The sequence below is a fragment of the Anabrus simplex genome, chromosome 4 (genome assembly GCF_040414725.1).
Source record: "Anabrus simplex isolate iqAnaSimp1 chromosome 4, ASM4041472v1, whole genome shotgun sequence".
Lineage (NCBI taxonomy): Eukaryota > Metazoa > Arthropoda > Insecta > Orthoptera > Tettigoniidae > Anabrus > Anabrus simplex.
Window position 1 is genome coordinate 248,841,191 of NC_090268.1, and position 72,089 is coordinate 248,913,279.

At 39.6% G+C, this 72,089-nt stretch overlaps 1 protein-coding gene across 1 annotated transcript; it reads right to left on the minus strand.

Annotated features, from left to right (window-relative positions):
- Window positions 1-1,813: 1,813 nt before the first annotated feature.
- On the minus strand, window positions 1,814-59,713 carry LOC136872626 (uncharacterized). Its single transcript, XM_067146427.2, has 3 exons — window positions 59,649-59,713; window positions 23,353-23,484; window positions 1,814-2,476 (listed from the first exon to the last, which is right to left on the minus strand). Exons 1-3 carry the CDS (start codon window positions 59,667-59,669, stop codon window positions 2,258-2,260), a joined length of 372 nt encoding a protein of 123 aa, XP_067002528.2. The 5' UTR covers window positions 59,670-59,713; the 3' UTR covers window positions 1,814-2,257.
- Between the last annotated feature and the right edge of the window lie 12,376 nt (window positions 59,714-72,089).

A 72,089-nucleotide genomic window follows, 5' to 3' on the forward strand; every position in this document is an offset into this window, starting at 1 on the left:
CCCGGGTCCCTCTGAACCGAAGGCCAGTACGCTGACCGTTCAGCCAACGAGTCGGACATCGTGTTTCTGACATTAGTCTTTCCTTGCAGACATTGGCATGGTATCAGGTACACTGATAATTGTATAATTCAACCTTAACATGGGCAGTGAAATCTTTTAGTGGTACACCTCTTGTGTTGGAAAATATGTACTGCAAAACGTGTAAGATTTGTCAGAGTTGATAGTTGGATTCTCTCCATTCATTTGTATTCATGACATCCGTTTTTTAGAAGTCACTCCAAATGGCATTCCTTTTGTCATGTAGCTCTTGATAACTTTCCTCACATGGATTTGTATTTGTAAGACGCGTCTGCAATCGTATAATATGCTATGGAGGAGTTTTCTTTCATCACAATGTATGTCAATCTTGATGATGCTGCTTTCCTTATTCCCAGCATTCACTTCATGAGACGAGCCTTCTATTTGTCTAGTGTTACTTAGTTTTCTACTGTAAGAGTATCCTAATTTATGTCAATTCCATATGTTGCTATGACCATTATTACGGTGCAGAAGAATCTCATACCTGTTTTTGTTGAGAGCAGCTGGAGATCCTCGATGCCATATGTTGCTTTCATTACTGAAGTTTCTTTTTCTTGCACATGTATTCTGAATGGTGTTGTTTGGAGGGTGATTCCTAGGTATCTGAATTTTTAAACAACTTCATTTGGTTCAGTATGTATTGTCAGTGTTATGTATGGTGTTTGCCTCGCTCCTTTCCTAAATTTCATCTGTTTTGTTTACTGGTCATTTTTGGGATATCTGTTGTCATGATTTGAAGAGTAGTGGACTCATTTAGACTACCTTTCTTGGGTTATTAGCCTGCCCCATGCCTTCCTCTTACCTGGAAGCGCCAAGTTTAAATCCCTGACAGACCATGCATTTAATTCTGGACTCAGGGTCTGGAACGGGGCCCACTCATCCTTGTGTGGCCAATTGAGTTGTTGTCTGATATGAGATATTACAGCACAGTAACAAAAGCCAAGTAATATGGGTGTGAATTGTGCATGCTGACTGCATGAGCTCCAAAATCTTCAGGTTGTCTAGGCAGCAGCTGTCTTGGCAGGCCAAGTTTTTAATGGGATATCGTGCCACAGATTCGTTTGTTTGTATCATACATAGACACATTGATGCTGACCTTATAATGTATATATGGATCAAGATGCATTAACGCAACGGAGCAGAAAACCTCTGGATAAGGTTTACGCACCGGAGCACCACTTAGAGTCCAGGATGAGCTAGAGGCAGTGAGGGAATCTGTTCCAGCTGTACAGGAGGCTAATATCGGTGTGGCACCGACACCCGACCCAAGGCAATCCGGTCATGATGAGGAGAAAACGGGGGTGTAATTACTGAGGAGCACCCCTCCAGTCAAGTTCCATTCAGTGGACCAGCGATCGGTGAAACAGCCCTTACGAATCCAGGGGGAGCCAGAGGTAACTTGGGAATCTCTTTCAGCTGGAGGAGAATCAGGCGACAGAGTGAGATTAACGATTCTAGACACAGGACAATCTGATCGAGGTAAGGAGGAAACTGAACGCACCAAACCAGAGGAAAGATCCGGACCCAGGAGGCAGGACTGGTGAAGAAGCGACGCTGAACCAAGACATAATTTGTATCCTAGGAAGTGTCTGAAAGAAATAAAAAATGTATCAAATTATAGGGGGATAATTGACACAAGTTAAGGTTATGGGTATAACTAAAAATAATTTGGGGTGGGTTATGTATTTAAATGTAATCATGTGTATATATTTCATGTATTAGAGGTTGGGTTATATTTAATCGTTATAAATAATACCTGATGTGTTCAAAGATATTCAGGAAACTTCTGTTTATTTGTATGTTACTGAAAGCAAGTTAGGTTAAGGTTACATCGTGTTTATCACTTGTAAATAACTGACAGTGTTTCCCAAGTTTCTCAGGAATACCCAGAGTCAGTTTTTCAAGTAGCGAGCTATCGTAGATCAGTCATGCCATATTGATACTGCTTCGCAGATTGATTAGAAATTGGCGTGTTATTAGTGTTACTATATTTGTGTTAAGTGTAAATATACAGACAAACGTTGTAAGTGATGGTGGTGGTTATTAGTTTTAAGTACAACGCTGCATTATATTTCAGCAGCTATTAACTAAAATCCTTTTCCCTTAAGCGTCTAACTGCATGAGACATAGTACCATTTGTGGGTGCCAGTAACTGAGGTAATATCTTGAGTGTTCAACTTCAGGGTTTCGTGCGGTACACACCTACTGTTGATGCAAGCAGTGATTCTGGCAGTCTACTTAAATGAGTAGAAAAATCAGGAGCCATATTCAGTACTGCTATAGCTGAAAGTCTGGAGTTGAGCAAACCATTCTCTAGTCGTGTGCTGTGAACCACATCCATTACTACTCTCTTTGATCTGGGATCTAGGCCCTTTGGATCCAGCCGGTCAGCATAAGTCTGAAATGAAATTAATTTTAAATTAATTAAAATGAACTTTATAGTCTTGCATACCTTCAAAATAATTCAGTTTATTCTCCTAAGTAAATCTACAATTTACCGCCTTATGCTTTCCGCCATTTTATCGCAACACTGACATTTCTCAACTAATTTTAGTGGAGTCAACACTTAATGTGGATTTGACCCTGTTTTACAGCCGAATGCCATTCCTTTCACCAATCCTACTTGTAGAAATATATTCACTATTACATGTTTCCTTGATGGGTGTAGAATAATTAAGACTTTATGTAAAATAGTAAATACAAAGTCCTTTCTGAATAATCTATGGTACTTAGCAGGGTGTTAAATTTTGTTTATATCTCTTATGCAATGTCTGTAAACATGTAAATCTCAGTGACGAGTTGTGTTACGATGAACACAAACACTCAGTCCCCGAGTCAGAGAAGTTAACCAAACACTGTTACAATCCTCAACCAGGCTGGCAATTGATCCTGGGTGCTCACAAGCCAGGATGCTGACCATTCAGCCAGGGAACTGGACCTTCAGAATCAAAGATACAATAAAAATAGAAATGATGATGATCAAAGACAAGAGTTAGAAAGAAGACACAAAGAAACTCAAGAACGTCTTGATAGGTTTCTGAAGGAGCAACAGATACCTGAGATTCATTCTAAAAAAGGAGAAAATAGGAGTCAATATGAAGATCAAAAATAGATTGATAAATTATTAGGGTAATCTGAAGATTATCAGCAAGCTGATAGAAGTGATAAGTGTGAGAGGAGAAATGGTGGTTTTCCTAATGAACAAGGGAACAAGTACTCCAAATGACTAAATGAGATTACAGTGCCATATGATACTGAAACAAAGTTTATCATCAAGATTGAAGCATGGAATGTACAGGATGAAGATTTGCTTGAAGAACAAGAAAGGGAGGAGCCCATACGGAATACAAGAGGATTACCAATTATTCAAGTCAGGATTACTAATAGAGTTACTCATGTGCGTTAATTGATACTGGGGCGGAGAGCTCTGTTATATCTGAAGATCTTTATAATCAAATCAAGAGATATGACGATATCAAGATCTTACTAATTTAAAATCTTAGGTGAGAGGAATAATTCCTGAAAAGTCTGTGAAAAGCAAATTTCAGATACTGGCTACGATTATCATTGACAATATAGAGTTTGAACACATATTCATCATATTGGCTAATGTTCAATATAATATTGTTATCGGATTTGACTTTTTGAATAAATATAATGGAATTAGTGATTTTTCCAATGACATCATTTGCTTACATGATTAACTAGCACAGTATTTGGAATACCCACAGTTAGATGAAGTTCTACCGATAGATGATTATCAGAGCAACGAAAGGGAAAGTAACCGTGGTGAGTGCTATTGTAAATTACGTTAAAAGAATGTATAAATGGTTCAAAATTTCAATACTATTAAAATAAGAATAATGTAAGTTTACATTACTATTTCATTAAAACTGGTATCGGTTTCGACCAGTAATTTTGATCATCATCAGCCGATCACAAGTAAGTGTAAAACAATGCACAGATAAATAAATTGCGAAGTATAAAGAATTCTGTAGGTTGCGGTTAGTGATGCACTAAAATCTTTAGGGAGTACTGTGCGTTGAAATATAGGCAATCACAAATAAGATGCTCAGGTAAATATATGAAGTTTATATGATAATGTCAGATGCAGTTTATGAAGCACTATCACACAATGTTATGAAAAACTCTAAAATTAAATACGTATTCATCAGTTGCAGTTTATAAGGCAGTGTATCATTTTAAGGATCAGCACTGCGGGTCAATCATGAAGAAGTCATGGATCAATAACGTTAGTAAGACATACGCGTTAGAGAACACTGTATGGGAAGAAGTCCAGAATCAAATACGTAGCCAAATGTAGTACGGAGCAAATTCTAGACGAGTTCATTTGCAGTTTATGATGCACTGTATAATTTTAGGGACTAGTACTACCCGTCAATAGATCCAAAAATTATGAAGAAGTAGCCGATCAAGTACGCACATGTGCAATGTGCTTCTAAAAGTCTCTTAAGTTAGATGTGTTAGAGAGCACTGTGTGTGAAGAGGTCCAGATTCAAATACATATATAATTGTAGCACGGAGTAAATTATTGAAGAGTTCAACTGCAGTCCATGAGACACTGTATAATTTTATGAATAAGCACTGCTTGTCGATAGATCCAAAAATTTATGAAGAAAGTCGCAGATAAAATGTTTGTATCATCGTCGCCATAAGGCCTATCTGTGTCGGTGCGACGTTAAGCAACTAGCAAAAAAAAAATATATGTATTACTGAGCAAGTTCTTGAAAAGCAGATCGCACTGAGCTTCCAAAAGTTTCGTAAGTTAGATCAATGAAGTTATCAAAACAGATGATATAGAGAAAAACAATTATGAAGAGAAAAAATACTAAAAAGCGCAATATTGGAACAGTTGAGGAGCATAATGACATAGCATGAGATATCTTAAAGGTAAGAGTTGAGGTCGAACTTAGAATAGTTTAAAGTATAAATTTGAAAGTGAGAGTGCTCAAAATCATTAGAGATGTTAGAAAATGTAATTCTAATGGAAGAGGGGAAAAGAGGAATGTAATGAGGAAAGAAAAATTTGAAGCAGAAAAATAATGAATAAAATAAAGGGAAGAATAGAGAAATAAATGAGGAGGTGAGGTAGTTTAAGGTGGATCAGGAGGGTGGGTTATAGGACGTGGAAAATGTTGGTAGGAACTATATAAGAACTGGAATATTGAATTTGGTTATTTAAATTTAGCATTTTTGAAAAGCGGATAAGGAATTCGAATAAAATTGTAGGTTTTTCAGAAATGTCATTTAAATTCAAATTGGGGTTGAAGTATTGGTCAAGTTGAATAAAACGAGTTTCAGTAGTGTATAGAAGAAGGCCCTTGTTAATAACTTTAAGTATGTTTTATGTTTATCAATACTGGTGAAATTATTATTAGAAACTTGTATGTGTTGTCATATTGCAGAGAATCTGTTGTATTTATGACGTTGATGTATTCAGAGTATCTGATATAAAAGTTACGTCCTGTCTGCCATATACGAAGAACTACAGTTATTGCATTGGAATCTATACACACCGGTTTTAGAAGAAAACGTTAGATTTATTAATTGAAATAGAGTTGTATAATAAATCAAGATTTCCGTTATTGGTTCTAAAGGATATTTTCATGTTATGTTTTTTTAAGAAAGTTGGCGATTTTATGTGCTTTTGGGAGGAAGTAAAGGTGGAAAATGCAGTGGGTTTGGTTTTATCTTTTGTTAATGTGGTTCTAGGGCGGTGTTTGAATTTATTAATAATACAGTTTATGAAAGAGTTGTTAAAGCCATTTAAATTTGCAATAGTACGTATGGTGTTTAATTCATCATTTAAATATTTTTTAGACTTTGGATTGTTAAATGCACAAAAATTAGGGTGTTATAGGAAGCTCGTTTATATGCTTTTAGGTTATAGAATCTTGTCGGTTAGAGGTTGCCGTTTGAGTTGGTTTTCTGAAAAAAATAGTTAAAGAATAAGGATGTCGGGTAATAGATAAGTCAAGAAAATTAAATGTTTTATTATGTTCAGATTCATGGGTGATATTAGGGCCAATGTGGTTAAGAAGTAGAAGAGTGGAGTCAGCACTGGATGATACTTCATTTCAAATAACTATAGTGTCATTGACATACCTACCCCAAGATATTTGAGAAATTGTTATTATTATTATTGATATTTATATTTTCCAAGAAATCAAGATATATTTCAGCTAGGATGCCTAAAGTTGGTGGGACCATAGCTAGACCATCTTGTTGGTAAATGGTGTTATCGATGGTGAAAATGTTATTGTTGATTACCAATAAATTTTAATATGGACATGAAGTCTTTAATTCTTAATTTATTTAGATGACAATTTATTTAAGTTGTTATCAATTATGTTTCAAGCTAAGGGCTAGTACGTCAGTTTCTTGAACGGTACAATTCTTTTCTTCACATTGTCCAAATTATACAGAAACAATTGCACCATTACAAAAATATTTGTGTAAGAATAACCGCTTGAATAGGACGGAGGAGTGACAGAAACTTTTTCTTGCTATTAAGAAGATGATGGTGGGTGGACAATATAAAACTGAGCAATCCAAATTTTGATTGGACATTTTTCATCCAAACCGATGCTTCAAAAATAGGCATCAGTGCAGTACTTTATCAAGAGGATCCTGATACCAATACTAGGCATTATTTATCATTCATGAGTAGGAACCCATGAAATAAATTATACTACAACTGAAATTGAAGCTTACCGGGCGAGTTGGCCGTGCGCGTAGAGGCGCGCGGCTGTGAGCTTGCATCCGGGAGATAGTAGGTTCGAATCCCACTATCGGCAGCCCTGAAGATGGTTTTCCGTGGTTTCCCATTTTCATACCAGGCAAATGCTGGGGCTGTACCTTAATTAAGGCCACGGCCGCTTCCTTCCAACTCCTAGGCCTTTCCTATCCCATCGTCGCCATAAGACCTATCTGTGTCGGTGCGACGTAAAGCCCCTAGCAAAAACAAAAAAACAAATTGAAGCTTTAGCAATAGTTCAAGCACTAGAATACTGGAAAAGATAATTTTGAGATTTGAGATCATAGTGAAGACTGATCATCGAGCTTTATCATTCACCATGACAGACATTCTTAGCCGCAATCCGCAAGACGACGATCGTAGCTAACAGATTAATCAGATAAAATTGACACCAAATGCTCAAGAGCTACTACGAAGATTACGATATATACCACAAGCTCAGAAGAGAGATCCAGAATTGCGTGATATTATTCGACTGTTAGATGGGAGAATGACGCCACAAGATGCTAATAATAGTAATATGGAACGCATTTCAAGACCTTACTTATTGAAAAATGGAATATTATATAAATATTATACTGATAGGAATTGTACTAAATTACGTATCTTACTCCATGTAAATTTAGGATTGACATCATATGGCATGCACATAGAATCATTGGGTATTCGGGAGCAGAGAAGACATACGACTTAATATCAGAAAAATTTACTTGGAAAATGTTACGCCAAGATGTCTCTGAAACTATAAAAACTTGTGATGTTTGTCAGAGAACGAAACGTTTCCACTCATTGGTTCAGAGAGGATGATTACCTCGTTGTACTTCCTCTTAAAACAAAAATCACCACCACCACCACCTCATGAAATAATCAAACCTATTATACCATCTAAACTTAAGGAGATTTTTGCTTTAAACTTAAAGAGCTAAGAGGTATTTAGTAGTAGACATGGACATCTTTACTAAATAATATTGCATGTTGCTGCCGATTCAAAAGGCAAAGGCAAACAACATTCTGAAGAGACTTCGAGATAATATAATTCCAATTATGTGTCGGCCAGACTACGTCTTAACAGATCATGGATCTCAATTTACCAGCATTTAATTCGGGTCTGCTATGGAAAAACTAGACATCAGACATATTATGAATTCCAACAGACACCCGCAGGCAAATCCGGCTGAAGGATTAATGTCTGAAATTGCTAAGTATTGCATTATATTCTGTCCAAGACAGCATTGGAAATGGTTATTTTGCCAATAATTGAACATTGTGTAAATTCTACCGTTCTTGAATCAACAGGACAAATACCTAAGGTATTACATCTTCAACAAAAACCTAGAAGATCTTGTATTCCTCTAGACAAAGGTCCAAGGCATGAAGATTGAATTCAGAGGACAAGGGACAAACTAAGGCACCAAGCTGATAAAAGATTAAGACGGTATTGCAGTAGGAAATAAAATAGACCTTTGCGAGAAGGAGAACTTGTATTATTGAAAAAAAAACCGTTGTATCCAAACCTGAAGGTAGAGTCTACAGTAAATTTGCTAGATCGCATGTGGGACCAAATAGGATATTGGAAGACTTGGAGAATGGATCTTATTAATTAATACTTCGTAAATTTGAATGGAAGAGAAGGAGGAATTTATCATGCTTCTAATCTTAAACTTTACTATCAGCAAAGAAGTGGAAACGTCGCGGGAATGATTAACAGTAAATTTAAACATGTCTGATTAAAATTTAATCCGACGAAGGAGGCTATGTACCCGGATTGGTTACATGCATGAGTCCATCCAAATGTTTCAACCAATCAATACTGATCTGCATTTAGGGCAGTCGCCCAGGTGGCAGATTCCCTATCTGTTGCTTTCCTAGCCTTTTCCGAAATGATTTCAAAGAAATTGGAAGTTTATTGAACATCTCCCTTGGTAAGTTATTCCAATCCCTAACTCCCCTTCCTATAAATGAATATTTGCCCCAGTTTGTCCTCTTGAATTCCAACTTTATCTTCATATTGTGTTCTTTCCTACTTTTATAAACGCCATTCAAACCTATTCGTCTACTAATGTCATTCCACGCCATCTCTCCGCTGACAGCTCGGAACATACCACTCAGTCGAGCAGCTCTTCTTCTTTCTCTCAATTCTTCCCAACCCAAACATTGCAACATTTTTGTAACGCTACTCTTTTGTCGGAAATCACCCAGAACAATTCGAGCTGCTTTTCTTTGGATGTTTTCCAGTTCTTGAATCAGGTAATCCTGGTGAGGGTCCCATACACTGGAACCATACTCTAGTTGGGGTCTTACCAGAGACTTATATGCACTCTCCTTTACATCCTTACTACAACCCCTAAACACCCTCATAACCATGTGCAGAGATCGGTACCCTTTATTTACAATCCCATTTATGTGATTACCCCAATGAAGATCTTTCCTTATATTAACACCTAGATACTTACAATGATCCCCAAAAGGAACTTTCACCCCATCAACGCAGTAATTAAAACTGAGAGGACTTTTCCTATTTGTGAAACTCACAACCTGACTTTTAGCCCCGTTTATCAACATACCATTGCCTGCTGTCCATCTCACAACATTTTCGAGGTCACGTTGCAGTTGCTCACAATCTTGTAACTTATTTATCACTCTATAGAGAATAACATCATCCGCAAAAAGCCTTACCTCCGATTCCACTCCTTTACTCATATCATTTATATATATAAGAAAACATAAAGGTCCGATAACACTGCCCTGAGGAACTCCCCTCTCAACTATTACAGGGTCAGACAAAGCTTCACCTACTCTAACTCTCTGAGATCTATTTTCTAGAAATATAGCAACCCATTCAGTCACTCTTTTGTCTAGTCCAATTGCACTCATTTTTGCCAGTAGTCTCCCATGATCCACCCTATCAAATGCTTTAGACATCTCAATCGCGATGCAGTCCATTTGACCTCCAGAATCCAAGATATCTGCTATATCTTGCTGGAATCCTACAAGTTGAGCTTCAGTGGAATAACCTTCCCTAAAACCGAATTGCCTTCTATCGAACCAGTTATTAATTTCACAAACATGTCTAATATAATCAGAAAGAATGCCTTCCCAAAGCTTACATACAATGCATGTCAAACTTACTGGCCTGTAATTTTCAGCCTTATGTCTATCACCCTTTCCTTTATACACAGGGGCTACTATAGTAACTCTCCATTCATCTGGTATAGCTCCTTCAACCAAACAATAATCAAATAAGTACTTCAGATATGGTACTATATTCCAACCCATTGTCTTTAGTATATCCCCAGAAATGTGATCAATTCCAGCCGCTTTTCTAGTTTTCAACTTTTGTATATTATTGTAAATGTCATTGTTATCATATGTAAATTTTATTACTTCTTTGGCCTTAGTCTCTTCCTCTATCTCGACATTATCCTTGTAACCAACAATCTTTACATACTGCTGACTGAATACTTCTGCCTTTTGAAGATCCTCACATACACACTCCCCTTGTTCATTAATTATTCCTGGAATGTCCTTCTTGGAACCTGTTTCTGCCTTAAAATACCTATACATACCCTTCCATTTTTCACTAAAATTTGTATGACTGCCAATTATGCTTGCCATCATGTTATCCTTAGCTGCCTTCTTTGCTAGGTTCAATTTTCTAGTAAGTTCCTTCAATTTCTCCTTACTTTCACAGCCATTTCTAACTCTATTTCTTTCCAGTCTGCACCTCCTTCTTAGTCTCTTTATTTCTCTATTGTAATAAGGTGGGTCTTTACCATTCCTTACCACCCTTAAAGGTACAAACCTGTTTTCGCTTTCCTCAACAATTTCTTTAAACCCATCCCAGAGTATGTTTACATTTTTATTTACCGTTTTCCACCGATCATAGTTACTTTTTAGAAACTGCCTCATACCTGCTTTATCAGCCATATGGTACTGCCTAACAGTCCTACTTTTAAGACCTTCCTTTCTATCGCATTTATTTTTAACTACCACAAAAACAGCTTCATGATCACTAATACCATCTATTACTTCAGTTTCCCTATAGAGCTCATCTGGTTTTATCAGCACCACATCCAGGATATTTTTCCCTCTGGTTTGTTGCATCACTTTCTGAATCAGCTGTCCTTCCCATGTTAACTTATTTGCCATTTGTTGGTCATGCTTCCTGTCGTTCGCATTTCCTTCCCAATTTTTCATCTGGCAAATTCAGATCTCCCGCTACAATCACATTTCTTTCCATGTCGTTTCCCACATAGCTGACTATCCTATCAAATAATTCCGAATCCGCATCAGTGCTACCCTTTCCCGATCTGTACACTCCAAATATATCAAGTTGCCTATTATCTTTAGAAATGAGCCTTACACCTAGAATTTCATATGTCTCATCTTTAACTTTTTCGTAGCTTACAAATTCTTCTTTCACCAGAATGAAAACTCCCCCTCCCACCTTTCCTATCCTATCTCTACGATACACACTCCAGTGCCGTGAGAAAATTTCTGCATCCATTATATCATTTCTAAGCCATGATTAAACTTCTATTACAATATCTGGTAAATATATATCTATTAAATTACTTAATTCTATTCCTTTCTTTACAATACTTCTACAGTTCAACACTAACAATTTTATGTCATCCCTACTTGATTTTCAGTTCCCTGTTCCCTTATCACCGCTCCCTAGACCATCCCGTTTCCCTGAATGTACCTCCCTATTACCCTTCCAAACAATTTTCCTAACTTATACGTACCACTGCGGTTTAAATGAAGGCCATCCGAGCGCAGATCCCTATCTCCTACCCACCCATTAGGATCTAGAAATTTCACTCCCAGTTTCCCACATACCCACTCCATAGTCTCATTTAAATCCCCAATCACCCTCCAGTCAGTATCCCTCCTACACAGTATTCCACTAATAACAATCTCTGCGTAAACTTCACCCGTGCTGCATTTACCAGATCCCACACATCTCCAACTATGTTGGTACTTATATCAGCTTGCCTTACGTTGTTGGTACCAACGTGAAACACTACCACCTTCTCCTTCCCCTCCTCCCTCTTTTCTACTTTCCTCAACATCTGCCTCAACCTAATTCCTGGTTAACATTCTACCCTGGTTCCCTTTCCTCCACACACTTTCCCCACGTGTCTAACGATGGAATCCCCCATGACCAGAGCCTCAACCCTACCCACCTCATTTGATCCCCTCCCCTCCTGGTCAGCCCTATCTTTGCTGATAGCTGCAGAAGCTACTTCCTCCTCCCTTTTCTCCTTCCCATGACCCTGTTCCACCTGTCTTTTCCTATCCTCTACTCTACATTTCCCTTTCCTACCTTTTCCCTTCCTCCTACTTCCATGCATCTCAGCAACAGTTCCCTGTCCCTCATCTTCCCTCTGTTGTTCTACCTGGAGTGACTCGTACCGATTTCGCACAGACACCTGTCCTGAATTCTGATCCTGAATAGAGCCCTTGGCCTGCAATCTCCTTCCCCTTAGAACATTAGACCACCTGTCTTCTACAACTCCTCCCGTTCCTTCCCCTCTCTCTTGTACACCTACTATAACCTGTACATTGTTTGAGGGAGTCCTATCTTCTGTGAGAATCCTAATTATCTCCCTCAAACTTTCCAACTCCTCCCTCATACCCCTCAATGCCTCACCACACCCACAATAAGTACACTCGCGCTCCTTAGCCATTCTTTACGGAGGGATATATTGTCTGGGATAGTACACAACAATAAGGTAATTAATATACGACTAGACTACAATACTACTTAGTCGTGCTCTATTTTGTAAAATCCTACAACCCCTAACAGGATAAAAACTGCTGTTAATTACTGAATATCGAAAGTAATAGCCTACACAAGAACTACACAATTCCAAACTGCAATTAAGCCTATCCTAATTTCAACAATATTTTAGTGAGAGTTTCTACGGATACCTCTACTACACCAGTACTACAGAAATATTTTACAATAATAAAATAAGCACACTAAATTCTAATAGGATATTACTCGTATACTACTGTACAGTACACTACAGTAATTTTTAAACTACTTTCAGACGTATCCTAATTACGATACCAGTACCGTACCGTATGTCACTACTAAGCACAACAGAAATGAAATTTGCAAGAACTACTGTACTCAAAGATTACCAACGAAGCTAAATGCTTAGACAAATTATTATTAATATTAGGGTCTAATAGATACACACGAAAGATAACACACGAATATAGCAGGCAAGATGCAGCACTATCTAAATGTACTGTATCTATACTACAATGTATCTACACTACACTACACTACACTGCGTTTGGTTAAATGCTTAAGTATGAAAAGGATTGCTGTACACGAAGAAAAACACGAATATAACTGGCAAGATACTGTCTAATATATTATACCTTATCTTCACTACAATTCTACTGAAATGTGGTTATGTGATTATTACAGCTGGTGGATTACTATTATTTTCCCTACTCCACGGGACAGAGAAAAAAAAAGTGTCCTTAATTAGGCCTACTGAAAAATACGAGGTTGTCTACAATAATTTCTCAAATATTTCTGTCAAAACTACTACTACTACTCCAGGGACTTGAACTGCAATTACTGGGATATATGAACTTTATTATTATTAGCTAACCGCTCATAAATACTGAAAGATCGAGGGAGCGAAATATAAATTACGGATACTAACTACCTACTCAGAAGTACAAATGAATGGAATACAAGGTCAGCTGATTTTTATTTATATTTACTTGACTATACTACACCCTTTGTTCACGACTGTAGCCAACAATGCAATATTTGAATATGAGGAGCGACAATAATCATTAACAGTACGACTGTTATCTATTACCGTGTAATCTCTTTAACTTCTTTTTAAATGGAAGTTTACAGGCGTATCGTGTTTTTTAATGTAGTAAATTATTACCTTCGCGATAGTTTGAACGTATATCTATACGAAATACCGAAGAAGTTGCTGCAGAAGTTACGGTACTATTCCTTATGATAATCTGCCTTTGTAAGTACAACCAACGAACCTACAGATATTTACAAATATTTTTAAAGTTAATATTGTTACCTAAAGTATTACCTAAACCTAAATTCGAAACAAGGTGCACCTAGCTAGCCTACTTAACCTAGAAAACGTAATTTACTGAAGACCAACTGAATTACTTGTTACAAAATTTAAATAATTATTACTACTCCCAATTTCAACCAACAAGCACTAAACACCACTATATAAACAGCACTAAATGAATCAGATATACACAAAATTAAGATATTTCAATAGGTTTTCACTACTTTATCACTACAATAATGCAAGAGCTCTCTCAACAGCCAACCGTTCTCAAGCGCATCCTAGACTGGCGCATGTGGGCTATCTTCTCTCTTTGTTCTTTGGACCACGTGGTGATACTCGGAAGTGGTACATCTTTCCACCCGACATCTTTGATCAACATGGAGGAAATTAAACGGCCGCCGAGAAGAACTTTGTTGTCTTTTATGTCTGGAACATCGTCTTTTCTATACAAAAGTAATGCCTGTACGTTGTCAGTTATGTTTTTATCATTATGGAATATCGTCTCTACAACGACGAAGTATCTGTATTTTATTAATCATTCAAAGTCTCGAGAAGGTTACGTTATGGAATATCGTCTTTACAACACGAAGTATAGTATGCGCACTTTTTAGTGATAGATTTTTGTACTCGGAGAAGTAAGAAGGGTTCCGTTAATACTGCCAACTGAATGGAAATGAAATCTGAATTGAATCGATAATATGATCGATCGATATGAATTTTATAAACCTTTATTATTTTAAGCAAACAACTGTGTCACACACACACAATATATAATACTATATAACATTTCCCGTTGCGAAACGTGTTCCTAGCATCAATTGTATAGTTTGGCTTTGCTGTGTAAACAACAACAGTACGAGTACTTAAAGTGTACGCCAGATGGCGCACAGCGATGATAAGCGATTCTTAGTTTGTGTTTCAAAGGTTGCCAATACGAATCTCGAAGATAACCGAAGTCGACCTCTTCAGCACTAGGGTATAAATCTATCACTAAAAAGTGCACAGATAGTATATATACGTAGTTAGATGCTAGAAACCTCGAGAAGGCTGTCGTAATGAAGTCAGGTAAAATTAAAGATGTGTTTACGAACTCTAATGTATTCGAGATAGCAGTGTATATCACGTCGAATTGGACACTTGGATTGTGAACAATTACACACGCTAATGCAAGCATGCATACTTTCGGTAGTGTTAATGTGCTGAAGCAAGTGTTAAATGGTTTAAATTGAACAGTGATTGAAAAGTTTTTCTTGTGCAAAGTGTGACATATGCACGTCAATTACTGACAGGTCGTGAAGTTACGTTTTCCTTTTATGTGGTTCATCATGTTGAACATGTGTGCGCTTGAACATGCATAGTTGTAATGCAAAGAGGACAGCCGATACAATTAATTAATTTAATGAAGCGGTTATCTTGTGTTAAGGCAATTATTAACTTTAAAATTTATGTTACTCGTGAGGTTAGACATTGATCAAGTTAGAAGTTGGCGTCTTTGAAAGAAAAGAGTGAAATGTAATTCTTTAAATTTGATCTCATCACGGCACGAGTTCATCTTATGACTTGCAAGATTTATGACATCCGCATTTGGATTTGAGATGAATAGGAGTTCGAGGAGAACCAACCAACCAGCAACGGCCTTTTACAAACCCATGATGGAAGATTAAGTCATGGAGGGGAGCTGAAGGGCAACTCATGTCGTGAAGGACTTCTACTAGCTATGATGTATGAATCTTGGAGACCGCCATGACCACATGTTGGGGGCAAAAGACCCAAAATGTGGGTTTGTTTCATTCTACGTATTGCTTTTCCTGAATTGAAATCATATCGGATTAATTTGCCACAAATTCCAGCATAACGTTTTAGTACATGATGACAGTGATGATTATTTTTTGTATAATTTGATCTAACTTATATTTTTTAAATTCTTTCACGAGTGTAAAATTTAGGTTCATAAATTTTTTGCAAAGTTCTCAATTGATGCGCTTTGGTGACAGTAAAATGTAAATTAAACTAAGCTTATTTTGACTGGTTAAGTAACATATAAATATATTTATGAAGTACATGAAGGAGTGATATCAGTAATTTAATCATGTTTGACCTGTTTTCATAAGGTGGCTATAAAGTAATAAATTATATAGTTTTTAAGTATTTGAATCAAACTGTAAAGAATCAAACTATCAAACTATAGGCATTTAAGTGACTGTGAGTGATAACAAAATGAAGAACTTAATGGATATTTGATAAAGAGGAATTGAAGTCACATTTAAATATAAAACATTGTTTTGTTATTCATTTGAAAGATAAAGGCAAGGTAAATGTATTAATCTACAACGTTTATGCCATAGTACAGATGTCTGTTATGTTCAGTACAACGCTGGAATTGTGATGCAATGTTATTTTTTCCAGATTTTTGCTTTTCATAATATATTTATATTCTTGTATGTTGTTATTTTCTTTCTCATTTAAATTATAACCCTCTCTTTGTGTATCTAGCCACCCTTTGCACCTATTATCCCATTTTAGCCCGTATCGACCCGAGATTTCATGCTTACCTATATTCGTAATCCCTTTTAGGGCACAACATATATAAATGATAAGAGTTATGATGTGGATCAGAGATAAGGCTTTTTGCGAATGCTGCTATTCTGTATGGAGTAATAAATAAGTTACAAGATTGTGAGAAACTGCAAACAGAATTCGACAATGTTGTGAGATGGACAGCAGGCACGTTGTGCGTTTCAGTTATTAGATTCTTCTTCTCAGTTTATATTACTGCGTTGAAGTGGTGATAATAATAGCGTATGGCCTCCGGAGATGCCTGGTGCAGGTATTTTTCTAGTAGACGGCCTGTTAAGCGACCTGCATGACTGTAAAGGTGAGGGTCCTACCTAGGATGATTTCTAATGTTGAATACGCCACACACACCCAGCCCCCGAGCCATTGGAATTAACCAATTAAGGTTAAAATCCCCACCTCGCCGGGAATCTAACCCGGCACACTCTGAACCGAAGGCCAGTACGCTGACCATTCAGCCAACGAGTCGGACCGTTGACGGAGTGAAAGTTCCTTATGGAGATTACTGTAACTACCTAGGTGTTAATATAAGGGAAGATCTTCATTGGGGTTGATACGAAAATTCCGTGGTTCCTAGAGGTGTAAGAAGGTGCTGGGGTGTATGGGTGGACAGGGAAATGAACAGAGAATAAGTTTAAGCACTAAATTATGAAATTATATTTCTTTCCTTTTTAAAAATTTGATAGATATTCTGAACAAACAACAATATAATTATGATGAGCTTGTCAGCTCGGGTGACAACAGCGGACTATGAGTCCAAAAATGAGGTACAATAGAGAAAATTATCGACACAATGGTTTACAAGCGATGAGCATTGTAGCTCTGAAGATACACTATTTTACAACAACATATTTGCTCCACTCACTTATATTCTAGGAGACTGAGCTCCGAAAGGTTACTGCAGTGCAGCCTCTAAGAGGCACAAGCTTCTTACAAAATTATTTCTTACAACTTTCGAAACAGTGTTTGCAGTCACTTCTGCTCAACAGTCTGTTACACACTCGTTTATAAATAATTACACTTTAAACCGGGGCAATGAGTGCCCATACTAAATGGCCTTAATATATAATTAAAAGGTTTAAGACGATCGGCCATGAACAAAATGTTAAGAGGCGAAACACATGCACTACTTTCTGAAAAACAACATCCTAAATGGGCTTATGGCCCGAAATTGCAGAGGCTATGCTTACAAAACGGAGGGGTGACTAGATGTGAAATATTAAGTACCAAAACAGTGAGAAGAATTTAGAGGTTTAGAAAATCTTTGTCAGCCCATACCAAGTTGAATGTGAATTAACAGAGGGTGAACAGTCTTTATTCCCTTAATTTACATATTTCCCAGTGGGGATTAGAACAGCGTCCTCAGACTTGCTGCAAATTTACATTTAAACAATAACTTAGAACTTTACATTAAGAAAATAAATTTGAAACCTTCCTCTCAAGTTATCTGCCTGGAGCTATCACATGTTAAGAAATTTCTGCAATACCTTGATTAGTTGGGCTTTTCGGACGACAGCAAGGCAGTCCCAGCCTCGCTATTACGCCGCGCACACACTAGACTTGAGTGACGGTGATCACAATAGGCCCTAAAGCGCCCAGCTTTTATAGCATCTGAGAGGGAAACGTTCCAGAACTCTCTTGAGATCAGCAGAATTTCTGTACACACCCCCAATTTTAATTGGCTAGAGAAAAATGCACAAAATTCCTGATTGGTTATTAACTTAAGGAAGAAAGAATCCATAGGAGTGTTGACAGCTTTAACATATAAAAAACAATCTACAAAAGCTTAAGTTTTACAAACATTGAAAATTGAAATTTCCCTTAAAATTAATTGTCCGCAATCCTGCCAGAGAGTGGCAGATAGGCCGATAGTAGTGACATCTAATGGTTGAAGGTCCAAGTATTTTGAGTTACATTAGTTCCGGATTCACCACACAGATGGCTTTAAGGTGCGGAGTTCAACGGGACGGAGAAGGTGTATCCCCGGTACAGGGGTAATCATATAAATGGGATTGTAAATAAAGGGTGCAGATCTCTGCACATGGTTATGAGGGTGTTTAGGGATTGTAGTAAGGATGTAAAGGAGAGGGCATATACGTTTCTAACAAGACCGCAACTAGAGTATGGTTCTAGTGTATCGGACCCTCACCAGGATTACGTGATTCGAGAACTGGAAAAAATCCAAAGAAAAGCAGCTCGATTTGTTCTGTGTGATTTCCGACAAAAGAGTAGCGTAACGAAAATGTTGCAAAGTTTGGTCTTGGAAGACTTGGGAGAAAGGAATCGAGCTGCACGTGTAAGTAGTATGTTCCGAGACGTCAGTGGAGAGATGGCGTGGAATGACATTAGTAGACGATAAGTTAGAGTTTTGTTTTTAAAAGTAGGAAAGATCACAATATGAAGATAAAGTTGGAATTCAAGAGAACAAATTGGGGGCAAATATTCGTTTATAAGTGGGGGAGTTAGGGATTGGAATAATTTGCCAAGGGAATTGTTCAATTAATTTCCAAATTTTTAAGTCATTTAATAAATGTGTAGGAAAACGACAGATAGGAAATCTGCCACGTGGGTGACTGCCGTAAATGCAGATCAATGTTGATTGATTTGAATTTTCAAGTTTTGCAATCGTTTAAGAAATGCCTAGGAAAACAACAGATAGGAAATCTGCTACCTGGGTGACTGCCATAAATGCAGATTAATGTTGATTGATTTGATTAATTAACTTTAACGAACTGTCCTTAAAGCCTAATCTCCCTACCGTCTCCTCGTTACCTCTGTCCTTCGGTAACTGTCTAAGAGCGCGCTTTCCCCTTACACCCTCACTACAGAGCATCCAGCGTTAAGAAAAGACTACAGGCCTTATGGACTTTTACTTCTATTGGTGTTACCCACTTTAGTTCTACATGTATATAAAAATTATAATGAATTCCTATCAAAATGTATAATTTTTCTTATGAAACAAGCATTGGTTGTGCCATACAATACTGAAGAAGACGTAAAATCATTTTGATATCTTTGAGTTTATCCTTTTAAATATCGTATATGCGGTTCAGTACACGGAACAGCCGGCCATGCTTGTCGCATTGCGCGCCACATTTCAGCGTGTAGTGCGGAAGTGTGTACAGTAGTCAACACGTGTAATAACTCAGCTTAACCACTGCGAATCATCATTTTGTGTGTGTCACTCATTACAGTGATTGCTTATGTAAGGGAGATATTCGGCAGAGTGAAGTGATCGTCTTCCTGGGGTGCATAGTGTTTTGTTATAAATACAGTATATTGTGTTTCCTTTTTTCGTGTATTGCATTGCTTTTGGTTGTGTGTATCGTGTATTGTTTTTGTTTGTTTAGTATTTTATATAATCGATCAGCGAGTAATACATTTAAATTATAGCTGAACATGTGAAAAGGAGAAGTAGTGAAGTTGTCAGGAGAAAGGAACGGCAAATGATGTTTAATTCATTTTCATATTTGAAAACAAAGCATCCAGGACGAAGTGTAAACTGGGTAGTAGATAAAGCCGCGAAGTTTTTAGGAATTTCGAGGTCTTTCGTCTTCAAAATAAGGAAGGAAGCCAGCGAAGGGCCACTCCAGAGTCCCAGCAAGAAGCGGGAAAGGAAAAAGTTAATTCGCAGTAATTCCAGACTCATTAAATACGATGATTTTGTCAGAAGTAGAATACGGCGCACTGTTCATGAATTCTGTTTTAGAGATGAACCGCAAACTCTGAGCACAATCCTCACTTCTGTAAACAGCAACCCCGAACTACCTGATTTTAAGAAATCATACGAATAGGTCACTCAGCATTTTATGTTGCGGAAGAATATTTAAGTTATCCTATTTTGTGATAATTATGAAGCCCTATTTTGTGATAGACATGAAGCCCTAGCATCTGTTGTCACTTACGAGTAAATTTATCTGAAATGACCTGAAGGATACATCACAGAGATGGCGATATCTCGCCGTCAGCTTCCTGTGTTGTAACCACACAGTATTTGCCTTAATAATGAAATGTTTTGGGGGGCTAATAGACTCAGCACTGCGCTCCCTTAAAGCAACAACGATCATGAAACATTCTCCGATATAAGAAACAAGACAATCATTTCGGTTTCTGGACATGGATGTTATTATTATTATTATTATTATTATTATTATTATTAATAATAATAATAACAATAATATTTAGTTCGCATCCCTGCATGTTCAAAATCTTACTGTATTCTATTTCGAATGTTACAGTCAGTGGGCTAATCTCCTTAGAAACGTTATGGTAAAACGAAATTTCACGACTGTAATTTCATTAATGACTGGAGATAATCTGGCATTTATATTATTATTAGTCTTGCAACAGCTGTACCAAGCGATGTATAATTTTATGTCATCACTGTATTTCACAAGCAGTGTCCGAGCCGCGGTGAGTGAGCAAGTATGGCAACAGTGGATGGCAGAAGGCCCATAAGGCCTGTAGTCTTTTCTTAACCCTGGATGCTCTATAGTACTACATCCTTGGGTGGAAACTCTAGAGTCCATAATTACACCGCATCTTCAACCTGCAAAGATTTAGCAGTGAACTGCTCACCAAAAGTCAGTCACCTAAGTTTGATAGCGCCGAGCAGTCTTCCTTATTGTTCAGAAGTTTTACAGTTTTACGATGGAATTGGATGTTCTTAGCATTATTCCAATCCAATTTATAGCCGGGTTGGTGGCATGATCGTTAAGGCGCCTAAGCCTAAAACGGTCTGACACCATGGTTAGCCGGTTCGAGTTCCGTTAGTCGAAAAAATATTCACCATCAGAATGTTGGTCGGCAGTTTAGCGGAGGTGGTATACAATTTCTAATCACTAGATTATGTGCCAAAAGCCTGGATTAAATTCCAAACCTCTCCGCAGTGCTCATATGGAGTGAGAGCATATGACGGTGTTGACTGAGATTCGTCCGTCGGATGGCGACGTTAAGCCTTCAGCAGACCCCTTGATGCTATTCGACAGGAGTAGGCTATGTGCCGGCACCTGGGTCACCCTCTCCCCACTATCATATATCATGTCATTCATTTCATCTCAATAACTCCTCTGATGAGGTTTCTGTCTGGAAGGGCATCTAGTCGTAAAAACACGCCACGACAGATTCATCTCACCCAACACCCGACCCCGTAGAGAAACGGGACAAGGGTTGGACAAACATTCGAATTCAATTTATGACTTAAAATATCGAAATATATTTTTTTAAAACCTTTTCGTTCCCTAGGGAATGCACCATCCGGGGTCCTTAAGGGCCGGCCGCTACTGGTTGGCTCCACATGTTCACAGGTGGATCACGAATAGTTGGATATACAAATGCAGGTACTGGCATCTACTGTTATCTATTTTCCTTCTATATCACTGTGGGACTACACCAAGCCTATGATGTTGAAATTGAAGCCATTCGTATTGTACTACTGACTATATTTGGAAATATTCGTAAAAGTAGTCTTTATATGTAACTAAAAAGGTGTAATCCAATCTATAGATCTGGGTCATAACACATCAGTAGACAATCAGGAATATCAACTTCTAATACAATAACTTAAGACAGAGGGTACAACAGTCACCCTACAGTGGATGCCAAAACACTGCCAAATTGAACGGAATGAACTAGCTGGTTGATGCACTTGCCGAGAAAGGTGCTGAGATTTCAGCAACTGTGAATAACAAAATATCTTACCAACCTGCCAACCTAGCTATCAACATATTATTGAATGAGTATCACCACCATACTCTGGAAGAGGGAATATATTGGAAGCTGTGAAAAGACGGAATCTCGAACATCAGTGGCTGGCCACGAAGAGAGGCAGTTTGTGTGTTTTGTCTAAGTACCGGCCACGGCTCTTCTTTGGCATTCTCCCTTAGTTGCACTGCAAGCTTTTAAGCCAGCAGGAGACAATGGACAGAAGTCATGTAAGAACCTGTACTACTGGGAAGCATGGGTCAATGATGTACGTATTAGAGTACCTGCCATTGGAAATTTAAAGAACAATTATGTAGTAAGTTACATGTCGATTGAGATATACATTGCTAATTGAGGGACACAGAAAACAATTCTTACACGAACAGAAATGTCTTCTGGACTTAATTGAAATTTAATTAAAATGTTTATGGAAGCCTGTTTACCTTTCATTATTTCACAGAAAAATATTAAAATGTTTATGGAAGTCTGTTTACCTTTCATTATTTCACAGAAAAGTATATTACCATAAAGAGGAGAGGATCTTTTAAATTGTCTTTGTTTGAGGCATCACACACAATTTGGAATGCACCACTTACTAAATCAAATGCCAGAAGGGCACCCATCAGAAAACTGTACTATTAGTCTGACTCAGCTTAATTTGTATACTACTGAAGCGTCTCTGGGATGAGGAGGGTAGTATTTCTTCAGCCTTATGAATTTATATGATAGTTTTCTACACCACGATAAAATTAATTTATTGTTTATGTCTTTATGATGTCAAGTGTTTGTTAATTGCCTTAATAATATCACATCTTATAATACAAATAATATTGCATATGGTGGCGTGCCGTGTGGTGAGCGTGATGACATCCTCTGCCATGTTGCATGGCTTTCAGGACAGGGTGGGTTGCGTCTCATATCAGATTCTGCTCAGTTGGTCTCATGAAGCTGAGTGAACCCCATTTCAATGCAGAACGAAAATCCTTGGATTTACCATAAATCGACCCCGGGGATTCTATTTGATAAGTAGGCTTGCTAACCCTAAACTGCAGAGCTGGTTCTATCCTGAATTCACGTTAGAAAATGGTCTAATATTAGATATCCTGGTCTCGTGTAAGTGACGAAGTATATACATACCATGATGTTCCACATGTTTGTCTCCTTATGCTGGCTGGAGATGTGCACCCTAAATGTTGTGGTGTTGAATCTTGAATAGCACACTTTGATCGTTCCACATACGTCCACAATAAATATCATCACCAAAATGGACTGGAAGTATAGAGAGAAAGATAGTTAGATGACCTGTTTGGCTCCTTTAAATAACAATCATTGTCATAACATCATCTTCTGAAAACAATAATGTGAGCTTGCATTCGGGAGGTGGTGGGCTCGAATCCAAACCTTGGGAGACCTGAAGGTGGTTTTCCATGGTCTCCTATTTTCACACTAGGTAAATGCTGGGGCAATACCTTAATTTATACGACGGTCGCTTCCTTCCCAATCTTAGTGCTTTCCCATCTTTGCATCACCGAAACCATTCAATGTGTTAGTACGATATTAAATCACTAGCAAAAGAAAATATTTAAAAAAAAATAAGAATTCGACATAGCCTTGTTCTCCTGTAGTACTTGCAGTAACATTTGTTTTGAGATTCATATTATCACAAATACGCAACATTTACGAGACATACTAAACTCTGTAGACAGTTCAGTCAAGTTCACAATGTAACCAGAAACAAGTGGGAAGGTCAACATTTTAGACATCACAATCAATAGAAATAAAGATAAACTGTCATCCAAAATATACAGGAAGCCCACTCAAACTTCACACATGATGGACAACGATCAAAATTATCCGACTACACGTAAATTCGTAGGATTGATCACAACGGTACACAGGGCAATAATAATCATACCAATGAACAAAACAGATTTCAATAACAAAATATATAAAATAAAACAAATTGGAGAAGAAACCAACCATTCATCCAACACATGAAATGGTGTATGGCTTTTAGTGCCTGGAGTGTCCGAGAACATGTTCGGCTCGCCTGGTGCAGGTCTTTTGATTTGACTCCCGTAGGCGACCTGCGTGCCGTAATGAGGATGAAATGATGATGAAGATGACACATACACCCAGCCCCGTGCTGGCGGAATGAAATAATGATGTTAAAATTACTGAACCTACAGGGAATCGAACCCGGGACCCATGCGGCCAAATGCCAGCACGCTAACCATTTAGCCATGGAGCCGGACGATCCAGCACAGTAGATCGTTTATTAAGAAAAACAAAAATATCACAAACACACCCCTTCAAAATAAATAATCAAACAGTTTTCAAAGTAGCTAACGTATTCCAAAAGCATGATTTTAAAATAGCATTTGGAAGAAACAAATCAATACAAAAACAAAATAGCAAATGCAATCTATTGTGTATTCAAACTCATAGAAACAAAAAAGTAATTTCACACCCAACAATTGGTAATACTACAGACACACCAGCGAATTGCAGTTACCAACAGGTATTTTTTTGTTTCTCCCGCGCGCCGTCTTTACGCTATCGCACTTAACTGTTCTTTTGGTCTCTAAGTACACTGCCTAAAAAAAGTGAAACACCCAGAAGGAGTGGTTGAAAAGGAATGAAACTACATATGCTGAAAGACCATGTGCCCTTATTGAACTGATTACAATATGGGATGGAAGAGACAAGGTCATTGGCAGTTACAGGTGGAATGTTGGCACCATGTGAGTAGGGGGTTGTAACCCCTCTCTGGCCTCAATGCATGTCATTCTGTGGTTCGGAATGGTGTCCAACAGCCGTTGGATCCTCTCCTGAGGCACGTTCGTCCACAGTTGTTGCAGCTATTCCTCCATATTCCGCAGGTTGGTACTGGGACGGAGTCCCCTTCTAATGTCATGCCACAGTGTTAAATGTTGGAGAGGTCCGGTGATCTTTCTGGTCACGGGAGGAACTCAATATGTCCTAGGCAGTCCATAAACACATGTGCTGTATGTGGACGTGCATTATCTTGTTGGGACACTGTTTGAGGGTGCTGTGCACAAGGGGTAGGACGCGCGAACGCAGAATGTCTGTGACGAATCGCTGTGCAGTCAAAATTTTCAGGAGCACAATTAGAGGTGACCTGAACGCATATCCTATGGCTCCCCACACCATGATGCCAGAGATTACGCCTGGGTGTCTTTCCACAATGTGGGCAGGATCTTCCCTTACACGATGGTCATCGGAGTTTTTGGAGAAGCGGAACTCATGTGACGCCAGTCGTCCTCTGTCCATGCCTCTTGGACAAGGCACCACTCCAAACGCAGGCGTTGGTGTTCTGGTGTCAACGGTAACCGACGCATGGGGCGGTAGCAGCCCAATCCGTCGGGTGCGTGTCGTCGAGATACTGTGCGGGAAATGTTCTAGACTCTTCAGTATATGGCGGGCGCCGATTTTATGGAATCCCACGATGCTTGGCGCACCATACGAAGGTCCTACATCGGAGTGGTGTTTCTTGGTCGATCCGAAACTGCACGACATGACTGAGTGCCCTCATGTACTCATTGAATTCAACATAGTGCCACTGTGACAACTGAGTGGCCCACATGCCTGGCAATTGCACAATATGCCCAACCAGCCTCAAGTAGTCCCACAATGCGGCCTCTGTAAAATGCTGTAAATTGGTGGATAGGCTGTCTAACGCGTCTGCGTTAATTTCATCGCAGAAGCTTCACCACTGGGTACGAGATCGGCTGCGCACTCGAAGCCAGCCGGAACACCGCTGACGAATTCAAGAACCCGAACATTACCTCAAAACCCGAATCATAGGCTACACAAAGCCACACTCGCGGAGGGGCGGCAACCATTGACGACGCGAAAAATTCGACCAATCACCAACAGAAGTCCGACCAATAAAGGCATCAACAAGGATCGCTTCCAGGCTATCAGGGAACATCACGCCACCAATCGTTATCGTCGTGCATTGGGTGTGGCGGGGACCGTCCACGCAGTCAGTGCCGGTTCCTCAAAGCAAATTGCCGGACATGTGGCAAGAAATGTCAAATTGCTAAAGTTTGTAGGTCCAAACCAAAGCAGCGTAAGACAAATCACGTGACTGAAGGAGAACAACCAGCCGACAGCGTTAATGCCACACATCAATTCAACAACGTTGTGGTCACCTGAGCAATACAGTCTCCAGAGAAGCAGTTGATAGATTCAACACAGAGGGAAACATCATCAAGCTGGAACTCGACACTGGTGCCCCCTGTTCGATGACGAGAAAATTGAGGTTGGGTATGATCAAACCAAGTTTTCTTTTGCAGAAGACTTATCGTAATTTTGCGGGCTACAGTGGCGACCGTTTTTACTGCATCTTCAGACGCCAGTGGCCGCCATCATAGGCACCAACTCCAGAAACGCTACATCCTCGACGAATTCGAGACGCTCCTCAGTCGAGAGTAGATCTCTGAGTTCGCGCGAGAGATCAATTTCGAGCAGCTTTTTGGAAAATCAGGACAACTTTTCGTCAAGCAATCTCTGTCCCTGAACCAGCAAAAGGAACTTAATGCGAACTCCAACTACTACCAGGATGATTTCAGCGATATCCCCAGAAATCTGTCAGGCCCACCATCGAAGATGCACCTGAAGGATGGCGCCACACCTATCTTCTCCCGAGCACGTGAAGATCTTGTGGCCCTGTGCCGTGCCTACGCCTAAGATATCGACGCCAAAATCGAATGCAGTTTCTACAAGAGGCTAGGTTTCTCAACAACTTATGTCGTTGTGAAGAAGAATGGTAAGTTTGGAATCACGGGTAAGTACAAACTCTCAACCCCATTCCGCAAGTGGAGCACCTGTTCAACCGGTTGCACGGCGTCACCCTTTTCTGACACCTGGATGTCATAGACGCGTACACTCATCTCGAGGTTTACGATGAGCAGCCACGCTCTCATGCTCAACACTACAATCCGTGGCCTGATCCGAACAACTCGAACTGTCTACGGAGCAGCCAACATCCCCGCCATCTGTCAGCGCCGAATGGATACTGTTTTTGCAGAATCTCTCAAATGTTTCATTGAAAGCACCATTGATTTTGCTGATACTTTTGAAAATGTGATAGAGGCCCTCACCGCGTCACTGGAGCGCTTTCGTTAACATGGTCCCAAGCTCAACCGAGCCATGTGCAGCTTTTCTGAACCTGTCCTGGAAACTCGTGGTCGCAAGATCGATGTATCATACCCACATCCGAGCTGTACGAGACGCGTCGAAACCAACGACTCCAGAAGAACTCTAGCTGTTTTGGGTAAAGCGACATATTACAGTCCCTTCATCCACAACCTGTCAATGAAAGATCGACCACTCAGGTATATGCTTCTGAAGGATGCTCTCGTATGGAGACCAGAGTGTGACGGGGCCTACAGGGACTTCAAGGACACTCTAACATCACAGCAAATCCTTATGCAGTACGATCCAGCAGTACCACGCAGCCATTTCTGTTGGCAACAAACGCCAGCAAAACCAGTCTTGGCACAGTACTGTCACCCCGGCTCAGCAACAGAACGAATGGCCTATCGCATACGCTAATCGGACATTATCAGCAATAGAGCAGTGGTACGGCCTGATCGACGAGGATGCTTTCGCCATTGTCTGGGCAGTACAGAAGTTTTTCAACTACCTGTTCGTTCGCCAATTCACGTTGATCACTGTTCACAAACACCTGATACAGATCCTGCACACAGAGAAGTCGCTACCAGTCATGTGTATTAGTCGTAGGGCCAATTCTGCCGACTACGCTGCACACTTTAACTACACTGTGCCTTTTAAAACGTCGATGGAAAACGCCAACCCAAACTACTACCCCCAGAGCACCGTTAACATCGACAGTCAAGAAAGGCGAAGTTCAATCCCGCACCAGACGGAAGAGACAGAGGATTACGACGATTTTGAATTTTTTGCAGTTCACCAAACGCAGCAGTTATCCGTCAAATCCGAAGACTGCGCACGAGAGACGAGGAAGGACCCTTATCTTGGCAGAGTTGTGAAACTTCTTAAAGGGGGCCAAGATCTCGCCTGCCATGAATTCAAGTTAACCGAGGCGAAATACACTCTCGATGCGAACTGCTTGAGGTTCGAGCACGGAGTAGTGGTTCCGCCTGCACTACGAGATGCCGTTCTCAACGACCTGTGAACAGCTCACATTGGGGTCATCAAAATGAAAGGAATGGCACGTCCCTTTGTGTTTTGGCCAGGCATCGTTTCCGACATCGAGAAAATCGCCAAGTCCTGCACCATATGCGCAACCCATGAGCACGCACCACCCAAGTAGCCAAGTTGCATGAGCATCACTGCGAGTACGCAAGGACACTGTGGGAATGCATCCACATCGACTAGCGAGCCAAGTAGCTGGCACAATGCTTCTGGTTGTTGTAGACGCCTACTGCAAGTGCTCGAGGTCAAGTGGACGACCTCCATTACAGCAGTAGCAACAATTGCCCTGATGGATGACTTCTTTACAACGCACGGCACTCCAGTCACCGTCGTCTCGGACAACGGTAGGCAGTTCATCGCAGAAGAACTCAACGCGTTTCTGCAGAATGGTGGTGTGAAGTACCACAAGTTTACAGCGCCGTATCATCTATCAAATAATGGCCAAGCAGAAAGGTATGTCCAAACGGTGAAGACGCGACGAAGACCAGCAAAGGAACTCGCGTTCCTTGGTCAATTCCGAAATACGCCGCACTCTACCACTGAACAATCTACATCTATCCATCCACCTTCCTGCACTTTACAGTGGGAGTGATTTTTTATCTAATGCATTTGTATTCACTCTATCTGGGTGATTTTGCCTTATATACACAACAGACAGGCTGTGAGCGAGTAATCAAAGAAAACTACCATATAATTAATGGTTAATTAGGTATTTTAAATTGTATTTCACGATTGTTCCTTTTGATACTAACTTTCAGATTATTCTGGACATTGCTCTTTTTGATACCAACAGGTAAGGAGATTGCTCTTACAGAATTTTGATACCTACACTATTTTTCCTTACACTATATTTTTCAAGGTCAAAGATACCCGTCTCCCTTAATCTCGAAAACCATAGATTAGGGAGAGGGTATTGTTTATTGTAATCGTTTCATAATTTGTGATACATGCAGTATACAAATTAGAACGAGTAACCTGAGATAACTATTGAGAATTGTGTTAATAAATGGTACATTCGATGAATATTAATATAAAACAGATGATTAGAAATTGAACAGAGAAAGAATAATTTAAACTGAATGCTGGAGTTGCGTTGATAGATGGCATTTTGAAAGAAAAACCGAAACATCTATGGATATTGATATATTTTCAATTTATAAACAAAACCTCAAAGAATCTCAATATTGCCTTTACAGACTATTGAAAAAGAGAAAAAATGAAAATTAGTATTCGGCAATACGGCAGACTAATAGAACTACTGCGACAAGGTAGTTCCATACTCTACTTTAAGCCTACGTACCTAATGGCTCTAGACTTCAACGGAGTTACCTTGGGTACAATTCAGTTCCTGGCTGACATGTATCAAATCCTTTCCTTCCCTCAGTTTCCTACTCCACATTTCCCTAATAATGTTAAATAAGTTTGCTATTCTCCCCGAGTGCATCCATTCTCTGTTCAGTAACTTTACAATTGTATGCAACTGATTTTCGTTCGTTCTCAATTTTCTTTACATCCTCCTCATATATACATTTCTCTCGTATTGTTTTGTCATTGAACAATCTTTTATAAGGTGTGCCCATCCCATTTTTTTCAGAACATACTAAACATTTTCTCTGTTTTGTCTGTATGCTTTATTTTTATGCATCCCCATTAACCACCATATTATACCCCTCATTCCCTTTTTTGTTATAATCTCTACCTTTATCCTCATTCTCCCACTTACATTACAAAATTCTTCTAGTGACCTCTTACTTCTACATTGTGCATCAATACATTGCTCTTCAATATCCTTAATTCTTAGAACTATTTTTTTTACAAATTCTCATCTTCTCTATACAGTCTCTTTTCCAGTAATATCCCATTCCTATCGTTTACAAAATGTCCCGTACTCCATACGCCCAGTATCCTTGGTTCTGATGTTTCATTTGGTGTTGATATGCTATCTGTAATACCTCGCCACCTTCTCGCAGCCTCATTCTCAGCTAATACTTTATTATCCTTTTAATAATATCTGCTTGCAGACTTATATCTTTTCACATCATTCTCACTCCACATTTAGCTGTACAACTGGGTAGGCCCATAATTATTTTACGAAACCTACTCGTGATTGTATCAAGTGAATCAACCCTCCCTTCAACTCCCCAAATTTCCGCTCCGTACAACATTCTAGATTTAACCAATGCATCAAAAACATTTTTATACACTCTGTAGTCTGTGTTCGACACCTACCCAAGTAGGTATTCCCCTTTCTTAAGACCTTCTAACCTCGTCTCGCCCATCCACCGTTTTTCATTCTTTGACAATTTATATCCTTTTTTGCACATTTTCTGTGCATTAAGTTTTAAATTCCACCCTTTACAGTAATTTGCCACTATATTTATACTACCCTGCATACTATTGGCCTTACACTAGATTGAAAGGTCATTATAATGTACTGTGCGTTTATTTAAGAGTTACGAAAGTGACGAATAATATGACCTAGACTGAAAAAACGGAACACCACCAGCATGAAACACATCAGTTTAGATTTGCAAACAACCTTATTACCAATATATTCAATAAAGGGTACAATAACATGTAAAAATTAATATTATCCTTCAGAAAGTCAGTAAAAGAAGGGAGAAAAGTCTGTAACTAAGGATAGCTGTTATAATAAAGTCCCCTATAATTCGGACATACCTGCTTCAACAAACATTTTGAAGATCAAACAATCAAAACACATTTTTTTACATTTGGATTATAGTAGCAAAGCCTATCATGTTCACTAGTCGAAACTTAGATATGAACTAGGTGATCAAAAGAGAGTCATTGTCGTCGTTTTCACATAAAACATCATCTTGCAGATTTTCGCCACCTTCATATTCTCCGTCCGCTCTCAGCAGCACATCGACATAATACTGAAGCTCCGGAAGTGTTTTCCAGTCTGCACCGAAATGGGATGACAAAAGCTTCGAAACGTCGCTTAGTTTAGCTTTTGATAAGTTGTGTACGTTGTTTGCACGTATTTCCTCGGGGTTTATGCAAGACACTGAACGGTTTTCCTTCGTAATGAGCATGGACTTGTTAGTGTCAATACGGTATGCTGTCTCCCCTCTTACTTTTACATCGCATTTCTTGACTCTCCGCGTTAGTATTATGCGCTTGCTTGGAGCAAATTGGAAGTGCCATGAACCAGTTGGATTCTGAACAGCATCTGCGCTACTTTTCCAGTCGAAATCTTTACAGTCTTCCCCAAGATTAATGACTCTTCCATGCTTTGCAGCTATGTCTTTGTAAGCTGCTGGAGTGATGATCTGCCTCTCATTCTTGATTTCTTTTTCAATATTGCCAAATGCACGATCTGGAGGAATGAAAGAGTGACCTCGCATAGGGAACACAGGTTCAATGCGTTCTATGTTACTTGCATAAGTCAAAAGTCATTTACCGCACATGGCGAGGAGGTTCTTGTTTTTATTTTGACCCCCCACACGAGTCACAAATGGGTCTCACTTCCTTGTAATCTGTCAATTCTATTTTTCGTCAGCCTATCATAAACCGCTGATGCAATCTGATTAGACCCTATTCCATACTGGCCCCTTTGTCCAGCAATAACAAAAAACATTTTCCGTAGTAAGCCTGCATTTCGAGGTACATTGAGCTACAGCAAAGGTGTGAAATTAAAGTTGACGGGAGTAATACGCCCCCTGATCTGGGACGTGGAGTAAACACTGGTTTTTCTGCATGTCAAAGGATAATACAAGAGTCTCTTCACCAGCTTCTCTCAGTAGAGTGTAAAATGCCTTCGCGTTTAGTTTGTGGATACGCTTGGTTATCATTATTTCACTTCGTTTTGTGGAATCTTTCTTTTGTTTTAGACGCTCATCAAGTTGTATGCAAAGAGAGCAACAGTCCTTACTGGGAGTCTTGAAACCAAGACTAAAACAAGTGTTAAAATCCATTCGAAAATAAGACTTGGCAGTTTGTAATGCTGGATCTGTAACCCTACTTGTTCAATCACTACTGATCCGCATTTAGGGCAGTCGCCCGGGTGGCAGATTCCCTAACTGTTGTTTTCCTAGCCTTTATTATTTTACATGGCAGACAGTTTGTTTAGACTTGATTCAGAAGTCAAGTACTTCCTCAGCCTTGACTTATTGCGGCAACAGTGGGATTCAATACATACCGAGGAAGAACTAAACTTCACGATGCTTTCCTTTTTTGGCCAGAATATTTGGGTCTTTCTCTCACCCCCGCGATTTTCAACAGGGGCGTTACCAGTTTGCGCATGGAATCAACACCCTTCCTGGAGACGGAAGGATGTTCGGAAACGCTTGCTGATATACTGGAACCTTCGTACCTTTACTGTTCTCAACGTAAAATTTAGTTTGAAAAATCTTTCCTGTATGTTTTTCATACGTTGGCCGCCTCCTCTGCACAGGTACGATTTCAGTGTACTTACAAATAAATGCATTTTGAGCACTGTAAGTTTTATTGCAGTGGTACTGTTCATGGAACACCTTTATTTTATTCATGGATAATGTCTTCTACCTGCTTTTGTTATGTGTTTATCTTTACATGTGTGTGGTGTAGGCATATCCTTCGGGGCATACCTATTTAGGAAGAAACGAAAGTAAATTAGTTCTTTTTAAACATCACATTGTGCAGAAATTTTCAATGTTGAAATTCAAACGATGTTCAATGAATCGATAACAATGCGTTATTAATTGATAAAAAATGAGGTTATGATCAGTTCATATGGATATTAACTATACAAGAGTATATAAGTCCATTTCCCAATAGAAGTTCTACCCGGTAAAGTAATATTTACCGACTGAATGTTATTACCTCATTTTTTTTTGCAACAACAGATTTCCATTTCTTCAGATCGTGGATCCATTTCCTCGCTCTGTGGGTGACACAGGTATCACGTTTTGCGGTATCATGACCATCACAGAACACACTGAAGAAAGCTGCAGTTTGTTTTGGTAATATAATATGTTCGTGCACGTTCATATACAGTCCACATGACGATAACGTTCAGCCTAAGCCACTGACGAGTGCAGACGTACGGAGTGGAAGGTCCCAGGAGTGGGAGAAGGGAGTGCAGGTGCTGAGTGCGGGAAGGTAGTGAGGAGTTTACTGGCAATGATTGGTGTGGAGCAATACAGAGCGACCACAGGAGGATGGCAGGGAAGAAAAAAGAAGAAGTGAAACCAGGAGGGCTTAATAAGGAAATGGAAACGAAAGGAAAATTATTGCTAGCAGCGGCGGTGATAATAATATTGCTATGGATTGGGGGGTCGAGCTGAACCCAGGTCCGACTTCCAGCGGAAATATGAGCCGGGAAGACATGGAAGCAATTAGAAGAATTGTAAAAGAGGTGGTCACAGAAGTCTGCCCATTTGAGCAACGCAAAAATATGATTCAAGAGCAAACGAGGGAATTTGAAAAAATGAAGGCATGGTTCAGAGAAAGGGCAGACGACACAACATCGCAAGTGAGAAAAAATATTCAAGAAGTTGCAGCATTAAGGGAGAGAATGGGTCGCTTAGAAGAGGAGACGCTGAAACTGAAAGCAGAAGTGGAAACCAACACTCTAAATCGAAGGAAGAAATGCCTGTTTATATTGAACCCGAGTGACTTAGGCCCATAGTCAGTCATGATTTGATCGGTAAAATAATATATGGTACATTTATTGAAATACAGAAGTGTAGTTGAAAATATTTCGTTTATGTAATGTCAAAATCGGAGCGAAGGAAGGACGACAGACTGGAGCCTGACGGATTAGCTCAACACGACAACATTTGGCTACTTCACAGCAGGGAATCTCATTAGTTGGCGAACAAGGAAATACAGAGTCCACAAATAAGTCTTGGTCAGAAAGAGAAGGGGGAGAGTCATACAAAGGAAACTCACAACATGAGTAATACCTTGGGATATTTTTGGCAGGACGGAAAGTCCGTGACCTCGTGGAAAATTACAGCGGCCGCGTGTACGTTCGCTGGCCTAAGTTCGAGCAGGTGGAGAGTTAAATCACGTGACCGCTTGCCGGCCAATCGTAAAAATTTAATAGAAGGCTCAGGGGTACCATCTTAAGGAATGATGGATGAGATATTTTCGTAACTACAAAAGTATTCGGTAATAAATTATTGTGAGTACACGGATGGATGTAATGAATTTATTAGATGTCACGCATGGAAAAATAATCAATAATTATTGGCAAATTAAATAAATTGAAGGCTGGATTTCTTGGAAACCAGACAGCTTGAATCTCATTGGCTGAAAGAAGACCACGTTGTCAGAGACGCTTACGAAGGCGCGAAATGTGAGGAGCTAAATCCACCCGTATCTCCTAAATCTGTGATCACCGGGAGTTCATATTTAATCCAGCAGATATGCTAGCGGAGTGGATTGATTTGATGTAAATTTTAACTTCCAATTCGGAGTGCAAGTACCGATATTAAAAATCCACCCCCTCCCTCAGGGGTATGACGTCAACGAATCCGCGGGAAAAAGGCTTCATCCATATATACGGGGCAAGGGATCCTCGCCAGCACACTTGAAGCGAATCTCGGGAGCTGAATTGACGGTCGCAGGACACTTGAGGTGAATCTCGGGAGCTGAATTGACGGTCGCCGATAACTTAGAATTCTACGGACGTACAGTCATTTAATGGCGCGAGCATCCGCCGGTGTTTGTAAAATGTGATCGCGCTCAAGCAAAATGAACTAGAAATAGTTAACGTAGGACAGTGTTTGTCATTTATGAATATCAGTGATGTAAAGTAATTGCACTGCAAGGGAGTAGTATAAATCATATCAAATAAGTACGTACATAATAGACTGTGTGACGAACAGTACTTTAAGGAAGTAGTAGCCTGTACTTTGCTATACCGAACCGATGTCATGAACATGTCAAGAGTGCCGTACGAAACAAGCGTATCGCGACGGGCGTAAAAGTTGACACCTCGTCGTACGTGTCCAGGTCCAGTGTGCGGTAGTTGGACGAAGATTAAATAGTGTAAATATTAAATTCTTGGGTCTAGGATAGTAATTTGTTGTATCCAAGTTAAAGTATTCAGTGTTAACGTTGTAAATGGTGAAGGTTTGTGGTAATCAAGATATCAGTGTAAAATGGTAATGTGCCAGGAAATCTGTTGAGGAACTACGCCATCAAGAATGGAGGAGTAAAACGCAGAGAGGGGCCGGAGGAGCCTCTCATCTGCAAAGCTGTAATGGAATACCGATAACTAAGATGAGTACTAAACTGTAAATAATATTTGGGAAATGTTATCGTGATGGGAAAAATGGGAATAATTTGATTATACTTGGTTACCTTCTGTAACAAGATGAGTCGCTTAACGACCCCATCCTAAATTTGTAGCACGGACAGTAGTAAATAATAATAATGTAAATAATCGGGTCTTTTATGTATTCAGTTTGTTGGAGGTGTAAATTTGTATATATAGTGTAGTAGGTTAAGTCATGCATGCATTCATATTTCTTTGTAGTCAATAATTTTCTTTACGTTTGATTTTGGTTATGGTAGTTAAATAAGACCCGATATGTGTTTTCTGTTTTATCATTTTAACGAGCTATGTAATGACATGGAAGGAAAATCCAGCTTCGCCATACCAGTTGTGTTTTGTTGTAATTAATATGGTCATATTTCATAGTGAAGTTGTTAAATTTGTGAGATGCGATTAATATAATATTCAAAGTAAATCATATCTGGAGGGTTTAGTGCCAGAATAAATCGAGTTTGTGAAAGGGGTTATGCGTTAAACATTTAAGAGGGAACTACCGTGTAACAGGCGAAAATTTTTTTTAATTACTTTTAACTACTTTTTTTGAAGAAGATATTTTTATATATAATTTGGATATAATAATAATTCATGTGATATTGGAATATTTAGTGAGCAGTGCGTAATAATAAATTTATGTGATCAGGTGTTGAGTTTATTGGGAATCATTTAATGACGGGAGGTCGTTTTTAATTCGGAATTAAAGTGCGTGGTAATTTAATTTGATCAATTAATAATATTGAAATGTAGATCGGTGCTAATAATCCGTACATGTTATGAACGTGTGGTTTAAATTACGGTCCAATTTTTTTTTACGTATAAATGTCGTGTCTTAAAGTTGCGATTCATTAGCCGGAACACGTAGGACTAATATTACGAAACCATGATTGTCAAATTTTGGTAAATATAATTTCAAGATGTTACGATTATTTGTGGAGAATGAACTAAAGCGTAGATCAAAACGAGATAGAAAAATGTGAGAGAATCTGCAGTCAGATAATAAAAGGTCGTACGATGTCAGAAATGAATAAATAAGTCAGTTGATAATTCTGTGAGAAATAAACGAATCAAGGAATATTGAGATAGGAAGGAAAATAAATTCCGTACGAGAGACACTTAGGATATTGATATGAGTGTAAAATGTACGGGCAGTGTCACAGAGAAATACTGAGTTACGCAGCGGGTAGCATTCGGACCCGTGACAGCATGTACGAAATAAATAGACTGCACAGCTATTCGTTGAGATACAACGGATCTAAGGATAATGAGAGTTCAGATTCCACATAAATGGTCGTATATTGTATTCATCGTAATGACGAGCGAGGACAATCATGATGTCGTGATAATAATAATAATAAATATTGCAGATAAAGGATTGGACTGCCTTAATTAAATGAGCGTTGATAAGGATGTTAAACGGGAATCTAAATGATAATATGCAACCGATAATAATAATAATAATGTAAGGACGATGCTAAATCATCGCGGTCAGATTAATAATAATAATTGTCATAATAATAACAGTACGATGCAGTTGGTTGATCAGTGAAATATTTGTAATTGCGACCGATATCTATATATATATTTTGGCGGAAGTGACCGGTCCATTAATAATAATAACCTCTTAAGTGACGTGAATAATAATAATAATAATATCTTGAGTCACCTATTCATTAATAATAATAATAATCTCAAGAGGGATATAATAATAATAACAGTAATAACGATTTGTGTTTGCATCCCGCATAATAATGACGATATTAATCAAACGTGACAGTGCCAGGAACCGTCGATAATAATAATAATAATAATAATAATAATAATAATAATAATAATAATTTCATGAATATTCTGACGATCGTGGATTAAATTGTTTGGTGACAACATCCCTCTATTCGTATGTTGAATAATGAGAATGATAATATTAGAGTCATTTTGTACCTCGTTTTTGTACGGTTTCCGCATGGGACGATGTTACAGTAATACTTGGCGTGTTTGTTTACTTCGCTCGCGATGCGAGGGGGGCCATTGCCACGGTATTTCCCAACCGCTCCTCGTTATCTCATCTGTGTCAGTAGTCTGTTGAGGCTACTTTGCAACATTTCAAATCACATGTAAATAAAATATAAATGCTGATTCAGTGGTATGGCATCAGCTGGATATCGTAAGATAGGAACTGTCCGTGGAATCCAGTTTTCGCATTTCACGAGAAACATTACCCAGTCCGAGCACCGGTCTCGGAAAAATGTATATAGCCGGAGTACGTCATCTTAGTTAAATCGGGAAGCCGACCGTAACATGGGTTATGCTCGGGCTCCCGATAGAAGGAAGCTATATGTTTGAACAACGGTTCGATTCAAATGGAATCGATCCGTAAATTATACCTCCAAAATGTCATTTTATTTCAGAAGCAACCCAGCAAGATATTGATACCACTTGCGGTATGGCAAGTGATTTGTGTATGTAACATGTGTGGAAATTTAAATGTCGTTGCCAAATGTATCAAAGTTTCATACGTCAGATGGCGTAATAAACCGCTCCTTCTGGCAAATTATTTCAAAGGAAACCACTCTCATAATCTGTTTATTGTAGTTAGATGATGCCCTTTTTAAAGTAACAGTCACTTCCTAGTCCTATCATGGAGTCCTTAAATTCAAGTTTACAATCGAGCCTTCCCTATTTTAATTTATATTGCTCCGTTCATCCCCGTGTTCTATTATGCCGTTATATATATATTTGATGACTTAAATAATGAACCGACACCCCTGAGAAAAATGCTAGTCTGGGACTCGGGAGGTGGACGGGTGCAATATATGGTGTGCCTGAGGAGAAGAGTGAGGACAAAGTGCTTACAATTTATAAAGTAGTGGACCTAATTCAGGGGAAAATGAAAGTTAATTTTAGTCAAGTAGATATAGACGATGTGCAGAGAGTGGGAAGAATTAGAGGCAACAGGCCTATCAAGGTACAACTGTTTTCTACGTTGATGGCGGATATTGTGGTTGGAAATGCGGGTAATATGCAGAGGGGAAAATATGGATTAAGAGGGACGTAGGAGCTGAAGCGATCAGGAATGAAAATTTTTTGAAAAAACATATGATACGTGCTAGACTACAAGGGTTGAGAGCAATTATCAGAGGACAAGATCTAGTGGTGTCAAGCAGCAACTGGAGCAGAACCTGGTCTGTGAATAGATTGATAGACCTAGAAACGAAGATAAAACAAGATGGAGAAAAGCAGAGAAGTGTAAGGAATAGTGGTGATGATAGGCAAGTGAAAGATAGTGATATAGGAGAACAGATTGAAACGAGTGCCGGAGAAGATAGACATTATGAAAAGGCAAGTCCAGGAACCAGTGCGAACAAGGGAAACAGTGAGTTGAGTGATCTTAATGTAGAATTGAGTCCGGAGGAAAGAAGGAGAAGGCAACAAAGTTTCGACGAGTTTTGGTCTGACAGTGAGAGAAAAAATGTGGGCCAGAGAATTAGGTAGAGAAATAAGAGGAGAGTCTGGTGGGGAGGGCTGTTTAAGACCTACTGGGAGTGAGTATATTGTGCAGAGTGAGAAAGTTAATAAGAGTGAGGAAGTCAATAAAAATAAGGTTCTACATAAAGAGAGGAGCTTAAAAGATTTATGGGGGAAGATAGATAAAAGAGAAGAAGGTATAGTAACTAGGAGTCAAAAACTAAGTAAAGCTAGCAAGTAATTTAGGGCTAGTGTTTTGTTTGGATTGCTGTTCTTGATGGTAAGATGGTTTTTGATGGTTTGTTATGATGGGTAATAGGATGAGTGTGATGGTGGTATGTGTTGGTATAGAAGGTATAGTGAATTAACGGAATAAGTTGTAATTTGTATGTAGTAATGTAATTTGGGTGTTTGTAAATTTTGGTTTGGTGGACGTGATGGCAAAGTTGAGCTGAAGTTGTAATTGGTGTGTTTGTATAGTGAACTTGATGGTGATGGTGGTATGTGTTGGTATAATAGGTACAGGGTAATTATGGAGTGTAATTTATTGTTGAAGTTGTAATTGGTGTGTCTGTATAGTGAACTGGATGGTGGTGGTGGTATGTGTTGGTATAATAGGTATAGGGTAATAATGGAGTAAGTTGTATGTGGTATATAGTAAGATAATTAGAGTTGATTGGGGTTGTTAAGTGTAAGTGAATTATTGCGGAGTTGGATGGAGTTTTCGGTAGGTAATGAAGTGTGTTTATTTATTGCTGAAATGTTGAGATGGAGAAGTGGTGGTATATGTAACGGCAGAATGTAAGTGTTGAGAGGGATGAGGATTGAGAAGTGGTGTTCGTTTGTAAATTTTAGTTTGGTGGACGTGATGGTAAATTTAATGTGGAATATGGCTTGGTATTTCTATTAATTGCTGAAATTTGGAGATGGAGAAGTGATGGTATTTTTAACGGCAGAATTTAAGTGTTGAGAGGGACGAAAACTGAGAAATGGTGTATGTTTGAATAAATGTCTTTGAGGTGTTTATAGTTTTCGGTTGGTAATTTATTGCTGAAATGTGGAGATGGAGAACTTCTTTTCAGAGACTTAGGAAACTTTTGACAAGCCGTGACCTTTCCATTTCACTACGGACACGACTACTCCGGTGCTACGTTTTCAGCATTCTGTTATACGGCGTTGAGGCATGGACACTAACTGAGACCATGTGCAAGAGATTGCCAGCATTTGACATGTGGACGTACCGAAGGATGCTGAAGATACCTTGGACAGCTAAAATGACCAATATAGACGTTTTGCACCGTATGAACAAAGAACCAGAAATTCTCACTACCATCAAGAGAAGGAAACTAGAATACTTTGGTCATATGATGCGGAACTCTAAATACCACCTTCTGCAAGTAATACTCCAAGGGAAAATTAATGAAAAACGTGGTCCGGGGAGAAGTAGGACATCATGGCTCGGCAACTTGAGCAAGTGGTTTGGGGTGACAAAGCTTACTCTGTTCAGAACAGCTATGAACAAACAACAGATCATGCTACTGATCGCCAACGTTCTGCGAGGACATGGCACATGAGGAAGAAGAAGAAGAAGAAGAAGAAGAAGAAGAAGAACAAGGCAGTTCGGGTTTATGAAAGGTTATTCCACGCAAGCTCAACTTAGAGGTTTCCTGCAAGATATAGCAGAAATCTTGGATTCAGGAGGTCAAATGGTCTATATCGCGATTGACCTATCTAAGCCATTTGATAGGGTAGATCATGGAAGACTAGTGGAAAAAATCAGTACAGTTAGACTAGACAAAGGAGTGATTTAATGGGTGGCTATATTTCTAGAAAATAGAACTTTTGGAATCAGAGTAGGTGAAGCTTTTTCTCAACCTGTATCCCTTAAGAGGGAAATTCCTCAAGGCAGTATTATTCGACCTATTTCCTTATGTATATAAATGGTATAAGTAAAGAAGTGGAATCAGGGATAAGGTTTTTGCGGGATGATGTAATTCTGTATAGACTAATAAATAAGTTACAAGATTATGAGAAACTGCAAAATGACCTAGATAATGTTGTGAGAAGGGCAGCAGGCAATGGTATGATGATGAACGGAGATGGATCAACCATTACTGATCTGCATATTTGTCCTCTTGAATTCCAACTTTATATTCATATTGTGATCTTTCCTACTTTTAAAGACACCACTCAAATTTATTTGTCTACTAATGTCATTCTACGCCATCTCTCCACTGACAGCTCGGAACATACCACTTAGTCGAGCAGCTTGTCTTTTTTCTCCCAAGTCTTCCCAGCCCAAATTCTGCAACATTCTTGTTACGCTATTCTTTTGTCGGAAATCACCCGAGCCAAATCGAGCTGCATTTCTTAGGATATTTTTCAGTTCTTTAATCAAGTAATCCCGGTGATTGTCCTATAAAATGGAAACATACTCTATTTGGGGTCTTACCAGAGACGTGTAAGCCTTCTTCTTTATATCCTTACTACAACCCCAAAACACCCTCATAACCATGTGCAGAGATCTGTCCCCTTTATTTACAATCCCATTTATATGATTACCCCAAAGAAGATCTTTTTCCTTATATTAACACGTAAGTACTTATATTGATCCCATAAGGAACTTTCACCCCATCAACGCAGTAATTAAAACTGAGAGGACCGAGCTCGATAGCGGCAGTCGCTTAAGTGCGGCCAGTATCCAGTATTCGGGAGATAGTAGGTTCGAACCCCACTGTCGGCAGCCCTGAAAATGGTTTTCCATGGTTTCCCATTTTCACACCAGGCAAATGCTGGGGCTGTACCTTAATTAAGGCCACGGCCGCTTCCTTCCCACTCCTAGCCCTTCCCTGTCCCATCGTCGCCATAAGACCTATCTGTGTCGGTGCGACGTAAAGCAACTAGCAAAAAAAAAAAAACTGAGAGGACTTTTCCTATTTGTGAAACACACAACCTGACTTTTAACCCCGTTTATCATCATGCCATTGCCTGCTGTCCATCTCACAACAATACCGAGGTCATTTTGCAGTTGCTCACAATACCTGTAAATTATTTATTACTCTATACAGAATAACATCATCCGAAATTCGTTGTCTCTGATTCCACTTCCTTACTCTTATATATATTATATATGTTACAAGGAAAGTCGATTCGTAGTAAGAGTTAACTCTCCCTAGGCAGATTCAATTCTTAGTAAAAGTATTAGTAACAATTGATTGAAAACAAATAGATACATTTTGCCTAGCAAGAGTTAACTATGCCTGCCATGGTTTAGTAAAACTTGATTACAGATGCGTAATGTAATCGCGTGCGCCAAACCTTTGTTATGATTATTAAAACATTCCGATTGTTTGGACTCGTACGTCTATTAATGGAACTTTTCACACAACAGGCAGTCACCAGTCGCCATTACTCGGCTCTTTATTGATGTGCAACAGTTACAAAAGAATTTGCTTTAAATAAATAGTTTAGGTATGTAACAATTATGTCATACCCCACGGCAGAACAGTTTCGTGAAAAACTGAAGCAGGAGCGCTTGGCTTCCAAGGTAAATTTACTGACGTTGACCAAATTGAAATATGATAACTACATTCAAAAAGTGAAAAATCTAAAAACTGAAACTAAAAATGAAAATAACTATATCAGGTTTTAAGGCGATATGACATTATTGTAGTAAATGGTATTACAAAACTAATACACCATGTCACAGACCAAGACAAAATTTAAGGTACTATGTTTTTATGAGAGTTGTTTGGAGTTCGTAATGAAGCGCACAAGTCCACTGGACATTGAGGAAGAGATGGTACGATTCAGCGATTGAAAGGAAAATTTCAAAATGTACTACGAAGGACATTTTACAATTTTTAAGCTTGGGCGAACCTTGTGTACAAAAATTGAAACATCAGAAGAAAGGCCTGGTTTTAAAGCCTTTGTTATTCAAGGAAATATATTCCCGATGTCAAGTGAATTTGATTAACTTACAGCCGCATCCTTGTGAAGACTTCAAATTTATAATGCTGTACCAGGACCATTTGATAAAGTTTGTTGTGCTAAGACCATTAAAATCAAAGACTGCAGACGAAGTGTATAATAATATCAGTGGCATTTTTACTTCGTTAGGCGTTCCTTGTATTTTACAGTCGGACAATGGCAGATAATTTGTTAATAAAATTATTGACACTCTGTTTAATACATGGCCTTATTTCAAAATGGTGCACGGCAAACCGCGACATAGTCAGAGTCAAGGTAGCGTCGAAAGAGCCAACGAGGACATAGATAATATGATAACCACCTGGATGCAAGACCACAGCACTTCAAAATGAGGGAAGGCCTACAGTTTATTCAACCTATGAAAAACAGTGCATTGCATAGTGGGATAAAAAGATCCCTGTATGAAGCCATGTTCGGTTGCTCCCCGAGACATGCCTTATCTAGTTCAAAACTACCAACTGTGGTACTGGTTAATTTAGAAACATAAGATGATCTTCAATGCGCATTTGATCGAGTTCAGCAACAACAAGGAAACGAAACTCAAAGTAACGAGAATGGGAATCCTGATGAAAATGAAACAAACCAATATTTATCAAGTGGTGAAATGCTCGTAGATGATAGTGATTATGTCCTCACTGACCTGGACAAGTCTACTTAGGACATAAAGAGACAGAGGAAAGTAGCTTTCTGTCTAGAACATTAAGCTAAACGCATGAAAAAACATCAGATCACATTCATCCGCCAGTAGAATAAGGAACATCAGTTCGAATTACGCGGTAGAGGAGATGCTCAATCTATCCTTCGCGTGGTACTGGAGGTAATCGCTGATTGATTTTATCGAATTAGAACGACAAGTGGAATTCTAAATCAGCTTTCTTCGAGGTAACTTTTCAAAGCTAAAATAATATATATAATAATATTTTTGATATATATATATATATCGCTGCCCGTAGTATGAAATTGTTCAGATTTCAATGATTATATATTTTCAGGTCGCAATTAAGTAAGTGTCCTACGAATACAATCCAAGAAAATGAAATTTCTATGGATAAAACAATAGCTGTGAGGACTGTTACAACATCACAATTACTTGGAAGTGGACAAGGTTTTTTAAAATACTCTTGCAACACTAAATGCGAATCCATGAAGTGTAGATGTAAGAAGAAAAATGGGCTTTGTAACTAAAAGTGCTACAAATCTTTACCCTGCTGTAATAAATGATAAAATTGTCTATCTCTTTATGTATTATAATTGCTTTGCATTTTTATCAGTTTTTCTTTAACATTTCTATCGCTTTATGTATTGATTTTGCCTTTTTATTTGTTTTTATTAGCTAGTACCGTTTCCTTGCAAATAGTCAACTGTTAATATCTCAAGTCAGTGAGAGTATACTTTCCCTAGGTATAGTCAACTCTGACTAGTAAATGTTGATCGAAATTGAACACTTACCGCTTTTAGTAAAACGTTTCTGAAAGACTAGTAAGAGTCGACTTTACCTAGCGAGAGTCAACTCTTACTGGATAATCGACTTTTCCTGTAACATTTATATAAGAAAACATTAAGGTCCAATAATACTGCCTTCATTATTACAGGGTCAGATAAAGTTTCACCAACCCTAATTCTCTGAGATCTATTTTCTAGAAATATAACAACCCATTCAGCCACTCTTTTGTCTAGTCCAATTGCACTCATTTTCTCCAGTAGTCTTCCATGATCCACCCTATCAAATGCCTTATGCAGGTCATTCGCGATACAATCCATTTGACCTCCCGAATAAAATATATCTGCTATATTTTGCTGGAATCCTACAAGTTGAGCTTCAGTAGAATAACCTTTCCTAAACACGAACTGCATTCTGTAGAACCAGCTATTAATTTCGCAAATATGTCTTATTTAGGGCCGGTATTATAATGAGGGTTTAAACTGAAGATATAGTTAAACTGTAACTTGAGTTTAAACCGATGTTGAGTCTTATAATAGCCGGCCTAAGTTAAACTGTGTTGAAGAAGGAAATGTACGATCTTGCTAGCAATGACTTGCGAGAAAAGATGACTGTCGATAATGTTTTGCAGTGACTTGCAAGTTACGATGATTATCGATAATGTTTCGTTTATTTCTTGTTGGTAAAATGGTGGATAAAAGCAATAAACGTTGTCCTAATTTTACTTGTAAGGAAATAGAATTGCTTGTGCAACTAGTAAAGAAATATTTATATACCGATAGTCCGTGAAACAGTGGCCTTATGAATTCCTTTGAAATCTCCCATTATAATAAACATACTACGAGAGGCATAAAACCGCAATGCAATTAGTAGCTGACTGAGGGGTTCTACAGCGTGATTTCTGAAATACAAGGAAGTTAATTTATTTTCTAAAATTTACACTTTTGAATTTCAAACTGTCCAGAAATCATTTTTACATTCTTACTTTCTTTGCATGTTTTATTCTAGCACCAATTTGCTGAAATAGGGTTATGATAGTCTGTTTTGTAAGCCTAAACCTATTTAAAGCTATTTTTCATTACACATATGAAAATGACGCCCCCTTGCTCGGAAAGCTTGTAGTGCCCGTGGTCGTTCAATAATTTGAACCACTTCGTCATCGCTTAGTATTTCTTCAAACACCTCAAAAATATCTTCGAGATCCATTCGTTCTGCCATGTTGTAAGGTTATATATTCTTAAACTTCAGTTTAAACGGTAGATGAGTTGCAGTCAAATTAATATCTAGTTAAAATTAAGATTAAGTCTTATAATACACGACTAACAGATAAACCGAAGTTTAAACTGAAGCAATAGTTTAATCTTCTATTATAATACCGGCCCTTAATCAGAAAGTATGCTTTCCCAAAGCTTACATTGCAATGCACGTCAAACTGATTGGCCTCTAATTTTCAGCTTTATGTCTATCACTCTTTCCTTTGTACACAGGGGCTACGATAGCAACTCTCCATTCATTTGGTTCCGTTCCGCACATTCGAAGAGGGATAGTCCGTTTTCTTCCTGTAACGCCAACCCGAACTTAGACAAGTGGCCTCTCGATACCATCTCAGCCTGCATCGGATATCTTCGTTACGAGATCAACCACCAGATGGAACATCTAAAGTACCACATCGACCAAATTAGGACATTTCCAGGAACACAGCCAAACATAGATAACCAGGAACCGACCTGTGACGAACCTGTGAAATTTTACATACGCCACGACGTGTTCGTTTCTTTCAAGTACCAGCTACCGCAGCACCAATCGAGAGGATGCCACAAGTGATCCATGGAAACCGAATACCAACACCAGCTATCCCAGTTACACCGCGAAAAATCTACACGCACACGTCGAAGACCATTAAAATTTTCACCATAGACATAACAAGTACACTTTAAAAGAGGGAGGAAATGTGTGTTCAACCTCACAGAAACAAATGTAAATATACCCCAAAGTAATTTCACACTCAACGACACTCAACAGGGAGCTTTTAAAAAGTAATTATGATCGGTAAAAACGGTAAATAAAAATGTAAACAGCAATTCATGAGGAATGTAAAAATAGATTTATACATTTAAATGTGGTAAGGAATGGTAAAGATCCACTATATTATAACAGAGAAATAAAGAGACTAAAAAGGAGGTGCAGGTCGGAAAGAAATAGAGTTTGGCTCTGGAAGAAAGGAGAAATTGAAGGAGCTTACTAGGAAATTGAATCTTGCAAAGATGTCAGCTAAGGATAACATGATGACAAGCATACTTGCCGGTCATACAAATTTTGGTGCAAAATGGAAGAATATGTGTAGGTACTTTAAGGCAGAAATAGGTTCCAAGAAGGACATTCCAGGAAACGTTAATGAACAAGGTGAGTGTGTATGCGAGGATCTACAAAAAGCAGAAGTATTCAGTCAGCAGTATGTAAAGATTGTTGGTTACAAGGATAATGTCCAGATAGAAGAGGTGACTAATAAAGAAGTATTAAAATTGATCTATGATAACAATGACATTTACAGTAAGATAAAAAAATGTTGAAAACTAGAAAAGCAACTGGAATTGATAAGGTTTCGAGGGATACATTAAGACAATGGGTTTGGATATAGTACCATATCTGAAGTACTTATTTGATTATTATTTGCATGAAGGAGCAAATTAATGGAGAGTTGCTATAGTAGCCCGTGTGTATAAAGAAAAGAGTGATGTAGTTAGATATGTTTTGCAGCCATTGACATTAATATTGAACAAAAATGAAAAAAGTGAATATAAAAGTGTGTTATTTCCTGGTGGGTAAAGCAAACGTGAGTACTAAAAATTAGCAATAGCTGCTAAATAGAAGAAACTAAATTATTTGCTTTCTTAGAAATATGCATTGTTCTCAATACATTGAAACTGTTGTAGGCAATTACTAGCGAAGGTGTTAATTATAACACACCTTTCTTCAATGTGAATTACATTTGACATTATAAACTAACAATCGTCGCCATAAGACCTATCTGTGTCGGTGCGACGTAAAGCAACTAGCAAAAAAAAACGAACAAACAAACAAATGGTACTGAAACATACTGATTCTAAACCCAGACTTGTGACAGATAAAAACTTCATCCACGGTATCTGGAGATGATCGCGTTCACTTCCTACAGGAGCCAGAAGTCACTGATCAAAGTCAAGTCAAACTTCTTTCCTTGACTATCCTTACGTCTCATTTTTAGAAAATTATCATTAACGTATGATTTATACTAATACGGCGTGCTTATAGTTTTATAACACTTTATATATTATTTAGGCTACGTGATTTAACAGTTACCTTCTGACATTAAAATAAACATGATCTTTCTCCTCGGACGAAAACATTTTTAAATTACGAAAAGTTGGCTACAGAAATGTTGCACAAACACCCAGTCCCCAAACTATGGAAGTTACCCTTTACGATTAAAATCCACGATCCGGCCAGGAATCGAACACAGAGGACCAAATGCCAAGATTCTGGCCTTTCAGACATTGAGCTTGACAATGTATTTAATGAAATGTCATGTAGTGTATCAATGTATAAAGTGTTCTGGACTATCGAATGTGTACCATTACGACTAAGACGCTTTGGCATTGCATTTAATTGTTAAAACGATGAAGCAACAATACTGTAATAACTTTGAAGTGACTGATTCTCGTGGGAATTAAACGGCACTGGTAATCTGGCCAATAAGGCAATACACGGAGAACTCTGCTTCAGCGGGCAAGCACATCGCAGTCCGTGTTGTCATCTCTATGTTATCCTGTGCTTGTTGGTCAGACTATTGAAAATTATGGAATGAAAATCAGCATGGTAGAGAGTAGAGTAAGACAGTGGTATTGACTTGAGGAGAAAGGAAGGAAAATAATGATATCGTTTTTACGTTCCACTAACTACTTTACCGGTTTTCAGAGACGCCGAGATGCTGAAATTTTGTTCGGCAGATGTTCCTTTAAGTGCCAGTAAATATACAGACATGAGGCTGACTTATTTGAGCACCTTCAAAAATCACCGGACTGAGCCACGGTCAAATCTGCAAAGTTGGGTTCAGAAGGTCAACGTCTCAACAGTTTTAGCCACTCAGAAGAAAAGGGAAAGGAATTATAAAAATAAAAAAAGACAAAAACTTTTAATTGTGACAAGCTTTAAGTCCTTTGGAAACGAACTGATGCAGAGCCGGCCATGGAGATCAGTAAAAGAATTCAACATGGAAATGCATATTATCAGTGTGTGAGAAAACTGGTGAGGTGTAAGGAAGTACCCATGACGTTTAAAGAAGCGGTAGGTACTACTGCCCAATACTGACATAAGCAGTGGTGACCTGGACAGTAATAAAAAGTCTGGAGAATAAAATCCAGGCTAGTGAAATGACATTTTTAAGTAGTATGACAAAGGACAGAGTAAGAAACGAGGACATCAGGAAGGAAATTGGAATGGTAGAGCATTGCTACAGAATGGAGAGGGATAAACATAGAGGTTTTGAATATTTTAAGAGGATGGAAGAGGGAAGGATGCCGAAGCAGATTATGAAGACCCAGATAGAAGTATAGGGCAAAGAAGGAGACCCAGACTAAGGTGGTTGAAAACTATCAGAATAATATAAGTAGAAGAAACTTGGATTGGAACATAGTTAAGGAGGAACAATGGTGGTTGAAGACAGAGAAATATAGAAAGGTGCCATAACCATCCTAACCCGGTGGGAGCTGGATGAGAGAAATGGAAGATATGTTTTAACAATCCTTTCCTACACATGCTTATATCATCTTTTAAAGACTGTGACCTGTACATCTGACGGTGAATAAGATGAGATTGATGAAAGTGTAATTAATAACCCGTAAAGACACGCGTACGTGTAAAAATTATCCAGGTGAATTTGAAATGTATATCGACGCTGCGCCTCAAAATACTGTTATGTGGAAATTATGGGGGGGGGAGGTAATACTGAACCGCAGCACATGTATCACAGAACGAACATTTGTTGGCATAGTTAATGCAATACTGAACCCTAAATGACCGCACCTTTCTGGTCAGAGTTCTAAGTTTTTCTAGGCGCAACAACGATATTTCAGTTAATTCTAATGCGCTCTTCCGGCCTCCGATCACAATACGGTGCCTTTCCAGTGAACTCTTCCAAATGGCATGACCTTGAATCAGCTGTGCGGCTTTGTTAGTTCGACTCGTAGTGTGAGAGAAACATAGATCGGGTAAATTTCACATGTGTGCGTGCTCATATGTTTCAGAATTCCATTCTTGTTTATTGTAAACTACTTTGTTTTTATGGATGAACAGTGCAGTAACTCTTTTTTAGACAAGTGCACCTTATAGTATATCTGTGTTTTTGGCTATTAATCCAGCCGTCTAAAGTACAGGAAGGACTCTATGTTGGTCTGTTTAAAAATAGGTTGTTGACCTCACATTCCGTGTTGTCTACCTTCATGTGTGCTATCCCCATTTTCAATTCAACCCCGGAACACTTTCCCTTACTCATACTGTATTTCACCCTAACCACTTCCAGTACATTGTCCTTTTTCCCAATTTTTTTCTTTCATGTTCTCACATCCGTTATATTTCAGATTCTTGGTTCTAAGTTTCCGAAGGTATCCATGTCGCCGCCATGACATAATCTACTCAGCTGTTGTATCTAACTTGTTCCTCTTGGTTGCTCGGCACGTCTCACTTCCTCGGTACTCTATTACCATTGAAAGTTATATTAATTTAATATTCAGTAAAAATTCTGCGCCCTACTGGGATTAGAACTCCATCGTTCAGAATTCATACTCCCAGAGGTGTAGCCAAGGGAGAATTACCCCGATGGAAGTTTTACAAAGGAAAATAAACGGGAACTGACAATAAACAACTGAAAGTCGACTCAATAGGTTGGCTCGTTTGAACATCCACAGAGGCATCATTGTAAAACCAACAGATCTCTTGAATTTGTTTCCTAAGAAGCCTCGAAAGTTGGATTTTAGATTGTAATCTGAACACACCATTCAATGTAAAACTGTTGACCTTGATGAAATTGTTTCTGTATTTTAATCTAAGATTTTGTAGTGTACTGCAATATGAATGTCAACACAATTCACTTGTGTCAGTGTCCTTATAAACACACTCATGCATGCGCACACCACACACGCACAAGAAGCACCTTCATTATGTTCTATCATCGTTTTGTAACTATAACCCCACCTCATCGGTCGATCGTATGCTACTGACTTCCATAGTGTCATGCTCGTATATCCACCGTCGAGTAACTAGATAAAAATCGAATAATTACGAAAATAACTATTTGAATATGTCAATAATAATACAAGAGCCTCCATGGCTCAGGTGGCAGCGTGCCGGCCTCTCACCGCTGGGTTCCGTGGTTCAAAGCCCGGTCACTCCATATGAGATTTGTGCTGGACAAAACGGTGGCGGGGTAGGCTTTACTCCGGATACTCCGGTTTTCCCTGTCCTATTTCATTCCAGCAACACTCTCCCAAATAATTTAATTTAATCTGTCAGTCATTGATCACTGCCCCGAGGGGTGTGACAGGCTTCGGCAGCCGGCACAATTTCTATCCTCGCCGTTAGATGGGGCTTCATTCATTCCATTCTTGACCCGGTCGAATGACTGGAAACAGGCTGTGGATTTTCGTTTTCAATAACAATACAGATCACACGAGCTACAGATTTAAATTACTTCGCAATGAATAACGTAAAGTCCAACTGTACAGTAGTGAATGAGCATGTGATTGCATACAATCATTCAGTAACCAGAACCAAATCTTGGATTTCTGGTCTGTTGATAAATGAAAGGCCAAGGGTGGGCTAGTCGTCGGGAACACGTCGAAGGCAGCGGCCAGCCGACTCCATGGGAAACCGCAGCCATTGCCCCCGCTATCTAAAATACAGGGAGGACTCTATGTCGATTTGTTTAAAGTAGATCCTTGACCCCTGCGATGTGGGTTGCCTACCTCACAGACTCTACCCCCATTTTCTATTCAACATTTCAATCATAAATATCGTATTTCTTCTGAACCATTTCCTGGACATTGTCATTTTTAGGAATTCCTCAATTCATATTTTCTCATCTTCCATATTTAAGATATTTGCTTCTAAGTTTCTAAAGCCATCCATCTTGCCGCCATGACATCTTCTACTCAACTGTTCCTATTGGCTGCTCTGAATCTCTCACTTCCTTGGTACTCTATCACTTAAAGTTATATTCATTTGCTATTCAGTAAGAATGCTCAGCCATATTGGGATTCAAATTACAGTGTTCAGTGCCTTACCCCAAGACCATACATCGCTGTCGGACATTGCCTGTGAGATACTGGATAATGAAGTTCTAAAGAGGAGGGAGCTAAAAAGATCTATTCACTCTAGTGTATGTACCATGAATTTGATTTTGTAGGTAGAATGTATGCTTTTGCTGGTGAGATGTAGTGTTTACAGTGTACTATGTCTTCTGGTGTGGACTAGAACAGATTTTTGTTACTTTCATACACCTGTCTTAGTCTCTTCCTTGGCTTTGACAATATGAAAGTGACCGAGGTATGTGTGATGCTAGTAATACCACTCCTTATTCAGCCAGTCCCTGTTATGAATGGTGTTAATATGTCACTATTGGGTCGGTATATTTAATGCCAGGTTATTTTTACTTTGGTTGTTGAGGATAAAATATATTTTATTATTAATAATAATACACGAAATGGGAAATAAACTCAGCAGTTATTTAAAATTCAACGACTTTAAAGGTGGAAAAAATGGCCATAATAAGAAGGAATATTTGTATACCACATGGCAGTTTGTGAAAGGAAAAGAAAAGAAAACAAAAGAAAAGATTGACCTACGTAGCACGTTTTCCCCTGTGAATAATTTCTGAACTTGTAATGTATTTTCGGCAATATAGAATAGCACACAGCACTTCGACCCATTGGAATACTGATCATGATGAGGTTCACATGAATACGGATATCTCATGTAATTCAGTGTATCCAAACAGCTAAAACAATGGAGTTGCATATAGGCGTTAAAATGCTTCAGTAGTCGGCGACTGTTATAGGTTTTCAGTGCTTTTATTCTACCGTATTGGTAGAAGACACAGTTTGGTTTTAGATAAGACGTTACCAGAAAGAGGGCACGGAGGGCCTTAAAACTCGCAGAAATTCGGGGCAACCTAAGAAGGCATCTAGAGGGGAAGACAGCTCCTTTAGAAGTCAGAAATGAACATTCTTTCCCATTAAAAGCTCCAATGAAATAGCTTCTTGTGTTCATCACAAGTTAAATAACACGGTTCTCCCTGCAACTGTGCACACTATTTGCCTTTTCGTTGACGGTTGCTGGAGGCAGAACAAAAATCAATTTATGATGGGTAGGTATGTTAAATAAGTGGTTGAAAATTGACGATTCAAATCACATAAAACAATATTTGTATTTTTTCCGGTACCAGGACATCCTTTTAAACCACCAGACAGACTATTTGGTCGCATTGAAAAAAAAACCAATCCGAAGACGGGAAATAATTCTAAAGCAAGGAGATTATAGAGACAATTTTTCAGAAATCTGGAACTTTAATCTGCCCCGATAATTTTTTTAACTGCGATAAAGTAGTCAGTGAAGTTTTAAAATAACTTCTAACTGGCATATTAAATTTGATCCCACGAAAATATTAATCATACAAAGGAGCAAAACCACTGTAAAAATTCAAGGCGAAGCAACATATTTCACAAACCTGGGGGAACCAAAATTTATTTTGCAGAATAGGCAAGAACGTAAACCAAATATTCAGAGAACCAATACAGCGTGGTCTTACAAAATTCAATGACGTTCTACATCTACTCAAAAAGCATTGTGGTAGTGAATGGGAATCTAATCCAGATTTCAGTTTCTACAAGGAAATTGCAAATTCTAGAAAACTGAACTTCCAAGAGCAGGAAGAACAATAGGAGGAGGAAGGTGAGTCAATGATTGACAACGATGCTATTTGAAAGTGTTCTCCAAGAAGAAAATATTAATTTACTCTTAAGTTTGAAGTAATCACCGAAGATGAAATTTTCCTATTTTCCCATTGTAAAATATGGCATTGTCATCAAAGAAGAGTTATCCTGAACTTAACGTGAAAATAAGAATGTTTAGTTGCATTAAGTCTGCAACTTCCCTCAGAATCCATTCCAAACGACATCGTGTCCATTGTTGTTTGTTCCAGTACTGAAAATGTTCAGTTGTACTTTCCATAACTCAACATGTCCAATAAACATTCATTAAGATTTAACTCTACTAAAATTCTACATTATTGTCATTGTTGTTATTTCAATCATAACAATTGCCTTTATCATAAAACATATTATCATCCGTTTAATCCTGATATTAAGACTGGAAACAGTTTTTCGCGTTTTCTTTAATTCACCGTAACATGGACATGGTGAGTTTTTGGAACTAACCGATTCATTTCTAAATTGAGAGAATGACCTCCCAAACTCAAAGGAGTGGTCAGAATATACTTAAACGAGGCCATTTCCACTGATGACAGCTCTAACCTCGTGGCTGAAGAAGTTCCACAAAAAACAACATTGATGTATTTTGCGTTTTCCATTCAGGATTCCTTTGCAGAATTTTCCCGAATTTGGTCCCGAAGACTCTGCCCATATCTTCCGAAATTTCATCCCGGCTAGTTTATGTATTGAACACCATCTTCATTGGCTTCACTAGCTGCAGCACTCTAATTGACCAAAATCTCACTTCTCTGTATAAAAGATAAACCACCTTCCAACACGTCGAAGAAGAAAACAGAACTCAGTGCGGCGTCACGGCGTCTCTATTCTGGTCATGTACTGCGAGCCTATACACTGATTGATGTAGCAGAACTCAAAGAATACAACATCACTTGCTGTTTGTTCCGAAAATCATGAGTGGCTTGTTACTCGCTGGCGATCAACGAGAGATATCGAAGGAAAAATAATGTTAATCAAATTGAATTTTAGGCACATAAATAGACATTTAAAGCACTAAAATATAATCCAAAAATGATTTTTAACTTTACTCTGCACGTTTAGCAGTGACAAGAACAAATATATACTTTAGGGGGGAGACCTAGCTCAACACGGGAAAAAACAGGCCAATATTCATTCGATTGTTAAATATGCTACAAACGTTGTTGAAAAATTCTGCACATATCCCAGTATTGGCATGCTTCCTAGCAATCAGAAGCAACTGCAATAATTTCAAAATTCCAATTATAACATCTTAAAATAAAATTTCCCGCCTTTTTAACAAAATATCACGGTTTCCTTCATAACTCTCTTACTGTTTTACGGATAATAACGATTTTTTCAGGGTTTCCTCCCATAGTGTTGTACTACAATATGTACCTCATTCAGGTCAATGGGATTTATATTAGATTTTATATAAAATATTTATTTTTAGTATTTTCAGGTGCGCGGAATAAAAACTCGACAAAAATATCTAAATCAAAATCTATGTTAGTGATTGAGGTTCATTTTGTAGGTGGGGGTTTGATATACACTTTAAAAAAGGAAAAGTACGAAAATTCTTATAAACTTGGAACTTATAAGGGAAACAGTGATATTTTGTTAAAAAGGCGGGAAATTTAATTTAAGATGTTATAATTAGAATTTTGACATTATTGCAGTTGCTTCTGATTGCTAGGAAGCATGCCAATACTGGGATATGTGCAGAATTTTTCAACAACGTTTGTAGCATATTTAACAATCGAATGAATGTTGGCCTGTTTTTTCCCGTGTTGAGCTAGGTCTCCCCCCTTTAGGGAAAATCCTCAGCTTACTCTTTACAATAGTAGAGTTCTTCCCTAGCCTACTGCCTGACAAAAATATTGAAACACCCAGAAGAAATTATTGGACTCAATGTAACCGGGCGAGTTGGCCGTGCGCTTAGGGGCACGCGGCTGTGAGCTTGCATCCGGGAGATAGTGGGTTCGAATCCCACTGTCGGCGGCCCTGAAGATGGTTTTCCATGCTTTCCCATTTTCACACCAGGTAAATGCTTGGGCTGTACCTTAATTAAGGCCACAGCCGCTTCCTTCCAACTCCTAGGACTTTCCTATCCCATCGTCGCAATAAGACCTATCTCTGTCGGTGCGACATAAAGCCAGTAGCAAAAAAATGGACTCAATGTAACTTCGTACATGTACACAACCGGCGGGTTTGTAAATGATTAGAGTGGCAATTCTGTATGAGAGGTAGAGCGCCCACCAGAATACATTATTGTTCGTGTTTAGTGTTGTTACCAGGCCTGGTAGGGTATATAAGGGGCGTGAACAGCATCAGATGTTTAGCGATCACTACGAAAGAAACGGTGATGCTGTGTACTCGTGTGAGACAGCGTTGTCATCACCCGACAGAGTCTGAAAATGGCCTCATTGTGAGTCTCCATTTGACCGGCTGGTCGAATCGTACAATATCCAGATTTGTGGGGCATTCGGATGTGACACTGGCCTGATGTTGGACGGCATCAGAACGTGAGGGCAGGCATATTCGTCGTCAAGTTTCCGGTCGACCACATCTAACCACCGCAAGGGAGGATCGCCGTATTATGCACCAAGCTCATCGCAACCCCTTCACTTCTGCGCCTGCCATCCGATAACAAGTAATGGATTCCCTGTAACATTCTGTGTCATGCCGCACCATTAGTCGGAGACAAGCAGCAACCAGACTAAGGAATTACCGCCCCATGCTTAGACTGCCGTTGACTGCTAATGAATGGCGTTGTATTGTGTTCAGCAATGAATCGCGGTTCTGCACTACCCCGGATGACCATCGTCTGCGAGTATGGGGGCGACCTGGGGCGAGGTCCCATGTTTTCAATGTTTTGGAGAGGCATAGTGGTGTTACTCCTGGCGTCATGGTGTGCGGAGCCATCCGGAATGGCTTCAGGTTACAGCTGGCAGAGATTGAAGGAACTCTGACGGCACAAAAGGTTGTCACGGACATCCTGCGTCCTCATGTTTTGCCACTCCTGTGACAATATTGTGGTGCCATTTTTAAGAAAGACAATGCTTGTCCATACACGATACTGTACGTGTCTCTGTGAACTGTCTGCGTGATGTTGAGGTACCGGTACTCCTGTGGCCAGCAAGATCCCCAGATCTGTCCCCGGTAGAACATGTGTGGGATCAGCTCGGACGTCAACTCCGTCTCAGTGCCGGTAGCCAGGATTTAAAGGACCAGTTAGAACAGTTGTGGATCAGCTTGCCTCAGAGGAGGATACAACGGCTTTATGACATCCTTCCCAACCGAATCGGTGCATGCATCCAGGCCAGAGGGGGTTCAACGTCATACTGATAAGTGAGCTCGCACTACTAAGTTCTTTGTAAGTTTGACTCGATTTTATTATCATTGAAATAATATCACATTCCCTCTCAACAAGTGAAGTTTAATTTGGTTTCCTCCTCCGCTTCTGGTTGCTTAAGTTTTTTTTTTTTTTTTTTTTTTTTTTTTTTTTTTTTTTTTTTTTTTTTTTGTCATTCAGTGCAGTACTTGAACTCAGGTTACAACTTTACCAAGGATGATCTTAGAATCATCGCCCAGTCCCAACAATAAGATAATTCCATAATTACTTGACAGACGTAAAATCGGAAAGGTACCGTTATACCTTTATTCTTACACGACGGACTGCATTCTCTATCGCTTTCAATAAATGTAAAATGAGTGTGATAATATCGCTACTCTTCCGATTAAGGCAGTCATTCCCTTCACAATCATCACTGAATCCCAACTTAGTTTAGCATTGGCTCACTTGTTCCAGGCTCCTCACATTAATCTGTCCTACCCTGCTTCCCTTGGACATTTACTATTATCTTCAGAATTAAATTATATTAGATTGACGAGGTCTTTCATTATTTTATTCACTTTTCAATGTCCTTCCTTCCAAATGCCGATATACACATTCTTCGGACAATAACAATTTCTGCACCTTCGGTTAGTGTTAAGATGGACTAAAAATCTGCAATCTTTCCTTATAATAACAAGTATCACCAACATCACCATCAACTCGGAGGGATGTATTTATGCTCCTAACCTCTATTACAAAACATCATTATCATTGTCATGAATGACAACTCTATACTTCGAAATTGGAACATCGTTTTATACATTTCTCAGGACTTATTACGTACTTAACGATTGTTATTATTAACATAAGTGAACAGTACACTTCCTATGCTGAATGTTGAGCATACTGGCCATTATTCATAGGGCCCCGGATTCGATTTCCGGCCTGGCCGAGTATTTTAACTACTTATGATTTATTCCTCTGACTTGAGGACTGGCTATTTGTGTTCCTCTAAATACACTTTTTCCCTCAACACAGAACACAATACAACACAACTCACTACCAACCACCAATGAAACACTCATGCCTCCATATAGAGTTGCCGTTGGAAAGGCCTCTCTCTAGCCGTAAACCGTAAACCAATTGTGATTGTGAAGCATCCCAGGAAGGAGAAGATTAACACTAATGAAACAAAAAGTAATAATATTATTAGTTTTACATTCCGATAACTTATGTTTTTAAGATTTTCGAAGATGCCAAGTTGCCGAAATTTTGTTTTGAAGGAGTTCTTTTACTTGGCAGTAAATATACCTACACCAGTGTCGAATCGAACCACTTTTCTTCGGAGACGATACGAGTTTAACCGCGGGGTAGTGGTGGGGGAAGAAATTCAAATGCCACAGACACAAATTTAATTTTCCCTTACCCTACATACATACATACATACTAAATCAGAGTTGGCATAGTCCGACTCGTTGGCTGAATGGTCAGCGTACTGGCCTTCAGTCCAGAGGGTGCCGGGTTCGATTCCCGGCTGGATCGTGGATTTTAACCTTCATTGGTTAATTCCAATGGCCCGGGAATGGGTGTTTGTGCTGTCCTCAACATTCCTGCAACTCATACACCACACATAACACTATCCTCCACCACAATAACACGCAGTTCCCTACACATGGCAGATGCCGCCCACCCTCATCGGAGGGTCTGCATTACAAGGCTGCACTCGGCTAGAAATAGCCACACGAAATTATTAATTATTATTAGAGTTGGCATACTGACTATTTTCGAACTAAATATTTCGGACATTGTACAAAATCGAGGTAGATTAGATACATTATTGGATTTTGGTAGGAATACAATAATTTGAGACTGGGGGAGCTTAGTGATCATCAAGGGTGGGAGGAGAAATTTCTTCCCCGGTACTTATCTCGGATTCAACACTGGCCCGCACGGGCCTTACGTTTCTGAGCACCTTCAAATGCCATCGGACTGAACTGGGATCGAGCTCGCAAATTTTAGCTCACAGTCAGAAAGCCAGCAACTCAACTAACTGAGCGTGTCGGGAATTTTAACCGTGTCTGACTTAAGGACTAGGTATTCGTATCCACCTTAACGCACATCTTTATTTGCATTCTACACATCAGACTACAAACCACCACGGAAAGACGCAATAGCGAATATAACCCTCCACTTATAGTTGGCTTTAGAAATTATCTGTCTGTAAAACCTGGCTAAATCCATACAAAGTGCCGACCCCAGGTAATTGGGGAAAGGCCAGGATGATGACGATGATTATTTTTTGCTAGTTGCTTTACGTCGCACCGACACAGATAGGTCTTATGGCGACGATGGGGCAGGGAAGGGCTAGGAGTGGGAAGGAAGCGGCCGTGGCCTTAATTAAGGTACAGCCCCAGCATTTGCCTGGTGTGAAAATAGGAAACCACGGAAAACCATTTTCAGGGCTGCCGACAGTGGGATTCGAACCTACTATCTCCCGAATACTGGATACTGGCCGCACTTAAGCGACTGCAGCTATCGAGCTCGGTACGATGATTATTATTAGTAGTAGTGTTATTATTAAATTACAACATTGTTATTATAACACCACCTGTTATTCAACAGAGATTTGTGAGACCTAATGCAAAGTGGTATCTCGCGGATGCTGTGGTCAATGTATAATATGGATTTTAAACATTTTGAAACAAGTCTACTTACCGCATTCACCAAGTTCTTCATGTCTCTGCTTTAGTAGGAAAACATGTCTAGAGCACTGATGATATCATATTGAATAATGCACGAGGAAAATAAAAGAAATAGAAATACATGAACCCGATTATCTCTTAGGGTCAGCTCCTTTAGGATGAGAGCTATTGATACAGCATTTCTTTAGTTGCGTATAAATGGTATCTCCCGCCTACCAAACTTACACTTGGGACATCGCAGACTCAGCTTGCTATTCTCAGTAACCTGGGTTGATTTCTGGCTCTGGCATCAAAATGTAAATCTTCTCTGATGAGTTACAACAAGGTAAATTCCAGTGGCGTATACTTAGGGCTACCAAGGCTATCGGTGAAGCCCAAACCTCAACTGAGAACGATTGAAGTCTAAGGCACATTATAATGTAAGCATCTGACACATTGTTCCATTTTCAAAACTTGAAAGCAGTGAGAAAAAACATCGCGCGTATTGCTGAGAGCTAAGCATCGGAGACTGATATCGCAGCCCAGACTCTCGTCCCTCTCCCCATAGCGGCTTGCTGCTGTATATCGGGAAGAAGCGCGACCGAGGGGGCGGGGATAGGTGTGCTACGCTTCGGCCCGTCAGATCGCCACTACTATCAACCATGCGTTATTCATCGCATATACTTCCTCATCTCATACTTCTGACTTAATCATATAGATAACAGAGTGCTGGTATTTCACTCCCATTTCCTTCTATGTGCATCCTGGCAGGAAGACACTGCAGGGCTACTGCTATAGGAGCAATATACTGTAGTTTTATTTTTATAGGTACAACTGCTAAAATGAAATTCAATCTTTCAGGTTCTCTTTTGTTGGTTGGAATCGAACACGTGATCATGGGTCAGACATCACCACTGATCTCCCGAGGAAGCTAATAAACCAGTGAACAATGGGTACGACCGCTGTAAAATTCAGCATTTGTATTTAACAATAATAATAATAATAATAATAATAATAATAATAATAATAATAATAATAATAATAATAATAATAATAGTGCATGACATCTGTGTAGGGTTGGTGGTGTCCTAATGAGGATAAAATGAATGGCGAAGACGTCATAAACACCCAGTCCCCAAGCCAGGGCATTTAACAGTATGAGGGGGTTGATTATGAAAATTGATCCGGGGCCATCGGACCAAAGGCAAGCATTCTATCCAGTTAGCCACAACGCCGGACTGTAATTTGGTAAACCTTCGACTTCCATCTCCACTGATCAGGGGTTGAGTATTGGCAGCAGAAGAGGGCAGGGCAGTAGCTTGTGAAGCAGATTTCTCAACACAACAGGCTTCTTCGTTGGCTATTGGCTGCAGCTCAAAACGCTGAAGACTTGACGTTCAGTAAACCTACCAACGAAAGAGGGGTAACCGAAGTCTGCTGATAGCCCACGTCTTGATCCCAGCATAAGCCACTGATCAATCAATCAATCAATCAATCAATCAATCAATCAATCAATCAATCAATCAATCAATCAATCAATCAATCAATCAATCAATCAATCAATCAATCACCACTGATCTGCATTTAGGGTAGTCGTCCAGGTGGCACATTCCCTACCGGTAGTCTTTTCTTCAATAATTGCAAAGAATTTGGAAATATATTGAACGTCTTCCTTGGTAAATTATTCCAATCTCTAACTCCTCTTCCTATAAACGAATATTTGCTCCAATTTTTCCTCTTGAATTCCAACTTTATCTTTATACTTCTTTCCTACTTTTAAAACACCACTCAAGCTCATTCGTCTACTTATATCATTCCATGCAAACTCTCCACTGACAGCTCGAAACATACCACATAGTCGAGCATCTCGTCTCCTTACTTCCAAGTCTTCCCAGATCAAAGTTTGTACATTTTTGTAACACTACACATTTGTCGGAAAACACCCAGAACAAATAGTGCTGCTTTCCTTTGAAGTATTTCCAGTTCTCGTATCAAGTAGTCCTGGTGAGGATTCCAGAGGATCCCATACACTGGGGTCTTATCAGAGACTTAGACGCCCTCTCCTTTGCAACCTTACTACATCCCCTAAATACCCTCATAACGGTATGGAGAAATCTGTAACCTTTCTTGACAACCTCCTTAATATGATTTTCGCAATATACCTTGCCCTGTACTATTCCTTAGTATGTAGTCAAACAATCAGCAGCAACAGCGTTAATATTACGGAAATTAACCTTCAGAAGACCAGAGATGAAGGCTAGTCCAGATGTGACGCTCGCCATGACAGTTATTTCCTCTCTACCAGACGTAAAGTTTGTGGGAGAGCTTTAATATACTTAAACTTGCCTTGTGGGTGGGGGCAGTAGAATAACACCCACGATATCTCCTGCCTGTCATAAGAGGCGACTGAAAGGGGGCTCCAGGGACTCTTAATTTGGGAGCATGGGTTGGCGACCACGGGGTCTTTAACTGAGCCCTCGCATTGCTTGTGCCAGGCTCCTCACTTTCATCTGTCCTACCTGATCTCAGTTGATCAACTCGTGTTCACTTCAGACCCCGACGGTATTGAGTCAAGATGCATAGGGAGTCTTTCATTTTCATGCCCGTAATGGACTTTTGTCTTTCTTTGGCCCATACCTTCATTTTTCTAATTGTCGGATCCCCTCTACTTCCCCCCCTCTGATTAGTGTTATCGGAGGATGATTGCCCAGTTGAACGCCCTCTTTAAACAATATTCAGCACCACCACCAGCGCTGTGATGACAATGATGCGGCACCACATTCTCTATGCGGTCCGTCCTTAATATTATAAGTGGTGGATGCATTAATATCCTAATCTGAAGGGGGTATGCGAAATAGCTCCTTTGGGAAGAGCTTTCGCATTACTGGCCATCCGCATGGTCGTTTGCAAGACTACTTTTTATTTATTTGTTCTCTCTCGACCGCGCGTCAAAATGTCTTTTTTATTTCATTATCTTCTACATTTTCTGCCTTGAAAGCCTTGCAGGCGGCCATGAACCGGGGGTGACAGTGGCTTTTGAGCGGCAGTGGTCTAGCGCCGGGAATGTCTTTGTATGACCGCGACAGGGTAACCAGTGCCGAAAGGAGATATGGGATTGCCTGGTGGGTTTAGGGAGGTTTCTCAAAACTTCTCCTTTACGGAGGTGTGGAAGTAGCCGGCAGAAGACTAGCCTTTGCACCTCAAGTTATTCCGTACTCTTGTACTAGGCTATGTTCCTGCGTTAGTACTCGCTTGTAGGTCATTTGTCCAAACAGGTAGGTCACCACGGTCTGCGAGGCGGGGCGGAACCTCACGGCACCAAGTCCCTAAAGAGACACATACTAACACATCTGTATTCTCTTTATCTCACCTAGAAAAAGGCAAACCTTGTCGAGCTGGGCTGAGCGATGACCGTCCGACCAGGCCTCCAGTGATTTTCATCTATCCGGATCCTTGATGAAGCACGAGGATGAACGTCATGACGTGGCTTCAGAAACTGGAAGCAGATTTCTGTCTTAACCAACATCGATGTCTCGATGTAGAGGAACAAGAGCTTGGATAAGAATAGTGAGTACGTTGAATAGCAATGTGTACTACTATGTATTATTTTACCTGCATGTAAAATTAAGTTTCTCCGTGCAAGATCTTGTTTCCTTATTTTTTTAAAGGTACATAGTACCTATAACACATGGTGCCCATCATCGTTGATAGGTCTGCCTTACAAGGGCTGCACCATTCTTAGTAATAAGCCATACAAAATACACCATGGGGTGTACAAAATTCCCTGTCCTTGCGGCATGGTATACATTGTCCAAACATTCCGGCTCCATTGGTACTCGCATTAAGGAACACCAACGTAATATCCGTCTCAACCAGCCAGACAAATCAGCAATAGCTGAGCACGCCCTATCTATGCCGCGTTCCAAGATGTTCGACTACTACTAACATGTTTTTATTCCTTCCTTGAAGGGAGAGGTGAGCTTCTTAGACGGTGACGCCGTCTCTCAGACCAGGATATACTTGGAGAAAGTGAGGGGGTAGGCGTTCGTTGCCTATACTAGGAACTGTCTCGGCATTCACCTTAGTGCAGGAGAATGGAAAACCACGAAAAACAATTTTCAAGACAGCCGGAAGTGGAGACCATCCCCTCTCCTCCCGAATTCAGAGGCGTAGAGCCGTGGCCATCCCTCCTCTACTCGGTTGGCTGGTCAGAGTGCAGAGCTGTTGTACCACGGACCAGCCGTGACCACTTGTAGGCCCAGACTCACCATGCATCCGCCGACCCAATGTTCGAGCTCTTACCCACACTAAACACTATAGGTCTGGGATTATACGGGAAGCTGTGGAACTACGTGCTTATTTCAACAGGGACACTCTTTGTCGCTTAAGTAATACGTGGTTGCCAGCCATAAAGGAATTATATAGGTGTCCTTTCACTATTATTATTTCTTTCCGATTTTTTCCAAATTCGTATTCTCCTCATCACGAGATGGTTTGCATGCGCACAGGGAGCTATCTAGTGGCGAACGAGAGTACCACTTACTATAGACAACGGTAAAGCATTCTTAAGTTCAAATCATTCAAACCTTCACTTATTTTTAGAGGTCTTTCTGGTGAACAGCCGAGATTATCTTTTGAAGACGCAGAGCAAAGTTATCTGTGAAAAAAGCCCAAAAGCTTATTATATTATCGTGTCTATATACAAACTATTATTATCTAATCTAATGTTATCATCATTCATTGTGCAAAATTTGAATAACCAGTATACTGTATTTCAAGGAAAGTGTGCACCAAACTATGGATCAAACCAACACACCTAAAAGTTTTTCGGCTGGGTGGCTCTCACCTCTAATTGCAACTCAGTCGGCCCAAGAATAATTAATAGGTAGACGCCTAGTTAGCTGTCACCTCCCCAGTACAACATGTATTCCTGCCTCATCACAGGTGTGGACACCGCCCTCACGGAGAATTTCAACTTAACCCCAAATTCGCAAGTCCGGCTCCCGAGTCCACGATGTTCGCAGGCTCAGGGATCGAACAATTTCCCGGCCTTCAACGCAGATCCTGGCATATCTACGAGACGGAGACGAAACAGCAGTCCTCGAAGTCTGCAGCGCGAAGATCGACAACAAACACTATGAAGTGGTGCCAACCCCAGAATATATTCTGCAGCAAATGTTCAATAATCCTACCACCCTTCCCACCGTTAATGAATATCAACCTAAAACAACCCAGCAGCCTCCACCGCCCCCACCTCCATATCGTCCACATCAACAACAACTACTACTACTACTACTACTACTACTACCATCACTACCTCGGCCTACACTCCTCCCCATACTTCTATCATCACTACCACGACCACCCATCCCTCCCCCATAATGACAATACCCATCACCTCCCTAAGCTCCACACCACCTAGTCCTCAGCAACCCCCTGCCAACCAAAACAGACGCAACCATCGCAGCACAGCCAGCCTCACAAGAAGATACAACCGCCGCAACACCGGCACCTCAGCAGCTACCAGTGCCGAGCTGTGTCATTCGTGGCATTGACCCAGCCATCACAACAAGAGACATCCTTGAAGACTCCAAACAGCAGGCGTCCCAGCCCGCCGAGCATATCGCATTTACAACAGGCACGGCCCAACATTCATGCTACGGATTCAGCTCCCCTCCGAAGAAGAAGTACAACATCTCATAACCACCGGCGTCCGAATTCACAGCCAGCACCACCGAGTAGATGACTCTCGCTCCCCACCCAATACTATACGCTCCCCTCCAAACAACCCGGCCATCCCATCACCCACCACACCCCCACAAGCCATGCACCTACCCATTCCCCAAACTAGCTTCTTCCTACCGCCCCTCCCAATACTAGACCTTCTCCATCTTCTAGCCACATCCATCGCCAACATTACAACAACCCTCCACTTCCTTATATCCCAACTCTACCCCAGTACCCCTTACTAAACCATCACGTCCAACCGGCAAACTGTACCATCACTATATATTTGTAAACTGTATTGTAAACTCTATGTATGTAACTCAATGAAACTCAATATATGTAACTCATGTAAAATTCTCGATAAAAAGCACGAGATCAGAGCTGCACTCCTTAGCTCGAGAGGCCAAACCTTCACCACAACCCCATTAAATACATCACACCGTTTTTCCCCTCGTCCAAATGCTCCAAACCCGCCAAATCTCCTGGCCAGAGAGAAGGCGTCACCTTCTAGGTGGCCCGCTCCTCCCCTTCGGGGAGGGGAATGAAAACAATCAATCAATCAATACTGATCTGCATTTAGGGCAGTCGCCCAGGTGGCAGATTCCCTATCTGTTGCTTTCCTAGCCTTTTCCGAAATGATTTCAAAGAAATTGGAAATTTATTGAACATCTCCCTTGGTAAGTTATTCCAATCCCTAACTCCCCTTCCTATAAATGAATATTTGCCCCAGTTTGTCCTCTTGAATTCCAACTTTATCTTCATATTGTGATCTTTCCTACTTTTATAGACGCCATTCAAACCTATTCGTCTACTAATGTCATTCCACGCCATCTCTCCGCTGACAGCTCGGAACATACCACTTAGTCGAGCAGCTCTTCTTCTTTCTCTCAATTCTTCCCAACCCAAACATTGCAACATTTTTGTAACGCTACTCTTTTGTCGGAAATCACCCAGAACAAATCGAGCTGCTTTTCTTTGGATTTTTTCCAGTTCTTGAATCAGGTAATCCTGGTGAGGGTCCCATACACTGGAACCATACTCTAGTTGGGGTCTTACCAGAGACTTATATGCACTCTCCTTTACATCCTTACTACAACCCCTAAACACCCTCATAACCATGTGCAGAGATCGGTACCCTTTATTTACAATCCCATTTATGTGATTACCCCAGTGAAGATCTTTCCTTATATTAACACCTAGATACTTACAATGATCCCCAAAAGGAACTTTCACCCCATCAACGCAGTAATTAAAACTGAGAGGACTTTTCCTATTTGTAAAACTCACAACCTGACTTTTAGCCCCGTTTATCAACATACCATTGCCTGCTGTCCATCTCACAATATTTTCGAGGTCACGTTGCAGTTGCTCACAATCTTGTAACTTCTCCCTTGGTCCTTGGAAAGTGTGTGTTTGGTGGTTACCTACACTAATGCCTCTATTTCATGTACATCATCCTTTGATTGATCAGTTTCATTCGTAAATGGTCTGAAGGAATGCAGTTTATCAAGTTTCTATTGACTCAAGGGGAAGGAAGTATAACTGGGCAACCATCCTCAGCAAAATTTGAAAAGTTTCAACAATGCTTAGAATGAATGTATTGTCCATAGAAATACAAGCACCATAAAGGGCTTGAAAATGAAAGACTCCCCGGGCCTTAGAAACCTAACACAGTCGGAACAGAAAAAGAACAACGGGAGGTCGGATACGAAATATGAAAGCGAGAAGACTGACACAAATAACTGGAAGCAATGTCAGGCTCAAAAATGCTACAAAAACGAAAGCCTCTGAGACCCCTTTTAGTCTCCTTTTACGACAGGCTAGAGATACCGTGAGTGTATTCTATTGGCCCCACACACAGGGGGAAAGGAACATTATTATTGCTATTATTTTTCCTATCCTATTACTAAATTCGTTAGTCAGCCTGTACCGTGGTTAGGTCTAGTTTTATGGTTGAATATTCTGTGTGGTGGGACGTCATCATATCATATCATCTTTATTTTCCTCCAGATCTACTGTATTGATACCTTATTGGTCTATTAAAGGAGGAAAATAATAATGCCCAACCTAGACAGCTTATGCTGACATACACATAGAATAATTCTCGTAAAATAAATAGAGCTGACATAATCTGTACCTGCTGCCAATTAGCGCACGGACATCTCCCTCACGGAGAGCCGATAGCCATGATAATACAGGAATAAATGAAAACAAGGGAAAAAGGCTATAATAATAATAATAATAATAATAATAATAATAATAATAATAATAATAATAATAATAATAATAATAATAATAATAATAATAATAATAATAATAATAATAATAAAATGGCAATGAGGCAGGATAAATACTGTCACCTGGCCCAAGATCAACCTTTATTGGTGGTCTGTTGGCCATGGCAGAAGACAGTATGGCAGTATGATAATAATAAACTAAAATAATAACATATTACTGTGTAGAGTACAATAGTGTCGGCAGACGGCATCTGCACTTTAAGCAAAGTGTATATCACTTCCGGCCGGTATTGCAACTCAGCGCAATCTTTCCTGAACACTGACCTCTCTGTTGCTCTACTTAAGTTGCAAACCTGGCTTCGTGTTTCATCCACTGTAGTGCCGGCGTGCAATTATTCTCCTTACGTTTCATAGCTATTGTCAACTGTTAAACTCTATTATCTCGCTACATTTATTATCTTTTTAAATTCCAGACAACACTCCACATTAAAAGAAACCATCTCTCTTGCCATTCCATACATTACCAACCAAACATCACTATCTCCCTATTCATCCGATAGCCTTAACTCATCACAATTTTTACATCCACTCTACTACCTTATTCACACACAGTTAACTTAAACCAGAAGCTCATATACCATCCATCTCCACATATTAACTTTATCACGAAACCTCACGATTATTTACACAGTTACCACACATGCCATCGCAACTTTGAATCACAATCATCCTGCAACCACTTGTATTCTTACCATTAGGTTTTACCCTTATCACCTATCCATTTTACAATCACCCTCTTCCTTATTCACTAACCAAATACCCGCCTCATCTTAATTACAGCCTCCAATACCATCTAATGACAGAACTTAATATACACACTTTACCGCCTCCTAATTTAAATACTTAATCGCTCTTTTCACAGTTACGAATAATACACACACTCCACTATTCTCATGTGTTTAAACAATTTACTTGACTTGACTTACTTGACTTATTTCCTTGTAGTCTTTTGCAGAGCATAGGGCTACGACAAAGCAGCGCCAGCGTATCCTATTTTGAGCCAGGGTCTTGAGTTCTCCAAAGGTCTTCCCTTCTTGTTTTTCCTCCTCCATCACACTGCGTCTCCATGACTTCCTGGGTACACCTCTCTTCCGCTGTCCTTGGGGGTTCCAAAACAGAGCCTTTCTCTCCACAATATCCCGCTGCTTCCGCAGTGTGTGTGGCCGATCCAGTTCCACTTCCTTCGCTTTATTTGTTTGCCAATGGGCTCTTCTTCTGTTTGTTTCCCAAAGATCTCCGTTTGAAATTACTTTTGGCCAGAAAATACGTTTAATTCTCCTTAAGCATCTGTTTATGAATACCTGTAGTTTATGAGTAATCTCTGAAGTAACTTTCCAGGTTTCACAACCATACAGCAGTACTGTTTTTACATTTGTTCGGAAAATGCGAAGTTTGGTTTTCATTGATATTTCTCTGGCCCTCCATATCGGATAGAGTTGTATGAATGCCGCATTTGCTTTGTGGATTCTCATTTTGACATCAGCAGCTGCTCCTCCATCTTGCGTAACCACACTGCAAGGATATGTAAACTCTTCGACGTCTTTAATATCTTTATCACAGACTCTAAATTTCTGTTTGCTCTTCACGTTGATATTCATTGCTTTTGTTTTGTGGACATTTATCCTGAAGCCCACTGCTCCCGCCTCTCTCTCCACATCCTGTATATTTCCCTCCATATCAGTATGTTTTTGAGACAATAGGCATAAGTCATCGGCATACTCCAAAGCCTCCAATCTGTCACCCAATCCCCAGTGGATGCCTCTTTGCCTTCCCTCCGAAACTTTCCTCATAACGTCATCCAAAACAAGGAGAAAGATAGTTGGAGATAGGACACACCCCTGCCGCACACCAGAATTTAAGGAGAAAGGCTCCGAAACCTTCCCTTCATGGATTACTTTACACGTTGTACCAGCCGTACCGGCATTTACTAGCACAAGTAAACAAGGAAATGAGATAGACAAAACAAGGAAAAACATTAAAGTGAAAGCCCAATACTTATCCCAAAAAACACCAACTGCACCATTTAACAGAGGCATCACAGATCGTTACTTAGCGGTTTTCACAGTGGTAAATAGTAGAAGAATGAAATAAAAACACTGCTTAATTTCCTTTTAAAAAACTATATTGTTTAATTCCCGTGATTTAAAAACATTAACACATGATAATAGAACAAACCTACATTGACTAGGAGGTGCACCTCTAAAACACTATCGAATTAATTCCTTAAAGGTCAATAAATTAAAAAATAAACTTTGAACTAATTAATGTGACAATAAATTGTTAACAAATAGATTGGATTTGAAAAATTAATAGATACTTGGATTACAGTGACATCGTTGGATTTCAAATTTCATTATAGGTAAAATCGAAAGAAAATCAAATACAAGGTAGTTAAAAGTCAAGAATGTCCGTGGTTACCTCTATTACTGACCGTCAGAAGGGCTCAAAAAAGTACCTTAAACTTACGAGGATTTACTTGAAAATTAATATTTAAAAAAAACTCTTTCTCCAGGAATAATTTGTACATCGGGTGAAATATGACAAGGTGAGACCGCGAGATTCTTCCCTGAAACCGGTTCACAACGGATACAAGTAGAAGTAGAAACGAATTAACACGCCCGGAAGGCATGTCCAAAACGGAAGGCGCTCGTCAAACCAAATACACAAAACAGGGTACCAAATGACCCCTAAAAATCCACCACTCGCCCAAATAGGAGAAGATAGCACCAAGGTGGATAACGTGCCCACCAAATCAGAAGTCAAACATTAGTTAACCAGGTAAGCAGGTCAAATCAGAACAGAGTGAGCACACAATAAATCAAATGGCATTAAACGCCAGGCAGCTCAATCCATAGGAAAAGCTCCCGGAATTAAATCACAGATCACTTAGGAAGAAGAATAAATAGCCCACAGCTCTCAACATAAAACACGCACATCACCAATTAATATTCAAGGTCAATAATAATCATTTTTCAATATCTGGAACAATAGTTCCTATGGGCGACAGTAACCATAGAAACGTAAACAAGATAGAACGTTACCCCAGCAATAAGGAAAAATTTACCTGCAAGAGAAAACGAGGACAGGAAAAAATTAAGCAGAAAACAGATTCCGATTCACAGAGATAATCTCGCAATCTCATACTATTTACAAGATAGCATTACATGATTTCCTTTTTAAAATTAAAATTGCCATTGCTCCAACTTCTTTAACACCGTTGAATCAGAAAGTCTTTTAGCCGATAATCACTCAGCCGAAAGGTATTGCTCCCACACAGATGCGGATTAAACCGAGCAGTCCGTAAGCCGAAAGTTTTTTATGTATAGAAATTTTCAAGCAAGCACGAAATAAAGAATTACCGGAATAGGAGATCGTAGAACGTAGTAATGTCCACGAGTTAAGTTGAGTTTCGAGGCGCTCCAGTCCAGCTCCAGTAGAAAAATTAAATAAGATATGTTTGAATAACTTACATTTGGTCCTAGAAGCCCAGCCAATGCATGGCGTCAGATAGAAAATCAGCTTACTTACATTCTTGAAGAGCTCAAAACAAGTTAATAAAATAATCCACTTTCACTCATTTGAAGAAAATAATAGTAATTAAAGGAAAAAGCACTTTAGGGCCGTAGCCTGTATTCATGACACGTTACGTTGTTATTACGAAACAAACTCCCTTGGAGGAATCGATATAACAAATATTTTAACATTCTATTCCGGGCTATCCGAAGGTATTTAAAAATTTGAAGGAGTTTCTTACAAATCTAGGCCCCCAAAGAAGGAGGCACAGAATATAAACTTGAATCATTTATACCGAATTCAATAAGGCTTCACGACCAGCGCTCAAAATATATTACAAAAATTAATCCTAATATCATTTCCCAGGAAAGCTAATATATATTGTACCCGTGTGTGCTGGGGCATATTTATCATGATTTGATATACGTCGTCCGTGGAGAGCTTTCTACCAGGAGGCCTCATCATCAGGCATCACGACCAGGAGCGGATTGGCGACGCACGATGTGGAGAACGAGCTCTCTGCCCTGTTTCAGGTGGTCCAACTACCAGGGAGGGACAGTGTTCCAGGGACGAACGCCGGCGCCCTCAGGAGAAGGGCCGAGACGGAGACGGAGACCAGCTCAACTGCAACCCAGACGACCAGGAAGGACCGATGGACGAGGAACTAGGCGGTCAATACCGACTTAGTCCTTCCGTCCACGCCCGAGACCAGCGACGCCACCACGGAGATAGAGCACGCCGCATGGTAGAGGTAGAGCATGGTCAACGGCCTCGAAGGCCGAAGAGGATATGCCCCATTTAAGAGAGGACGGAAGAACCAACTCAAATCCACTTCGCATCTGACTTGCAGCAAGCGGTGAAGAAGTTAGCGCCTGATCACCAGAGGTGCGGCTGGAAATTCATATTCTGGAACTAACCACTTCTGTCGTAAAAACTGG

Bases quoted from the DNA above. Each gene is read 5' to 3' on its own strand.
- LOC136872626 (XM_067146427.2), bottom strand. From the start codon at position 59,669: ATGAAGAACTTGGTGAATGCG. The intron at 23,485-59,648 runs GTAAGTAGACTT...CTATACTTCCAG, and splicing joins TGAAGAACTTGGTGAATGCG to TCCATTTTGGTGATGATATT. The intron at 2,477-23,352 runs GTATGTATATAC...ATTTCATTTCAG, and splicing joins CAAACATGTGGAACATCATG to ACTTATGCTGACCGGCTGGA.